Source organism: Trichosurus vulpecula, chromosome 1 (assembly GCF_011100635.1).
Source record: "Trichosurus vulpecula isolate mTriVul1 chromosome 1, mTriVul1.pri, whole genome shotgun sequence".
Taxonomy (NCBI): Eukaryota; Metazoa; Chordata; class Mammalia; order Diprotodontia; family Phalangeridae; genus Trichosurus; species Trichosurus vulpecula.
Window position 1 is genome coordinate 246,741,860 of NC_050573.1, and position 53,719 is coordinate 246,795,578.

Genomic DNA, 53,719 nt, shown 5'->3' on the forward strand with positions numbered 1-53,719 from the left:
AGTCCCTGATTTCAGACTTTCAGCGGAGAGAGGACAGCTGTAGCTTGCAGCCACCAGAGGAGCAACAGGGAGCAAGATCATTTGTAGGACAATATCTTAGAGGCCCTAGCTGTGGCTTAGGAGTGGAGAGGAGAGCCCAAGGTTTGGCCCCGAGAGAGACCCCAGAAAATAACAGTAAGAAGGACCTGAGGCTTGGGGCATCATTCCCCATACCTTGGGACTACAGCTTAATTGCACTAATAGCAACTAAAAAACAAAATAAAACAACAAATAAAAATAGGCAAAGGAGAAAGAACCCAACCATAGATACATAGAGAAGATCTGGGTTCATATTCAGAAGAATATAATGGACCTAAAAAAAGCCCCTCCTTTTTCAATGAGAAATGTCAAATTGTCCCAAGCACAAAAAGAGTTCTTAGAAGAACTTGAAAAAGGACTTTAAAAATCAAATAAGAGAAATCAAAGAAAAGCCAGGGGAAAAAATAATAGCCATCCAAAAAAGCCAAGAAAATTATGAAAAGAAAGTCAACCAACTGCAAACAGAGAATCAAAAACTTAAGGAAGAAAATAATTCCTTGAAAACTAGAATTGGGCAAAGGGAAGCTGAGGGCAAAGGGAAGTTCTGACACACCAAGAAATCATAAAACAAAATCAAAAGAATGAAAAAATAGAAGAAAGTGAAACATCTCATCAGAAAAACAACCAATGTGGAGAATAGGTTGAAGACAAATAATATAGGAATAGTCAGACTACTTGAAAATTATGACTAAAAAAAAAAGAATCTTGATAACAAGATTATAAGAAATTGTCAAGGAAAATTGCACTGATGTTAAATAGAAAAATTCCACCAACCACCAGAAAGACATCTCAGGAGGAAAACTTACAGGAATATCATAGCCAAATTTCAAAGCTCTCAGGTTAAAGAGAAAATATTGGAAGCAACAAGGGAAAAAAAATTTAAATATCATGAAGCTACAATCAGAATTACACACCTAGCACCTACTGTGTTGAAGGACTATAGCTTTTGGAATAGTACATTCCATAGAGCAAAAAAGCTGAGGTTACAACCACGGGTAACTTACCCAGCAAAGTTAAGTATAACTCTGAATTTTAAAAAAAGGATATTTAATGAACTCAAAGACTTTCAGGGATTTTTTTTTTACAAAACCCCCAGAACTTAAGGGAAAATTCGACATATAACATCCAGGAGAAACATAAGGTAAACATTAAAGACCAATTATCGTTTACTTTGTGTGTATGAAAATATTAGTAGTATTCGTACGATTGTCACCATTATTTGGGTAGTTTGAAAGAAAGGTGTGGGCTGAACTGAGTATGATGGGGTGATTCTAAAAAAAATGAAATTGTAAGGTGAGACGAAAAGGAGCAATTATTTCATACAAATGAGGCATAATAGGAAAAACTGATACAGAAGAAGCTAGTAGGGAGAGGGCAGGTAGTGCTACAACCTTACTCTTATGGGGAACGGGTTAAAGAGGGAACAACACACATATATATGCATATATATAAGGGCATAAAAGTATTCTAAATTCAGAAAGAAATAAGAGGGCAAGGGGATAGGGTCAGGGAAGAGGATAAGGCATAAGGGAGAGACTCATTAAAGGGGTGGATAGTTGCAACAACAAGCACCCAGGATGGCCTGCTAGCACAGATTCTTTGATTTGCTTTTCTAAAGGAAAGTAACTTTTAAGGGGTCAACAATCTTACTTTAATTACATTCACTAGTTCAGGGGAAAGGCCAGCACCCTGAATGTGGAGACAATGTAAGCGGTGCATCAAACATCTGAGTAGTTGAGAAATGGGGGGCTATTAAAAAAGGGCTAAAAAGTCCTTCTCATGAGCAAGTCCCCAAAGCAAAATCTCACCTCAGAATATGTGTGTATATATATATTTGGCTAATACGCTCAGAGCCAGAAGGCATCACAACTCTCTTTACTCCGTGCCTAGTACCAAAAGATGTGAAAGCCTTCCTACAAGCAAGCCTCCCAGTAAGAAGCCTCCCCCCATGGGGCAGCTAGGTGGCACAGTGAGTAGAGCACCGGCCCTGGAGTCAGGAGGACCTGAGTTCAAATTCCGCCTCAGACACTTGACATACTTAGTAGCTGTGTGACCTGGGGCAAGTCACTTAACCCCAGTTGCCCTACCTTCTTCCCTCAAAAAAAAAAAAACCCTACCCCTAAGTAAGCTCCTCCTTAGGCAAGTTCCTCCCCCAGGGGGCTCTATGTGACTCAGGATATATCACAGCTGTGACTGAACACATGTGGTCACATGGGCCTATTAAAGGACAGGGAAGATTTCCTATTTATTAACATTGCAATAGGTTAAGGAATAAGAGGGCAAGGTGGTGGGTAGAAGTAAAGCAGAAAAGTGAGAAGAGACAGAGTAAATAGGGTGAGATAGTGAGGAAAAATAGGAAGAAAATACACAACAAGTAATTGTAGCTTAGAATGTGAATGGGAGGAGTTTATCCATAAAGCAGAAACTGATAGCTGATTAAAAACATGAATTCAACAATATGCTGATTTCAGGAAACATTACAAAAATGAGAGACACACAGATAAAATAAAGGGCAGTAGTAGAATTTAGTGTGTAATCATGATCTCAGACAAAGTTAAAGTTAAAATAGATTTCATCAAAAGTGAAAAACAGAGAAACTATACTATGAGTCAGCAATATTATTCAATACTGTTTTAGACCATTTAAAATACCTAGACAATATAAAATACCTGAGTGTACACCTACCAAAGCAGACATAGGATCTATATGAATATAAATATAAAACATGTTTTATACAAATAAACTCAGATCTAAATAATTGAAAAATATTTATTGTTCATGGGTAGGTAAAGCTAATTTAATTTTTAAAATGACAATTTTACCTAACTAATCTACTTATTCAATGTTATCCCAATTAAATTACTAGAAAAATTATTTTACTGAGTTAGAAAAATTATTTTTTTTCGGCAAGGGGGAAGGCAAGGCAATTGGAGTTAAGTGACTTGCCCAAGGTCACACAGCGAGTGTGTCAAGTGTCTGAGGTCATATTTGAACTCAGCTCCTCTTAACTCCAGGGCCGGTGCTCTACTCACTGTACCACCCAGTTGTCCCTAGAAAAATTAATAAAGTTCCTTTGGAAGAACAAAAGGTCAGGAATTTCAAAGAAACCTGGGGAAAAAGATGTAAAGGAAGCAGATTTAGCAGTATCAGACCTTAAATTATATTTTGATGTGAGAGCATTGTTGAAGTGTAAAAAAAAAATCATTTCAATTATTTTAAATTAAAATTTTCTTGCATAAATAAAACCTATGTAGCCAAGAATAGAAGGAATGCAGAAAATTAGGGGAAAAACTTTCATAGACAGTCTCTCAGATAGGATATGATGGGTTGAAATATTGCTGTGGTATAGGAAATGATGAGCTGGTTAATTTAGGAAAACATGGAAAGACTTGGACTTATGAAGATAACTACTTCAGAGAAACAGATGACAGGAGGAAATTAGCATAGTACAGTCTTACATATATGTGTATGAGTCTATATATGTATATATGTGTATGTTTATAGATATCTATATATGTACATATATCCACACTTAATTGTAGCCTTCTTTAGGGTGAGGGGAGGGAGGAGGAAAAAATTAAAGTAAAAAGTACACAGCAGAAAACAAAAGAAAACCAACAAGGAAGCAAAGAAAAGCCAGGCAGCTTTGAAAATACTGTGTAGTATTTGTTATATAGCTTTTCTTGCAATAGAAATATATTATTTTATGTTGAATACTCTCTTATGGTTTGCTGTGTATATGAAAATGTTTTTTTTTCCTTTTTCATTTTGTATTTAAGTTTAAAATTTTTTAAAATTTACAAAAAAATCCAGTTCACTTGCAAGTAAAAATAAATATATAAATGGATAGATAAATAAATAACAACAATAACAAAGGAAGTAATCCGTTAGAAGTTAGTGAAAATAAAGATGTCATTTCTTTCCCCACCCAAGTTCACAGACCTCTTGCAATCTCTTCCCAGACATGTCTAACTCCAGGGTTAGAATCCTTGCTCTAGGGCCAAGGAGAACAAATCATTGGATAATAATTCAAAATTTGGTAGAAGCCTCAGATACCGGATACTTCTGACCTGACAGATGCTAAAACCGAGGCCCACGAAGGTAAGATGACTTGCCTATGGCTACTGATGAAAGAGTTACCAGTGGAAGTTGAACCCAGCTCCTTTGAGTCTAGAGCCAGTATTCTTTCCTGACTATACCATCCTGCCTCTTCGGCTTTGTAAGTTAGTCTTTTTAAATAAGGGACCATAGCTATCACATCCCCTCCACAATCTCCTCTCTTAATTAGACATTGTTAGTTTCTTCAACTGATTCTCATATGGCATTTTTTACTTGCGAATGAGATTTTTTTTTAACCCAAGTTTAAGAATATCATCAATCTGCAGTCATTTTTCAGTCGTGTCCAGTTCTTTGTGACCCCATTTGGGGTTTTCTTGGTAAAGATAATGAAGTGGTTTGCCATTTCTTTCCTTAGCTCATTTTACACATGAGGAAACTGAGGCAAACAGGGTTAATTAAGTGACTTGCTGAGGGTCACTCAGGCAGTAAGTATCTGAGGCCCCATTTGAACTCAGGCGTTCCTGATTCCAGTCCCAACATTCTTTCCACTGTGCCACCAAGCCACCCTGATGCCTCTATGTCCCTGAGTAAATCACAACCTCTGATTCTCAGTTTCCTCACCTGTAAAGCGAAAAGGGTTTGCCTCAATGACCTCTGAGGTCCTTTCCCAGCTCTAAATCCATCAGCCTTTGACTTTATCTCTATTAAACACCATAATCATCATAGCTAGTCACAGCTAGCATATATACTGTACTTTCAAGTTGACCAAGAACTTTATACTGTCTCATTCGACCCTCACAACAGCCCCGTGAGGTAGGTGCTACTATTATCCCCATTTTACAGATAAGGAAACTGAGGCAGACAGAAGTTAACTGACTTAAAGTCATGCAGCTAGTATCAGAAGCTGGATTTGCACTCAGATCATCCTGAATTAAAGCCTAGCACCACCCAGCTGGCTAGTCTTACTGGTTTCAAACCAGCATTCTACCCTGTTAAGATCATTTTGGGTCCAGTTTCTCTTCTAGAGCTTAGCACAAGTAGGCACTTAAAACAGCCTTTATTGTTGTATTAAGTTGTAGTAAGTAGTATACAAGTAGTATTAAGTAGGCACTTAATAAATGCTAGCTGATTGACTGATGGATATCAGCTACACCTCTTAGGTTTGTGTCATTAGGAAATTTGATTAGCATGCCATCCATGCCTTTACCCAAGTCATTAATAAAAATGTCAAATGGCGCAGGGCCAAGTAAAGCGAAAGTTAAGCTAAAAGCATAACAAGTTATACATTTCCTAGAACAAGGAAAAATGAAGACAAAAATTTTTTTTCCTTGATACCAGATATATCTTTCAAATAGTAACCCTTTTCCTTTTTCCCTGTTTAAATAGTATTTGCAAGTATTGGATTATAGGATTTATATTTGATATTAGAAGTTTCATTAGAGGCTATACAGTCCAAGCCTTTGATTTTACAGAGGAAGAAACTGTTGAGACCAGAGAGGTCAAGCAACTTGTCTAAGGTCACAAAGTGAAGAAGTTGAAGAAAAGCAATTTGAACCCATATCCTCTGACTCAAAAAATCAGGGTTTTCCTGTTGCATGATTCTGCCTGCCTGTTTTAATATTTCAAGGATTTGCAGTTTCATCAGAGGGAATAATCCCTCCACCAGTGCAAATTATAGCTAAGCTAAATAATAATGTTTTAAATTATTGACATAATTCAAAAAAAGCTTTTCATTCAAGGTAAATGAGTTCCTTAATGAAGCACTGTTCCTTATAAGAGCTCTGATTATTTAAACTTAGTACAATTTGAAAACATTCACATGGATGACCAGGAGTTACAAGGAGGGGCAAGGCTCACAGAGCTGAGAGTAGGAGCAACATGCTAGCTATTTTTATTGTGTTTTCTATCTGACCTGTAATTTCATTTGAGTAGGGAGATCCAGTTCAGGAACTTTCCCTACCGTTACCTACTGGCATCTTCTCTGTAATGTTACAGCCTTAGAATGTTTCCTGGGGGCACTGAGAGGTTAGGTGACTTAGGTTGTGTATAATGTTCTCCTGGTTCTGCTCCAGTCACTCAGCATTACATCATGTAGGTTTTTCTGGGTTATTATGAAGTCCACATCCTCCCTGGGAAGATGTTTACGAATTAATGCAGAATGAAGTGAACAGAACCAGGAGAACAAATAAATAGCAACAATATTGTAAAAAACAAAACCTAACTTTGAAAAACTTTATAACTCTGATCCACTCAAAAGCATACAATTTCAGAAAATTCATGATGAAATATACTACCCACCTCCTGAGAGAAAGGTGATAGACTTAGAGTGCATCCTGACATGTTTTTTGGACACAGCCAATAGAGAAATTTGTTTTGCTTGTCTATATGTATTTGTCATAAGGGCTTTGTTTTTCTTTTCTTTTTTAATTCAGGAGGGAGAGAAGAAGTAGAAGGAAGAGAAGGTGGACTTTGAGTAATTTCAAAAATTACTTTTAAAAAGCATTTCCTAGTTATCAGAAAATGGACACTCACAGATTAAGCCCTAATTACAATTTTTCCAATGCTTTAGGCACTCCCATATATGGATTACAAGTACCCTTTGTCTGCAATTGTCCTCAGCCCTATTAACTGTAAGGCCCAAAGTACAATTAATTTTTTCAGGTAAAGAGATACACGTAGTATCAATTTGTTCTAAAAGAAGTAAATGAGTGGTAAGGTAGAGGTTAAATCATTTGCTGCATGACAACATAAATCAGTAACTGGGCAGAACAGAACTCAGTAACTCAGAACTACATCATAGGATCATTGAATTAAAGCTGGAATGGACTTCAGAGACCACCTAGCCCAAAAGCCTCCCTTTTCAGATGAAGAAACTGAGACTCAGAGTGGCTAAGTGTAACCCACTGTTACACAGCTAGTAAATGACAAAGCTGGTATTTAAACTCAGATCTACTAACTCTAAATCCAACCATCTGGCCAATACAACTGGATTTGGTGCCTATATTTGGGTCACTTGCCTGGACAAATCTGGGAAAATCACAATTGCACACTGACTTTTCTCACATCAAATCACTTCCTTTCAAATATTCTAGCCAAAGTGTAGTAATGGCATAGGGGATCAGGGAAAGGATTATAAAGGCAGTCGCATTCCAAACTGCAAGGTCTCTACCCTAGATTTTCTAAATGTGGTTCTTCTTTATAAACTGGCCTTGTGTTTTGTTGCCTTTCAGATGCTAAATAACTTCAAAACCTGTTTTTAGGGGAGGTATGGGAAAACATTTCCCCTCTCAAAAGGCTAACTTCTGACTAGCTTATCACAACCCTGTACAGTAGCTATTTTAATGTCATAATTTTAGCTTTGGACTATTGTTCTCTAGATAGAGTTTTTTTAAGAGAACTTTAATAACAGAATACTTTTCTCTATCATAATAAAATGCTGCCAGTGTTTGCTCTTGGCAAAAGTCCTGAACCAAAAATTTTAGATCACAGTTTCTTGTTTTGTTGGTATGTGTAAATTTATTTATTTCTAAAGATTTTATAAGTAAAACTCAAAAAATGGAAACAATCCACTTTTTTTCTTTTTCTCAGCATTATTTACAATTCCTCCCAATAAGGAAATTGGAGTTCATTTTGATTTACAGGGTAAAAGATTTAAAATTAGCACTCTCCTGGGCAAATACAAGTTTCACACTGCACACTAAGATGATGGGTTAATTCACTTAGTGCATTTAAGATTAATCACTTTTTTCATCTTAGATAATGCTACCTTGTTAAAAAAAAATTCTACACTTGGTAGTCAACAACAAAAATGTATGTAATTTGTGGCTTTTAAAATTGTGCAGATTAAATTTATTAAGATAGTAACAGAAATAAACTGTTTACTTCTGTGTACTCTTCTGAACTATTTTTGATGTTTTTTCCTCCCAGATTTTCTTGCTGCGGTTATTTAAACAGCTGTGGCAGTCAGTGATTATGTTCTAATTCTGCCTTTTTCATTCTTTATCACTTCATGTTCTCCTGTGTTTTCTTGATTCTTCATATACTTCTCACGGCACAATATTCTTTCATTACATACATATAGCATAATATGATCAACCATTCTTAATGGGATGCAAATTGCTCTTTTAAAATTTATTGCTATTCCTAATAATGCAATGAATTTTTTATAGATGAGTTTTTTTCCTGTTAACATTTTCTATCTTTGCAAAGTTAATGGCTGTATAATGATATCTCAGAGTTGTTTTTATTTGTATGATTATTAGAGAGCTTTAACAATTTTTCAAGTGGTTATTGATAATTAACATTTCTTCCATTATTTAAAAATTTATTATGTATTTTTTCAGTCTTCCTCAATAAGCTTTTTTAACTATCCATTTTTAAATTCTGAGTTCCAAATTCTTTCCCTCCCTCCGTTCTGCCCGGGCCCCCCCCGAGGGGCAAGCAGTTATAAATTATATATATTATAAATCATTATAAATGCGATCCTCCTTACTTTTAAAAAATGCAGATTATGTCTTTTGAAATAAACAAAAACCCAGAACAGAACATAAAGTTAACAGCACATTTTTATTCTTCCCAATGTTATGCTATACACTCTCTGATACTAAAGGTAATAATGGAACAATTCCCAGCACATCGTGCAAATAAAAAGTTAACAACTCATTCCTATTCTTCCCGCCGTCCTACTATACCGATACCATACGTAATAAAGGAACAATTCCGGGTGCCTCAAACAAATTAAAACTTAACAGCGCATTCTTGGTCTTCCCGATGCTATGACACTCTCTGATACTATAGGTGATAATGGAACAGTTCCAAGTACCTGCAAACAGCCCCAGAATGCCGAGGATAATAATGGAGGATTCACGGCATCTCCGAGGCGCAAGGCCAGCTGCCCTTTCGGAAGTTTAGAGAGCTCTCGGGCTGTTGAACTTACAGTTAGGGATGAAAGTGGGTACTGTAGGAGCAGGAAGGGGAAGCGGGCCCGTTCTACTCAATGGGGTGTGTAAGAAGAAGGAGCAACCTGTTCTGGTCACCTGCGTAATACACCCGAGCTTTAATTAAACGTTTTCTTTCCGCAAAATTCACAAGCCCGCAACCGTGGGAATGAGTGCAAGTTTTTATCTCCTTCCGTACCTGCTTGTTTGCGGGACGCAGGAATGGATGCAGAAGCGCTTCTCCTCACCCGCAGCGTAACGATTTACGCGGTTAAAGCGCTTTCGGTTTTACGCACATTTTTCTATCACTGAATCCAAAAGAAAAAAAGGCGAGGGGGGTGGTAGGGGGGAACATAGTTCGACAAAGTAGCTGTAAGTGGTCGGAAGGAGCGGCGGGGTTGGGGGAGGGGCACGTCAGGGGAGAGGAAGAGCCTGGGGGTGGAGGGGGGGGGGGGCCTAAGGCTTTATAAAGCGCCCGAGGCGCATCCTCCGGCGCACTCGTCGCGTTCCTGTGGGCAGATGAGGAGCTCCCAGGCAGGTGCATCTCTCTTCTCGCACGTGCAGCCGCGCATGGGGCGAGTACTCGTTTTGCTCTATTGGCCCAAGAGGCGGCGGCTCATCGTCAGACGGGTTCGGTTCCGGCTCGTCCTCGTTCTGCTATGGCGGCCCGTTATGATCGTGCGATTACCGTATTCTCTCCCGACGGCCACCTATTCCAAGTGGAATATGCGCAAGAGGCAGTAAAGAAGGGATCGACGGCGGTGAGTCTGCTCCTCCTTGCCCAGCGTCACCCCCGGGTCCCCCTCGCTGCGTCCCTTTCCGCGGGACCCGTGCTTCCCCGGGACGCCCCTTCCCGACTCTCCCGGGGAACCCCAGGCCCACCCGCCGAGAGCGCACGAGCTACCGCGCGGTTCCCCGAGGTGCACAGGCCTCCCGCCGAGCGCTTGGCTCTCCAGGCCCCGGGGGAGGCTCGGGCCCTCTGCATTTCAGCTTCACCCCGCAGGAACCTTAGGGCCGCGGAAGACGCGGAGGTGGGTGGGTGGAAGATGCTCCTTTTTTTCGGGGTAAGGAAGGGCTTGAGCTCCCGGGCCAGAGTGGGGGTGGCTCGCGCCTCGTGAAGGTGTGAAGGGCGGTGGCTGCGGGGGGGGGGGAGGGGCCAAAGGAAAGAAAGCACGTGTGTTCCCCGGGAGCGGGGCCTGGGTTCGGATCTCAGTCCTGCCAGGCTGACTTGGTGTAAGGCTTTAAACTTTCTTGGGTCTCTCAACTATTAAAGCTAGCAAATAATGTTATATAGTTACATATTAGGAAATTAAAGTTGGCATATATGTTCATTATATGTGCATATATGTATATAATTATATATATAGTCTCATTTGATTCCCCTCAGTGGTTTTCCCAAGGGAGATAAATGACCTTGCCCGCAAATATCTTTAACTTTCTTGGGTCTCATAAAAATTAAAGCTAGCAAATAGTTCTGACAATATAAGTACATATAATGGTATAATATATAATGAAAATGAATGTGTACTTCTTTATCATCTATATAAGCAACTATGTAGGTATCTAGGCTATACACACGCATGTGTGTGTGAATATATAGATCTCTCTCCTCATTTGATCCCACGACGCTGAGGGACAGATCACCTTGCCAGAGTGACCTTGGGCAAACCTCTTGAAAATTCCTGGGTGTCTCGATGGTTAAAGCTAGCAAATAATATATTCTTGTATATGCAATAAAATTTTTATAATAGAGAATTACAGAGTGCGTAGTGTACGTGTATGTGTGGGTCCGCATTTGATCCCCACAACAATCCTGGGAGATAGATGAGCTTGCCGGGGTGACCTTGGGCAAATCTCTTAACTTCCCTGGATTTCTCTTAATTTAAGCTAGGAAATAGTCGTAATTATAGAATTCTATCTTACATATGCAGTATAATAGAGAATTACAACACTCTCTCTAGCTGAACCTGGCATCAGCGAGACCCAAGGTTTTATATAAAAACTCATTTGATCCTCGCAACAACCCTGGAAGAGAAGTGCTGTGAATGACCCCCTCCCCTTACAGACCAGGAAACCAGGCAGGCCGGGGTTGGTTTTAAGGGTTTTGCAAAGCAAGTTTCCGTAGCTCCGAAGGTGAATTTGAACTCGGGTCTTCTTGACGCCACGTTTTCAGCCACAGCGCCACCTAGTTTTGGTTGGAGTAGATCCAAAATTCGCAACGCCTCTAAAACTCGTGCTAAAGGGAAAGACGCCGCCGCCCCGCCCCCAATATTCTAGATGGAGGTGCTGGGGTGCGATGGGGAAGGATCTCGATGGTTTTAGAGTCAGCCCCGGGGTTCGGGTCCAGGCTCTAACTTTCGCTCCCGGCCCGCCATGGCCCAGTTCCGATCGTAGATTTAGGGCTGGATGGGGCGTCAGAGGCCACACCCTCATTTTGCAGACGAGGGAACCGAGGCCCTCCAGAGAGCCAGCGCCTGCGCAGGCGGCGGGTGTTTTAGGCGGGAATAATCCTTGCGAGCGTTTAAATGAGGCTTTGAGTTAACTAGCGGCCGAGGTCGGTGCAGTGCTTGTCCTCGCTCCGCAGAGGAGGCGCCCGAAGCTTGCCCGGGGCTGCGATGGTTAAGTGCCAGAAGTGCGGATTCAAACTCGGTTTATCCGCTCGTGCCACTTAACCGGCGCAAAAAAAAAAAAGTACATAAGGGGAAAAAACTCTGGAGTTTGACGCTTGTAGGGAAAACCGAAAACTAGCGCAGCCACACCCTGGAAAAACCGCGCGCTTCATCGTAGCCCCGCCTCCCCCTGAGATTCAAACCCCGGACTCCAGGTCCCCTTCTTCCTCTATATGGCTAAGCAGCTGTTGCCTCCCTGTCCGTTACCGGGAGCGGGGGGGGGGGGGGGGGCGGGTCATCCCCCCCCCCGGGCCAAAAAAAAGGCCTTGTCTCCCAATGTGATCAGTGAGGGTCCTTGGAGGGGGCGAGTCGCCGCCACGTGCTGACGCTCTGGCGTCTAAGCTGTAAGATGGGGAAGAGTAACATTGCCTTAAGTACTTAGCAGGGCAGTTGGGTAAAATGTCAGGTGCTATATAACCGACATGACTTGTGTAGTACGTCAAGGTTTCTCTACCCTCGTGGTAGTGGCTGATGGAGTGAGTGCTTAGGTATGAAATCAGAAGTTCTGGGATTAAATCCTTCCTCATTCGTTAAATATATGACCCCGGGATGGTCAATTAGCCACCCCAGGGTGCAATCCGTTGGTGGAGGGATTTTCCAGCCTGGGATTCACCCAAGCTGACAAAGTTCAAAATATTTGCCCCCTATATTCGTGTATTTGTGTACATAGATTAAATTTTATCAACGGCAAAAGAAGATCAACAAATCAAATATTTTGTAATTCTACCCCACAGTCTAGTACCAGATGCTGTCTATACAAAAAAAAAAAAAATAGACTGAGGTCTTTTGTAGCCTCTCTACGATATAGAAGCACTCAGTTTTTTATAGTTACTAGGCGGTATGTGGATCAGCCCCACTTTACTCATGAGGGAATTGAAGCTTAGATAGGCATTGACAAGTCTTACCCAAGGTCTTAAAGAAGTTAAATCGAAGGGCCAGAACTTAGAGCTTCATTCACTATTTAGAAAAACAAGGCTGATGGGGTAATTTCCTTTAGGTTATGGCCTAAATGCCATAAAGAAAGTAGTGTAAGGCAAATTGAGGTGCCTGCAATGCAACATGGAGTAGTATTTATATAATATATAATGTAATATATGATAACATAATTTAAATAATATTTAACAGAATCAATTTATAGAAATTAAGAATAAGCCTATCAGTTAAGAGTGCGTTTCACAATTTGTTTTATTTATGCCTAGTTTCCTAATTTAAAAATGAACCGGAATCTTGCTTTTTTAAAAAATTACATCAGGTTTTGCTTTTAAGTCCTATTTGGAATTTTTTGGGGGGGGCACAAATTGTGTAAATCCACTTTTCTACCAAATACACAATTACGAATCTTTCAAGCACACAACTAACAAGAGCATGACATTAAGAGATTTAATGGGGCCTCACCATTGTTGGACATTTTGTAATGTTGGCCCAAGTAATAGGCAGTTATCATAATATAGAAGAGAGGAAAGGCTTGAAATCCAGCCCTCAGACACTTAGCTTTATGACCCAGGGCAAGTCACTTAACCCTGTTTACTTCAGTTTACTATTCTGTAAAATGAGCTGGAGAGGAAATAGCATAATACAGGATATTTGCCAAGAGACCCTTAAATTGGGTTACAGAGTCACATGTGACTGAAACCAATGAACAACAATATACAGCTTTGAGTCCTGTGACATCACCTGTTTGGAACTTTAAATAATCAGCATGATAATACTTGCCATAATTACTTCATAGGGTTGATAATGAGGAAAGTATTAGAAATTGCAAAGCTTATGTAAATTTGAACATTATCTTTTTTGGTTTAGTAGACTATAAGCTTCTGGAGGACAAGAGCTATTACTGTGCTTCAGGCTTTTGCTCCCTGCTACTTATAACTGTGTGGCCTTGGGGCAAGTCGCTTTTTCTGGGTCTCAGTTTCCTCATCTATAAAATATGGAGTTTGGGATAATTGACCTCTATATCGCTCTCTGATTCCTCTTTCCCTGATGCTTTAATGCACAATTCTGAGCACATAGTACATGCTCAACAGCTGATGTATTTGCATTATTGCTGATGTCAAGTTATAACCACACTAGACTTACTAAAATTAAAAGTATACAAATGCATATCAGCTAAATATCAGCTAAGGTTGCATTTCCCAAGTCTTTTTTTCTATGCCTATATATGCCTAGGAACAAAAAAGAACCAGGTTTTTTCTTCTTTCTTCTCTTGGGTCCTTGTGCATTCTGGAATTTCAGAACTCCCTCCACCTTCTCCCTCCTCCTTTTTTCCACTTTCTCCCTCTTCCCTTCCTCTCTCTCTAGATATATAGATATATATATCTAGAGAGGGGGGGGGGGAATGTACATGTAGGTATGTGTGCACATGTGTACATGTTTGATATATGTAAATATTTCATATGCATATGTAAAATTTCAGAAGTCTGTGGAACAGCTAATTTTTATGCATTCATTTTTCTTCCCTTTTCCTACCTGGTAAATCATGGAAAAGAGAGTTAATTAATTCACTTTCACTAAGTATTTCATATGCAAAGTGTTGAAAAAACAACACTGGGAAGAAAGATGAGGTGGTTTTTTTCAAGTCATCCTATAATATTTTTAAATTAAATGGTCCCCCAAAGTTTTGCCTCTGTTTTTATGAGTAATTTATTTTTTTTGGTAATGATAAGTTTAAGAAAAGCCTCCTGTGCCTTAAACCAAAAGGGGGCTATTTTGATAGAAATGTTTCCTAACCCCTCCCAATATGGTATGTAGCATCTGGCTAGAAAATACGACCCAGGTTTCAGAGCTGAAAATGAAAGGAGTAATGGGAGAAGACTGAGGTGTAATAAGAAACCACTTTGGCTCATTTAAAATGTTTTAGAAATGCCATAGAACTGATGGATAGCTCCTTTGTAATGAGCTGTAAAAGGGTAAGGATATAAAAATATCTATATTGGGTATTTTTAAAGATACATTACAAGCATGAGACAGTTTTATCTCAGTGGATTCTGAAATTGCAATTTATATCTTTGTATGCCGTTAGTCTGTGTTTCCTTGAGGGTGCAGTGACCTTTTTTACATAGTGTAAAGTTTATAATGACGGTTGTTTAATAAGAATGCTGGAGTAGTAGTATAGGAATGCAGTAGGTATAAACACAGAAAAATAGTTAGGATGAGCCAAGAAAAGCCAGTGTTGACCAGGGTGTGGATGAGACACTTGGTTCTATCCATATGGATACGATATCTATCCATCTGTGTTGATCATGGCCTCCTCTATGCTTTTTTGCATAAAATAGATGAGATATTCTCAGGTAAAAGGTGTTCCCTTAATTGCAGTTGAAAAAGAGATGATAAAGTAATTATTTTGGGCCCTGCTTCCTTCTTGTACATTGACTGACGGCATGATTTGAGACAAGAGACTTAGCTTCTTTTTTTCTCAGTTTCTTGTTCTCTGACACTTGTATAAAGATCTGGTAAAATTGTTGGTGGAGTTGTGAAATGATCCAGCCATTCTGGAGAGCAATTTGGAACTATGCCCAAAGGGCCATAAAAATGTACTTGTCCTTTGACCCAACAATAACCACTTCTAGGGCTGTATCCTAAAGAGATCACACAAATGAGAAAAGGACCCACATGTACAAAAATATTTATAGCAGCTCTTTTTGTGGTGGCAAAGAATTGGAAATCAAAGGGATGCCCATCGATTGGGGAATGGCTGAACAAGTTGTGGTATATGAATGTAATGAAATACTATTGCATAGTAAGAAATGGGGAACAGACGGACTTTGTTATAACCTGGAAAGACTTACATGAATTGATGCTGAGTGAGGAGAGCAGAACCAGGAGATCATTATACATGATTACATATACATGGTATCTCTAAGATAGACTTGACTCTTCTCATCAATACAGGGTTCAAAGACAGCTCCAAAAGACTCATGATAGAAAAAGCTATGCACATCCAATGAAAGAATTATGGAGTCTGAATGCAGATTGAGGCAAACTATTTGCTCTCTCTCTTTTTTCCTTCTTTTTTGGTTTTATTTCTTCTTTGTCATGATTCATTCTATTCGTTATAATTCTTCTTTATGACTGGACTATTATGTAAATAAGTTCAATGTGAAGGTATATGTAAAACCTACATTGCATTACATGCTGTCTTGGGGGTGAGTGGGAGGGAGAGAAAATTTGGAACCCAAAAACTTGAGGAACTGAACATTGTAAACTAAAAATAAACAATAATTTTTTTTGAGGGCAAAAAACCTACTTTTTATTGCTTTACAATTCACCAGATAAGTAATTTTAAACAGTTTCCCCCTCCCCCCAACATAAATTTATTTAAAAAAAAAAAGACCTGGTAAAGCTGTGTGACCACCCTGGGCAAGTTGCGTACCCCTGTTTGCCTCAATTTCCTCATACATAAAATGAGCTGGAGAAGGAAATAGGAAGCCACTCCGGTGTCTTTGCCAAGAGTTGGATGCAACTGAAATGACTGAACAACAACTGCTAGGCGTATTAAGTTTTAACCAGTTGGTACTGGTTAACAACTGGTAGAGATAATAAGCTCTCTTTTCAGAAAGAAATGAGTCCTTAACAGCATTTTTCATCAGATTTTCCTTTTCTTTTTTTTTTTTCTTTATCAGATCTCAGATATGAGCTGAAAGGGACCTTGGAAGCTATTTAGTCACACCTCTTGTTTTTAAAGTTGGGGAAACTGAAGCCCAAGTGACTTGCCCCCAGGGTCACACAGGTTGTGTCAGTGGTCAGATTTGAACCCACATGTAGAGTGGATAAGGCACTGGATTTGGAGTCTGGTAGCCTGGATTCAATTCAAACCCTGCCTGCAGCACTTATTAACTTGCATGTCTCTGAGCAAGTTAAATTCTTTCTAGGTCTTATTTCCTCATCTGTAAAAAATCTGTTACCCTCTTTGTATGGCTTGTAATAGCCACTAGATGCCACTTGAGAGTACTTGGTATCTTTCTTTAGCAGTCTTTTCACCTTTGAGTTTCATTCTAACCATCTAAATCATCCTATCCAAGTCTTGCTTGCTGTTCACCTTTAGCTCCCAGATTTTCCTCACTCTCTTCTCAAGAGATTATAACCACTTGGCTTCCAGTCTTCCTCTACTCAAAGTCCTGCCTTCATATTTGGGGACTTAAACGTCCATGTTGATGTGGGAGCATTTTTATATGGTTGTTGATTGCTTGACTTTTCTTGAGAACTGCATGTTTGACCATTTATCTATCAGGAAATTGTTCTTATTCTTACATGGGACATCTTAAAAACCATCAGTTGGTTAAAACTAATTTTAAAAAAAGACAAAAGTTATTAATAGCTTAAAACTGCACTGAGACACTCGGGGACACTCTGTATATTTGAATCAATTCCCTATAAATTCTCTATTTAAAAATTCCCTACGAAATTTGGATATCAAATTTTTATCAGAAAAAAACTTGTTACAAAGATTTCTCCCAATTAATAATAATTCCTTTCTTACTTTAACTGCATTGATTTTGGTTATGCAGTAGTTTTTAAAAATTTTATGTAATCAAAACCATCCGTTTTTTTCTGCCATAATTCTCTCAATTCTTGTTCCCTCAAAAACTTGTCTGTCCAGAGTTGCTTGCAAAAGGCTTTTCTTTCTTTGCTTATTTAATTTATGATGGGATTCTTACGTTTATATCCATTTGGGGTTTATTTTGTTGTGTAGTGTGAGATACTGGTCTAAACCTGAGAGCTACCAAGCTGCTTTCCACTTTTCCTTAGCAATTTTTTTTTAAATAGTGAGTCTTTATTCTAATAATTGGGGGCATTTGACTTTATTGAACATTGAACTCATATGCTTTTGCATGTTATGTGTCTAATCTCTTCAACAGATTGTTTTTATATTTTTAACTAGCAATAAATCATTTTGATGATGAATACTTCATTGTACAGTTTGAGATATGATATTGCTAGACCCCCTTATTTCTCATCTTTTTTTCTTTCATTATTTCTTTTGAGATTTGTGACCTTTTTTCCCTCCAGATTAATTTTTTAAATTTATTTTTCAAGCTCTACAAAATACTCCTCTTGTTGTTTGGCATAGAATTGAGTATGTAAACGAATTTAGGTAGTGTTAGTCATTATTCTACTGGCACATCCCAAAACATGGACAATTAATAAACCTTTAACTATTTTTGTCTGTCTTTTTTCTGTGTAGTTTGTAGATGTATTCATCCAGTTCCTGTATATGTCTTGGGTAGTGTCTTGGTAAATTTTTATACATGCTGTAGTTTTGAATAGAATTTCTCTCTCTTCCTGCTGGGCTTTGTTGGTAATATAAAAGAAGGCGATGATCTGTGTGGATTTATGTTATGTCCTGCTACTTAAGTTATTAATTCAGTTATTTTTTAGTTGACACTCTAGGGTGCTAAGTAAATCACTACATCATCTACAAAAAACCTAAGTTTTGTTTCCTCTTTGCATATTCCTTCAGTTTCTTTTCTTGTCTTATTGCTATATGAAACATTTTTATATAGTTAACCTCAAAATCATGGTGATTATATAATGGACACTTTTATATTTTATTAGAAGGGCCTCAAGTATTTCTCCATTGTATATAATACTTGCCTTTACTTTAAATAGATGCTATTTATTATATTAATAAGGAAAGGTCCATTTATTCCAGCACTCAGCACGATCCCTGGCACAAAGTAGGCACTTCATAAATGTTTGTAAGATCGGAATGGATTTTAGGATTGGATTCCTGCTTTTTTAACAGAAGTGTTAAAGTGTATTTTGTCAATGTATTTTTCAGCATCTGTTGATATAATCACGTGGGGGAGGGGTTGGTTTTCTTAGTAACACGGTCTTCTTCCTTAGAAAATTTGTTTCCCAAACATTTTCACTAACAAAACAGAAAAGAGCAGAACAATAAATTTAATACGTTAAAAAACTAGAACAGCAATGAATCAAAAGCGCTGAATGAAACACAAAAATAGAAATTCAAAGAAAGTCAAAGAAAAATGCAAAGCAAAAAAAAAGACTAAATTGACAAAACTAGGAAATTTTTAAAAACCCTAAGTTAACTAATCTGATTTTTTAAAAGAGAAAAACCAAATTACCAATATCAAAAATTGAAAAAGAATTCACAACAAATACAGAGAAAATAAAGGGAATCAGAAACTTTTCCCAGCTCTATATGTCAACAACTTGATAATTTAAAAGAAATTGATGTTTACAAATTTTTTGAATATGCAGATTAACAGTGTAAGAAATAGAGAATGTAAATAACCCTAAGAAAAAATAACTTGATCCAGCTGTAAAAGAACTCCTCCTCTATCATCAGAAATAACCCAAGACCAGATGGGTTTATGAAATAAATCTTTGGAATATTCAAAGAAAAATTAATCCCAACGTTATATAAGCTATTTGCCAAAATAGAAAAAAAAGAGATCCTACCAAACTTATTTTATGATACAAATGATGTTTTGGTGCCTAAGCAAGGGGAAAAAATGGAGAAGAAAGAAAAAATCCTCAAAGAGTAGTCCATGGGATTCCTGAAGCCCCTGGTACCCTTTCAGGGTGTCTGCAAAGTCAAAGCTATTTTCGTAATAATACTAAGATATTACTTACCTATTAAAATCCTCTTTCCTTTTCCAACTATGTAACTCCATAAGATGAGGTTTTCCTCTATTTCAACCAAAACAACATATTGCAGAGTTTAAATTCAGAAGCTGATATGAAAATCTAGTTGTTTTCTGTTAAACCAAATGTTAATGAGATGTGCAAAAACACATAAAACAATGCCAATTTTCTCATTAATTTTTTTTAGTTAGTGGGAATATAATTTTTTAAAAGAAATATGTATGTTACCATGAATGAGTTAGGGTTATTTTCAAATGAATTAATAAATATTTCTAAGATGTATTAGTTTTAATTTCTAATACAGTAAATATCTTATAGATATAACCCACTTAGCCACACATGGATATAAGCCACATTTGGGATCCTCATTAATTTTTAAGAGTGTAAAGGGGTATTGAGACCAAAAAGTTAGAGAACTGCTGTTAGAGACCAATATTCCTAGTGAATATTGACCAAAAATTTTTAATTATATGTTTTTTAATTAACAAGAATTCATTTTCTTTTCCTCCTACTTTCCCACTGGTAGGGGAAAAAAGAAAAGAAAAAAACAAAATCCTTGTAACAAATATGCATAATCCAAACAAACTCCATATACAGATATGTGTTTCGTTCTTAATAATAAGTTTCTCACCTCTGTGTCAGAGGTGAATAGACATACTGAGTTTATAATAAATATGCCAAAAGCAGTTCCAATACTTCTTGAATACCAGCATTACTTTGATATATAACAAGAAAGGACCTTCATCTTATCCATTCCTTCATTCAGTGATCATTAGCCTTGACCAACATATTGAACAGGAAACGTGTAGAATTGGGATTGCTATGGTAAAATTGCCAAGCTTAGACATTAGAAGATAGATATGAGAACAATTGCCAACAAATTTAGTGTTACCAGAGAAGTTGAAGGCTAAAGTTGGATCGTTTGAGGATTATGACAGATCTGTTCCAAAAGGAAGCAGTATAAACACACTGGACAGTGACTTGCTCTGGCTCTGTAATTGATTGGTCTTCTTTGTCCTAGGCCTCTTACAAATCTATTCAGTGCTTTGCAGTCTTACCTATGATAAATTGTTCATGTGGAAGAGCCTTTTTTTTTAATAAACACATTGTTTTTTGCTTTTGAGAGGCAATCAGGGTTAAGTGACTTGCACAGGGTCACACAGCTAGTAAGTGTCTAAGGCTGAATTTGAACTCAGGTCCTCCCGACTCCAGGGCCAGTACTCTATTCACTAGCTGCCCCTGAAGTAAACACATTTTTTTAAAAATATACAGTATACTAATAGTGCTTTGAGTAAATGCTTTTCAGTTAATGGAGAATATTTCACAAGAAGTTGGCTCCCAGTGAAGTGTTACGAAATGTAACACTGTCATGATTTTTGATCAATGAGTAAGAATTAGCTTTCTCAGTTAATTGTAATGATGTGAATGAACAATTTAAGTCCATAATCTGGTGAGCTCTGTATCTCATTCTGTGGGACAGGAAGAGAAACCTTTTTCTAGTTGGGTCCTTTTGGGTTAGCTTATTATCCAGTCAAAGAGAAAGATCATAAAAATTGCATACCCTTGGTCAGCACTGGGGTAAAAATTTGAAATTTTGCATTTCATTTTTAAAGTTTGTATTTTTTGGTTAAATTTTTTTAAATTGAGTTGTTTTATGAATAAAAATGTCCTTTTATGACTGAGTATTCAATAAATGTTTCCTAGGGGTACACCCCAATAAAATGTGACTCACATACTTATGAGTGCACTTCTTTCTAAATTATACAAAACATTGTGGAAGTATGAGTTACTAACATCACAAGAATCCCAGAGATAGATAGGAAGGTCCTTGTCGATCCTCTAGTCAAACAAAAGCAAACCAGGCACTTTTCCAAAGCATAGTGTACTCTATTTTGAGGAGAGTTCTTGATTTTGTTCGCCAGAAATCTGTCTTCCTATAACTTTGTCCTTGTCTTACATTCTGCAGTCCAGTGGAACAAATCTTTTCCGTCTTTCTCACGTTGTATGCCTTCAGGTATCTCAAAGACAGCTGTCATGACCTCCTTTACACACCAAGTCTTTTCTCCAGGTTACAGATAACCAACTGTATCACAAACTACACTAAGTTGGGGAAAGAAAAAGCTCACACTTGGCTAGTCCTCTCTCTTGCTGCCGATAGAGTCTAGACAGGCCTCAAATAAGTTCCTAGAAAGGAAGGGGGATATTTCAAGAACAGAGTATCATGAGGGTGTGGTGGCTTCATGATGTATTGTGGTGGAACTGTCTCAAAGAATTCAGTCAGACCACCTCTAATCCAAGTATAAGCATTTATTGTGGATTGACACCTCTCATAAAGCGGGCTAAGTTCAAAGAGCAACTTCAGAGAAAGCAAGATGAATTTTTGTAGAGTAAAGGTGCAGGTTATATAATCAAAATTTACATAGAATATAGGAATATGATTAATATTAAAAAGGCAGGAGGAGTTTGTTAAGGGACTAGGTAATGGAGGTGGGGTCCCAGCCACAGTGAAAGTACACATGCGATTACCTACAGTGCATATAGAGAAACTCATGGGGGGGGTGGTACTTATGGATAATAATGATATTATAATAAACCTCTCTACATCATAAGTTTACTCAGTCAGTTCTTTATTATTACTGCGCAGGTACCTACTTAAGGAAAGTCGCTTCTATTGTTTTGGGGTCCACATCCTGCTTGGGCATCCTGGTGGTTCTGCTTTCTGATTGGCTGAGTATTGTGGTCCTGTCTAAGGCTAAACAGATATGGTTGTGGTTGAGTATGTGGACATACCTCCTGTTTCTGTGGGAAATACGAGGAATGGGTCTGTGGGCAGTGCCTAGCTAGAAGCAGTGGCTGGAATCCTATCACATGAACATGCCTGCTCTTTCTGTGAGAACTGAGTTCATGGACACACATGTTGTTCTAGTGAGCAGCGAGGTATATATAAAGAAGTTAGGCTATTGAGTGGGGGGTGGGGTGAGAGAGTGGCTAGGTAGGTGCAGCAGGCCTGCTGTTCAATGGGGCGTATAAGGAAGTTAGAATATTGGGGCTGGGGACAGCTTTACTAGGATTCCATCAGAGGGGCTAGGATCTCCTGGGCTGGACCTCAGGACTAGAGTAAATAGTGGCCCCTAAACATAAGCTAAGAGGACAGCTACCCACCTTTTGTGAAGGATCCCCAGACACCCACTCAGGGGAAGAGGCTTTCTAAGATGAGGGTTTGAGAGGAGGAAGAATAATTTGGGAGCTTAAGGGCACTGGCCCTAGGATAGACTGAATGGAGTAGGAAGGGAAAAGCAGAAAAGGAAGACTGTAAAAACTAAACCGCTTCCCTCCAAAGTCTCCTCGGAAGGGAAGTAGATGTTTGGAAATGAGTATGATGTAAAAGAAAAAGTCATTAATAAAACTTATTTTTAAAAAGCAATTCCTTCTTGACTTTGTAGGCTCTGGGTTCCGAAATTAACTGACTGCTCAGTGAGAATTCCCATCATATGGGTCAAGACTCAGCCATATGTGGAAGGGGTACTGAGCTTGGAATCAGAATCTGGTTTCAAATCCTGCCTGTGAACTCCATGTATGACTATGGGTACTTCCTGGCCTCAGCTTCCTCATTTGTTGAAAATGAAGAATTTGGACTAATTATTTGTATTTAATTTGTTTTCATTCTGAACTTAGGAAACACCGAATTAGAGGACTATATGTGAAACTGTGGGTCTCTGTCATATACAACTTGCTTTTCTTTTTTCAAGAATATACCTCCAATTTTTTTTCCCCTAAAGTGAAGTTATATGACTGTGTCACTCCAGCTCTTAAATTTTTATTGACCGACTTCCTTCCACAATCGATTTCAGTGGCTCCCTGTTGCCTTCAGGATCAAAGTACAAATACCTCTATTTAGCTTTTTAAGCCCCTTCACAACCTGGCCCCAATCTGCCCTTTCAACTGTATATATTTATTATATATCCCTTCTTGCACCCTGTAGTGCAGCTAGACTGGCCACCTTGTTCTTCACATACAGCTCTCCATTCCCACACCTGAAATGCACTCTCTTCTCACTTCTACTTATTACCTATTAGAATCCTTGATTTCCTTCAAAACTCAGTTCATCTGCTACCTTTTCTACATGAAGATAGCCTTTCCTGATCCCCTAGGTTCTAATGATGCCTTCCCTTACACAAATTACCTTGTATTCAATTTGATGTCCTTTTGTATATCCTCTCCTGCCCAACCCCCAACAGAATGTAATCTGCTTGAGAAGCAAGGCATCTTCTATTTATTTTTCTTCTTCTATTTATTTTCTCACTGCCTAGCACAGTACCTACTTTTGATTGGTTGATAGTCATATAGGATGGTGATGTCAAACTCAAATAGAAATGGGGGTCACTGAACCATAAATCACATATTGACTGAGAAGACACATATTCATATTTATATATGTTTTATTATAATTTGTTATTTTGTTATGTATTTCCCAGTTACATTTTAATCTGGTTTGGACTGCGCTAGGGAATGTTGTGGGCTGCTTGTTTGACACCCCTGAAGTAGGAGCTTTTGCCTATCCTAGGAACATAATTGCTAATAGCTATCACTACTATAGTGTTTGAAGATTTGCAGATCAATTTTCCAAATATTTCATTCAGTCATTACAACCACCTCAGCAGGCAGTGCTGTCATTATCCTCATACAAAAGTTAAGTGACTTGTTCAGGGTCATACTGAAGCTAAATTTAAGATGTGTCTTCCTGACTTGAAGCCTTGGGCTCTATTCATTGTGCCACAGAACTGTTTCTGAACATAGATAATTTATTCATTTTTTTTCTTTGTGGTGGAGTGGGTAGAGTGCAGACTTGAATCAGGAAAACCCAAGGTCACATCCTGCCTCAGGTACTTAGTAGCCCTGTGGCACAATAGCTGCCCCTGTTTCACAGTGTTGTGAGGATCCTTTTTGGGTTTCTAATTAAAAATACATCTCTTTACCACCTGTTTGCCTAAAAATTCTTAATTTTGTCATGTGCTAACCTGTTTTCTCCTTTATATTCACCTTCCCTATCAGTGGATGTGAAAAAATTAAATCCATTATTTTATTCCTCATTTTATGATGATGAGCACATTTGCATGGTGATGTCCCCTGGTTTTTCAGTCATCATTAACACATTACCACCAAATGACATCTCTCATTTATATATAATACAGTCATTCCAACTAAACTGCCTTTAGCATTTAGTTTGAGAAAGCAGAGTTAATTACATCAGATTGGGTATGCCTGAACATCAGATATCCCATGCTTACTTTAATGTCTCTTTGACACACTTATCAAAAGCTATTTGTGCCAGATCCTCATGTCCAAGGCAGGATGTAAGGGATTAACAGCCAGTTGATATTCCTCTCAGCAAATAGATCCACTGATGGGGACACATGTACAAAAATATTTATAGCAGCTCTTCTTGTGGTGGCTAAGAACTGGCAATTGAGGGGATGCCCATCAATTGGGGAATGGCTGAACAACTTGTGGTATACGAAGGTAATGGAATACTGTTATGCTATAAAAAAATGGTGAACAGGCAGACTTCAGAAAAACCTGGGAAGATTTATGTGAACTATGCTGTGTGAAGTGAGCAGAACCAGGAGAATATTGTGCACAGTAACAGCCACAGCGTTCAATGATTGTCCTTGATAGACTTAGCTTTTCTCAGCAATGCAAGGACCTAAAACAGTTCCAAAAGACTCATGATGGCAAATGCTATCCACATCCAGACAAAGAATTATGGAGTCTGAATGCAGATAGAAGCAAACTATTTTCTTTTTTTTGTTTTTGTTTTATGTTTTTCTTTCTCATGGTTACTCCCATTCCTTCTAATTCTTCTAAATAACATGAGTAATGTGTATGTAGAGCCTATATCGGATTGCATGCCATCTTAGGGATGAGAGAAAATTTAAAACTTATGGAAGTGAATGTTGAAAACTAAAAGAAAATAGATTAACTTGTTTTTAAAAAAGACGCAAGATCAAGAGACTTGAAAAAGAATGGAAACCAAGGCAGGGAGAAAACAGGGCAGCCAGCAATAGAACCAGAAAGGAAAGCCAGCAGTTCAATCAATGTGTAGTAAAAAAGAATTCAGATTATCAGTATCAAGAATGCTCTGTCTGGAGCTTTCTTTTGGAAAGGTTCCATACATCTCCCTTGACTCCCTTTCTTTGTTTAATCTTGAAAGACAAAACTCATGGGGAAAGGGCAATTTAGAGCTAATTTAATGGATACTTATTAAAAGCAACTCAAAAAAGAAAATTAGGCCCAGCTGCAGAGCACCTTTTGTCTTCCTTGATTTCATTCATTAAATATTTACCTAAATATATGTAAATATATTTAACTGAATAATTGTAAATGCTATTTTTATTATTAGAACTACTAATCTTTTTTGTCTTTTTATGACTTAGGTTGGCATTCGAGGCACTGATATAGTTGTGTTGGGAGTAGAAAAAAAGTCTGTTGCTAAACTTCAAGATGAAAGAACCGTAAGGAAGATCTGTGCCCTCGATGACCATGTCTGCATGGCTTTTGCAGGTATTTATGGACCAAGCTTGAATAGATGTACAAAAGTATAGCTTACTCAAAGAATTTGCCATAGCAAAGCCACTGTTGTGGAATTGGATTTAATGACCACACCTACGCGGCTCCATTATCTAGACAGGGGCTGCGTGGGCATATTACTACAGATAACTCCTCTTTGGAGCCTTTCCGGTAGTTATGGGCCAAGATTAGAGATACAAGAGAAGAGTTACTCAATAGAATTTGCAATAGCAAAGTTGCTATTGTAGAACTGGATTTAGTTTCGTTCATGGAAAATTCACCCTATCATCATAAGATAATAAAATAATCATAAGAACGATAAGAATAAGATATAAAAATGAAAAAATAAGAATCATAACCTTATCATCTTAAGCAGATAAAATAACAAACATAGGAGGGGGTAGGTAGGGATAGTGTGGTATAGTGGAAAGAATGCCTTGGAGTCAGAACGCCTGGGTTTGAGTCCCACTTCTACCACTTATCACTTGAGATAATTAAGGTAATTCATATAATTTCTTGAGCCTCAGTTTCCTTTTCTGTAAAATGGGGACAACCACACCTGCCCAACCTATCCTCACAGGGTGCTTGTTAGGCTCTGATAGGATAACAGCTAGAAAAGCTCTTTGTAATCTGTTGTACAAGCATGAGGCATTTTTAGTGTGCATACAGTATATGTGGGTTGATTTTCCTGTTATAGCAAGGTTTCTGTTTAACCTTTTTGGGTTATGGATCTTTGTTGAAACATAAAGGCCTCTTTTCAGAATTTTGTTGCTTAGTTGTGTCTGACTGTGACCCTATGGATGGTACTGGCCATGGAAGTTTCTTAGCAAGGATCCTGGAGTGGTTTGCCATTTCCTTCTCCAGTGGATTAAGGCAAACAAGTTAAGCATGTTGCCCAATAAGTGTATGAGTCTAGATTTCAACCCAGCTCCTCCTGACTCCAGGCCCAGAGTTCCATCTACTGAGCCACCTAGCTGCCTCCTCAGAATATTGTTTGCATATACAGAAAATTTCAAAACACAACATAGTATTACAAAAGAAAGCAATTGTTTTGAAATACGGTTGTCAAAATAAATAAAAAAATTCACAAACACAAAGATAAGAACTCTTGCTTTACTGGAAAGATCAGGAAATCCAGGATGGGCTACCTATGGAAATGAAAGGAAAATAAAGGACAATTTTGGAAATTTATAAAAATATAAAATAACTTTAGAATTTATGAAATTGGTTGACTTCTGTTCCACATTAGCATCAGTACTGTGCTAGGTGCTGGGAGAAAAACAAATTTCAGACTAGACAGTTCCTGCCTTTGAGAAGCTTGCAGTCTAGAAGGAAAAAAGACAAATCCTCTAAAAACAGATAAACCCTAACAAGTTGACATATTCTTTGAAGACAGAATCTATCCTGAAGTCATCATTTTCTTTAATAAATTAATAGCTAACATTTATATAGTGCTTACTGTGTGCCAGGCTAAGCACTTACCTCATGTGATACTCACAAGAACCCTGGGAGGTAGGTACTGTTATTATCCATGTTCGACAGATAAGGACACTGAGGCAAACAGGTTTAGTGACTTGCCCAGGGTCACCTAGCACATAAGAGTCTGAGGCCAGTTTTGAGTTCAGGAACTCCAGCTTGGCTCTCCAAACACCGTGCCACATAGCTGCCCCCACCACAAACTAAAAACCTCTGGTTCCCTCTTCTCTACTGTCAGTTAAGATACAAACTCATTTCCTAGTATTTAAGGTTCTGGTAATAATTTGTTTCCAAAATAACCTTTCTAGCCTTATTGCACTCTTATTCTCCTTCACATACTCTAAAATTCTGGACAGATGGATTGTGAGCTGTTGGCCACATTTTCACATGATATCTGCCTTTGTTTGGCCAGGCCTCCTCTACCTGTGATATATATTCTTGGAGAATCCTTGTCTCTCTTCATCACTCATTTTGGGTGCTATCTCTCCATTGCTCACATTGCATCCTACCCAGTGTAATACTTTGGGCATTATGGCTTAGCCACTAATTAGTGCTAAGTTCCTTGAGAAGAATTCTGTCATTTTTAACTTTTTTTTTTTAACTCAGGACTTCCCATAGTAACTTGTACATAGGATGCCCTTAGTAAAGACTTGTTGAAGACTTTTAAATTAAAAGTTAAGTTTACTTGGGTAAAATACTGGGATAATTTTTTTGTTTTCCTCACCCAAAATATGTGAAATACTGAAAATGTTTCTTTTTTCTTAAACATATTGCTCAAAAATATGTATTCTCTTTTACTACATACATATAATTCTATCTGCCAAGTAAAAAATAGGCAGATGAAGAGGTTTGGGTTTTTTTTTTTTTTTTACTTTTCCAGTCTTTTTTTTTTTTAAATCAAATTGGGGTCTTAATATAGTGAGAAAAGCTAAAAATTTTTTTTCTTCTCAATAACTAAATCAGTCACTCTTAGCATAGTCAGTTAGCTATAGCCATTAATTCTGAGGTCTTTTGCATTTTTGTTACAACCCCATAAATGATGTTCGTATGACCAGGAAAAATTCATAGATGATAAATCATAGCATGCTGAAAATTGCAAGGAATCTTGTCCAACACCCTCATTTTACAAACCGAGGTCTGGAGAGATTAGGAGACTTTTCAAGGTTAAAGTATAAGTATGACTCCATAGGTACATTTAGGTTAACTTGGGTACCATCTAATTTATTTACAGTATTCTACATTTTTCACTTTTTATGAAATTATGTGGTTTTCAGAATTGAAGTTATTCAAATTTTACATTTTTCAATTAAACTTTCTGATGAGTCTTTTTATTAAATTCTTTATTAATAGTTTAGTTTTGGGGCAGCTAGGTGGCTCAGTGAATAGAGCACTGGCCCTGGAGTCAGGAGAACCTGAGTCCAAATCCGGCCTCAGACATTTGACACACTTACTAGCTGTGTGACCTTGGACAAGTTACTTAACCCCAACTGCCCTGCCTCCCTTCCTCCAAAAAAAAAAATAGTTTAATTTTGTCATTCAAGCCAAAGTGATTGTTTGTGTAAAAGTAGTATCAGAAGCACAGTGGTGGAGCTAGTTGGACTCAACTTTTTATAAAATGCCATGATTAACTCTTCCAAATGAGCACTTACTACTTTTTTTTTAATTATGAGACTGCAGAAGAACATACAGAAAACATTAGTTAGGCAGCAATTGCAAATACCTGCATGAATGTAGCATTAGAAATCAGTGTTTAGAGTTTTCCAAAAAGAGTAAACACAGTGAAAATAATGCACGGTCCAGCACATAAATATTCTAGTAAGTTCTTGTGCCAGTCCGCCTCCTTCTCAGACAGTAGTATGTATGACAGCCACTCGCTCCCGCATCTTCCCCAAGCACATGTGATCTTGGTCTTCACTAGTCAGCATATGATATCCTGAACAACTTCTGTCCTCTTCAGACTACATCTGGAGCAGGATCTGTGTCGTATGAGAGACAGTCAAAGGACATGTGGGATTACTGAGAAAACTTAGGGAGGACGTGGTAACTGTCTTCAGATATTCGAAGGCTTGTCTGTGTTGAGGAACATCATTGAGATGTATCCTTTGTGAATTCGGGGGGCAGAACTGGGACTAGGACCACTGGGGGGGAGCAGCAGGAAGAGACCAAGGAGCTCCTAAAATGTTAGTCCTGTCTAAAAGTAGAACTGGCTGCTTTAGAATATGACAGTAAGTTTTCCAACACTGAAGATAAGAGTATTTATATACTGTCTACTATGTGCCCCTTGCTATACCAAGATCTACATAGATAATAAAGAAAATTTACAAATACTAAGATCTTTACGAAAATATCTCTGCATTCTTGCAACCCTGGGAGGTAGGTGCTATTATCATCACCCGCATTTTACAGCTGGTTAAACTGAGGCAGTCAGAAATTAAATGACTTGCCCAGGATCACACAGCTAGTAAGTGTCTGAGGGCAGATTTGAACCCAGATCTTTTTAAATCCAGGCCCAGCGCTCCATCTACTGTACCACCTAGCCACCAAAGCTAGAAGATCAGAGGGTATTCCTCCATATGGTAGGGGCCTGGACTAGATGGCTCAGAGATTCTAACTTTTAAGATTCCATGTTTTTTAAATCTGTAGAATTGAAGCACATTTTTTTTAAAGTGGTTCTACTGATACTTACTGATGGTCACTAATGAGAGGTATATATGACATAGAATACTGGTACATGAGCTTAAATTTCAGCCAGCTTTCTGGGGTTTTATTCCTCTCCCCAACCCCCCTGCCCCCACTGCTTTCTGTTGTTTGATGACTCTATGCTATTCATCATCTTCTATCATCCTCCATGATATTTTGCACATGAGTTTGCTCTCCAAACCGATCTTGTCTTAGGCCGCCATGTTTATGCTCTTGGCAACTACATGTTGAAATGGTTTCTGGAACAGAGAACAGGTTATTTTGGCCCTTTTTCTATTTCTGTAACTGAGAAAATGCTGGTGATTGATCTTGCCCTGTTGACCAGCAATAAATGTACTTTCTCAAGATCAGAATTTTTCTTTTTGGTTGGTGAACAAGAGAACACATGGAAGGAAGTGGGAGCAGGGAATAGGAGAGAATACTATTTATTATTCAAGGGAAGGAATGAGATTTTTAAGGATATTGAGAAGGTGGAATAGTGTTGATCACATGCTATGAATAGAAAAAAAGATCTAAATGGAAGTTTTCCTGGAAAAGTCAGTTGATAAAGAAGTATGAATATTAGACTAGTCATCATTGATGGCTCAGTGATATTATATTGGGAGTCTTGTAAGAATTATGAGAGATAATTTTTTACAAACTTTTGGTGTTCTGTAGAAGAAAAGTAGTTACTTTGCTTTTCTTTACAGTATTCTTCTTTTAATCTAGAAACAAACATGATAGATCTCAGGGATATACCTATAAAGGAGAAAATCAGGCAATGAAAATCTATTTGTAGAATCAGATGCAATGGAAAGTGTATTGTCAGACTATATTAGTTTTGAGACCTGGCTCTGATCCTTATTAACTGTATGTTGTTGGATCAATTTGGAGTTCCAGGAATATATTTGCATGCCCATTTTTCCATACCCTTTTTAACATTCAACTCTGCTCAATTTTTGTCACCTTTGCCAGTATGTAGGGGTGAATCCAAAGAGTTATTTTAATTTTTTTGCCATTATTATTAGTAATTTATTGTATGCTTTCAAATAGTCATTTAGAGTCTGTAGTTCTTTTTTTTAATTTCCATTAGGTAATGGCTTGGTATTATGTACTTTAGTCAATTCTTTATATATCTTGAAAATCAGGATTTTATTAGTGATATTTGGTGCACATATATTCCCACTCTTCAGTTTTTATCTGCCTTCATTGATTGTATTCATGAAAAAGCTTTTTAATTTTATGTAATTGGTAATTATCCATCAATAGGACTATTTTCTAGTAATGAGACTTAGAAGTTATTTGACCCCACTTTCCTAGCAGTCTTTAAAAATAAGTATTCTTTTGCCAGGGCTGACAAAATGATATCCCTAAAAATGATACCACTTTTAATAACATATTGGGTATTTTGCAGGCCTAACCGCTGATGCTAGAATAGTAATTAATCAAGCCCGTGTGGAGTGTCAAAGCCATAAATTGACCGTCGAAGATCCAGTCACAGTAGAATATATAACACGTTTCATAGCAACATTGAAGCAGGTAAGCACCTGTCTTTCAACACATTCTCTCATGATTACCCAGATTACCTTTCCTCTTTAATGATAACAATAATAATTAGCACTTATATAGCTTTAAGGTTTACAAAGTTCTTTACTTGGAACTCATTTTAACATCATTAACTCATTTTATCCTCACAACAACACTGGAAGGTAAGTCCTGTTTTTCTATCCTCATTTAACAAATGAAGAAACTAAGGCGGGCAGATTAAGTGACTTGCCCAGGGTCCCACAAATAGGAAGTATCTGAGGTCGTATTTGAACTCCAATATGAAACTTATTAGACCTGTCTTCTAACTAGTTAATTCCAGGTCCCATAAAGGCAAGAATTGTCTCTACTCTTTGAATTTACCCTTCTAACACCTAGAATGGTGCTTATAGGAGCTATTTGATAAATGATTGCTCAGTTGGATTAAACAGAATGTTCTACCAATATTTTCAAGCTGCATGTTGGTCAGTACCATCTGGAAATCATATGAGCATCTGAATCTAAGCACATCCAAATTAGAACTCTATTCCCCCACCCCTAATGAAGTCAAAACTTAATCTTCCCTTTCCCATGCCCTCTTTGATAGTCATTTGCCAGGTCTAGTTGGTTCTGCCTTTCAGCATCTCTCTCTATTTACATAACCCCTCCTCTTCAGTAAAGCACCTTATCCCTCCACACCTGGACTACTTACTGCATTATCTTCTCTCAGTCTTTCCCTTCTCCCTTCTATCCTCCACACAACTTCCAAAATAATCTTCCTAAGGCACAGATCTGAACGTGTTTGCTCCCCTGGTCCTCCCTATTTCCTCTAGTGTATACAGACTTCTTAGCCTGCATTAAAGCCCCAGATAGTACTGAATTTAGAGTCAAAGGAACAGATTTCTAAGCCACTATCGATCTATGGGTCCTGTATGGGGAAGTCACCTCTCCTAGGCCATGTCTGGGTTTTCTCATCTTTAAAATGAGAATATTGGCCTAGATGACCTCGAAGGTTCCTTCTGGCTTCTATTCTGCTCTCCTTTAACCTGGCCCCATTTACTCCCCTTCATGTACTCTACATTCCAGCCAAACTGGAATGCCAGACTTAATTGCTGTTCCCAAACTTGGCAATCCACACCTTGTTTCCATACTTGCTGCACAGGCTGTCTGCTGTGCCTGGAATACAGCCCTTCCTCTCAATTGCCTATTGGATATTTCAAACTGTATGCTCCAGACACATCCCAACTCAACTTGTACAAAACCAGACTCATTATCTTTCCCTTTTTCATACTTAACCTTTTTTTTTAAGTCAGCAGCAGCCTCTGCTGGACTCCCCATCTAGGCATTACCTTCACCCCATATATCTAGTCACTTGCCAAATCTTGACATTTCTGTCTTTACATCTGCCTCATTCAGCATATTTTCGTACTATCACTTCATATAGGGCATCATCACTTCTTACCTTTTAATTGATGTCCCTGAATTAAGTCTTAGCCCACTCCAAACCCTCCTACACTGCTTCCAAAATGATTGTCCTCAAGCACAAATCTGCCACTGTCACTTTTGTTCAATACACTCTAATGGCTCGTAATTGCCTCTTAATATAAATTAGAAACTTCTTTGCTGGGCTTTTAAAGCCCTTTACAATCTTGCCCCAACCTATCTCTCTGTCCTCAGTGGACAGTCCTCCCTGCCCAAAGTAGTCTATGATCCAGCCACATCGGCCTTCTGTTTGTTCCTCATGCATAGCACTCCATCTACCATATCCATGCTTGGCACTAGACATCCTCCATACCGGGAGTGCACGCACTCTTCTCATAGTTGTCCCTCTTCCTTAAAGACGTAGCTCAAGCACCACCTTCCGGGCAGTCAGTAGGTATTAAAGGCAATAGTTGGACCCAGGTCTTTCTTGACTCAAAGATTGACCCTCTGTCCATCAGGCTGTGCTCTTCCTTTAAGGTGTCAGCATCCAATAGTGCTTGATGTCCACTGTTTCTCATCCCTAACCGTGTCTAAACCTGCTTAGCTTCAGAAATTGGACAAGATCAAGTTTCCTCAGAGTAGTAGGACTGTGGACAGTTGATAGAAAGTATTGTTGTTCAGTCATTTTAGCTGTGACCAACCTCCATGACCCCACTTGCAGTTTTCTTAGCAAAGATACTGGAGTAAGTTGCCATTTCCTCTTATCCAGTGGTTCCATTTTGTCAGGCAGTCAGAGATTAATTGACTTGCCCAGTGCCGTACAACTAGGAAGTGTCTGAGGCTAAATTTGAATTCAGGTCTTCCTGACTCCAGGCCCAGTGTTCTATCCATTGAGCCATCAGCTGCCTTTTGATAGAAATGTAGAGGTTTGTTAAGTAGGAGGAGGTGGTGGGTGCTTTTTTTTTTTTTATTTTTCTATTTTTTGTATTTACCAAGTAACAGCTCAGTCCGGTAGCATCTAATTAAATTTCCATTACTTCTCACCCTTACAGTGTTGTTGTAAAGATACAGTCCATTATTACCTTTGAATTCTCTAAGTTTTATGAAGTCATGCTAAGTTTTTAGAAAGGAGATGAAAAACTTTTGGCGGGGGGTTAGTATTATCATTTGGGAAACAATTTCAAACAAGTCAGGTTTATAAAGCTTTTACTTTGTACATAGAGATGTGCCACATATAAGATAGAATGGAAGACAGAGAAAATAAAGATTAGTCCCTTGCCTTTGAGACATTTACAATCTGTAACCTTAGGCAAATCAGTTAAACTTTTTGGACCTCCATTTCCTCGTCTGCAAAATTAGGGGGTTGGGCTAGATGTCCGCTGAGGTTCCTATTACTCTAAAATACGCAGGCGGTCATGTATTATTAATAGACTCTTAAGTGTTGAAGGAATTTCAACAAGGGATGAGTCATTATGGCGTGGGGGAGCCAGGGAAGGTTTAGTCAGGAAAGTGGCAGAAATCTTAGTGTTTGTGTATGACAAAGAAAAAAAATGGAGCAACCGTATACCTGGATTTGAAAGTATAGGATGAGGGGGCAGCTAGGTGGCACTGTGAGTACAGCACCAGCCATGGAGTCAGGAGGACCTGAGTTCAAATCAGACCTCAGACACTTGACACACTTACTAGCTTTGTGACCTTGGGCAAGTCACTTAACCCCAATTGCCCTGCCTTCCCCCCTCCAAAAAGAAAAAGTATAGGATAAGAGTTTATTTTAAAACATGTAGGAGGAGCCTCAATGTATAGAGAATTCACTGTTAGGAGTATTTGAGCTTGGGAGACTTCACTGTGGGATGTGCTAGACACAGCTTTTACTGAGCTGCTTGTTTAGTTTTCAGTGGGAGCATTTTACACCTCAGAATTCAGCAAACAATACAAACTGGGACTTGATTCATTGCTTGTTTGTTATTTATTGTTAGACAATGGCAGCTGGGTGGTGCAGTGGAGAGAGCTGGGCATGGAGTCAGGAAGACCTGAGTTTGAAACCAGCCTCAGACACTTACTAGTGGTGTGATCCTGGGCAAGTCATGTAACTGCCATCTGCCTCAGTTTTCTCAATTGTAAAATGGGGATGATAGTGGCACCTACCTTCTTTCCAGGGTGGTTGTGAGAATCCAGTAAGATATACTTAAAAGTGCTTACTTAGCACAGTGCCCTGGCACATAGTGGGTACCAGGGAAATGCTAGCTATTATTATCGTTCATTTCTAGACTTAAGAATGCATATTAAAAGTATGTCATCACCTTTTCTTACGTAGAGCTGGATGTTAAAACACCAGCACATGTCTGCTTGGCTACCATTGAGAATGTGGTTAGCTAGTGAAAATGAAGCTTCTTAATTTTTATATACAGCCAGCAAATTTCCTTCTGTTAACAGTAGCTTACTGAAATTAATGAATATGAAAACTTTTCACCCCCAGAAATACACACAGAGCAACGGACGCAGACCTTTTGGTATTTCTGCTTTAATTGTGGGTTTTGATAATGATGGTATCCCAAGGCTATATCAGACCGATCCATCTGGTACTTACCATGCTTGGAAGGTATGCATTACTCTCTTTTATTTAGAAGTAGAGGGAATTCATTCCTCTTAAGTGTTTGCACATTATCACTTTAGGATGCACAACGAAGCTATGTCAAATGACTACTATTCACTGTAACACTGTGTACCGATAGCTAGAAAAGTCTCTTGATTTATTATAAACATGGTGGTCTCCTTTCTTTTGATTAAAAGGGAGCAAAGTACGAGAATGCTAAATGTTTATGGATGGAAAAAGTAATCATGAAATTATTAAATATAGAATTTACTCTTTATAGAGAGGCAGACTGGTATAAAGGGGAGAATACTGGACTCAAATGAAGAGAAGCGAGTTCAGTTCTCCCTGTTGACATGCCCTAGCTGTGTGATAGTGGTCAAGTTGCTTACCTTCTGTCCTTCAGGTGCTTCAGCTATAAAATGGGGTATAATAATATTCCTGGCTGGCTCATGGGGTTGTTAGAAACCTGGGTGTACCTTATAAGCAATAATATAATGTTACTACAAATCAGAAATTGTATTTTAGATGCTAGATGTTGCCATACTTTTTAAAATGACCTATTAGAAATATTGGAATTATTAAAAATCAACTATACCTACTTGTAGCTATTTATAGTTTAATTAAATGAATTTCCGTAAAATGTTATAACAACTTGTATGTCAGGCTCCCCCTCAGCTTGCTCCGCTGCCCACCCCCAGCCCAATCTCAGAGAGCTGACACAGTGACTTTCAGTTAGGACAACCTGGATTCGAGGCCAGCTTTGTCATATACTGGCTGTATGAACCTTGTACAAGTCACTTGACTCCTTAGTTTCTCTTCCTTCCCCATCCCCTGAGGCAACTTTTTAGGATAATAAGTTGCAGCAGAAGTGTTGATGTGCTTTATTAGAGGCAAATATTTACTAAGAGTATCATACATAGAGAGAATCATAGGTCTAAAACAGCAGAGTCCATCAGTATTCTTTGTCCATTTATCCCAATTCATTTTTCCTCTTACGTGGTCATAATATGTGAGATGCCTTCAGTAGGTAGAGAAGTCAGACAGAGAGGGTGATTTAGGGGAGAACAGAATGAATTTGACTTTGAACATGTTCAATTTGTGATACCCGTGGTGATATCTATAGGGAAATGTCCAGCAGGCTGTTTATTAGAGATGTAGGATCACAGCTGAGAGAGATGAGGGCTGAATATGTAAATGAGAGAATTACCTGCAGAGAGGTGACAGTTAAACTCATGTGAGCTGTTGAGATTATTGAAAAAGATGATGAAGGGGGCCCAGCTGGGCCAGAGGCCTGACTGGGGTCTATTCACACATGGAGTGTATGGATGAGGATTTTCATGGATCCAGCAAAGGTGATGAGGAAGGATAGATCAGTCAAGATTGAAAAAGACCCACGATAAAGCAATATCATGAAAACATAAGGAAGAGAGTATTATGGAGGGAAGGTGTTTTCAGTAATTCTTTTTTAAGAAATTTTAGACTTAAATGCTAAAACAAATAACAGTAAGACTGAGAAAAGAAACATAAATTTAAATATTAAAACAAGGAAAAAAACATGTCATGTGCACAGCAGAATGTAAGGATTCAAAATATTCCTTTCAAGAAAGCACACATACACACACACACACACACACACACACACACATACATATACATATACATATATATGTGAAATAAATACTATGGGTTGTGTTGAGAACTGTCCATCTTTTCTTTGCTTTCTTGTAAGTTTTCTTTTGTTCTCTGCTGTGCATTTCTTACTTTGTTCTCCCCCCCCCTACCCCACACCTGGCTACAATTAAGCATGGATATATTTATATACATGCACATACATACATAGACATATTTTCCCTAACAAATTCTACTCTTGACCTTTGTTTTTGTTTGTGCATATCTCTTATTTCTTATACCTCCTGACTCCTCTACTTCTCTTCACTACCTTGCCCTCCTATTGCTTGGTTCCCCCCACCCCCCAAGGATCCCTCCTCTATCTTAGTATTCCCATATCCCAAATCTAAACACTGCCTATACCCTGCTTTTACCTGTTCCCTCACCTCCCCCACCACCAAAGATCCCGCCCTTATCCTCTCTCCATCACCTTAGCATTTTATTTCTTTCTGAATTTAGAAAACTTTTATACTCTTCTCAATATATATGTTGTTCCCTCTTGAACCCATTCCTAATGAAAGTAGGTTTCTAGAACTATGCCCTCCTCTCCCATTTAATTCCTCTGTGTCAGTTTTCCTCTCGCCACCTCATTTGTATAAAAGGATGACTCTTTTTAACTGTTTCTAGATAGTTTTAACTTTTAAAGTCTTATACTCAGATTTACCCCAATCTTTCTTGCAAACTACCCAATTACTAGTAACAGTTTTAGATGTTTAATAATTTACATAAATAAAAGCTAAACAATCTGCCCTTAATGAGTTCTTGTAATTAGTCTTTGGTTATGTACTTTGTATTTCCCTTGGCTCTTGTATGTCAAATCTTCTATAAAGTTCAGGTTTTGTTTTTTTTTTAAGCAAAGTCCTAAGAGTCTGACAATTCATTAAATGTCCATTTTTTTTATTCAGGATGATGCTTAGGTTTATTAGATACGGTATTTTTGGCCAGAACCCCAGTTCTTTTGCTCTTTTATATATAGTGTTTGAAGATCTTCAATCTTTCAGTGTTGCCACTGCTAGGTGTTGTGTGATCCTAATTGTGGCACCACCGTATTTAAATTTTTTTTCCTTGTTGCTTTAATACTTCTTTTATTTGGGGTTTTTGGAATTTGGCTATAATATTCCTACGGGTTTTCCTCATAGGAGCTCTTTCAAGTAGTGTTCAGTGGATTCTTTCTATTTCTACTTTCCCCTCTTGTTCTAATGCTTCAGGAAAATTTTCTTTAATTGTTTCTTCTATTATTGTATCAAGATTCTTTTTTTGATCATAGCTTTCTTTCAGGTAGTCTGATTATTCTTATGTTTTCTTGTCTTGATCCGTTCTCTAGATCAGCTTTTCTTCTGAGATGTTTCACATTCTCTTCTATTCTTCCATTTTTATATTTGTTATTTATTTATATTAAATATTTATTACTAAATAAACATTATTTTTTGGTCTCTTATAACTTCACTGGCTTCCCCTTGCCCAATTCTGATTTTCAAGGAGTCATTTTCTTCCTTAAGATTCAGTAGTTCTGCATGAACACAGCAGAAAGACTGAGGACGAAGAAGAATCCATTAGATTCAGCAATTAAGCGATGAGCACTGAAGTCACGTTGCCAGGGGTTGAGAAATAAGAAATTGGAAGCAATAAGGATAAGACGTTTTTCTTGGAGATTTAACATGGAAAAGGAAGTTGAGACATAGGACTATACCCTGCAGGGATGGTAGAGTTAAGTGGATGTTACAGTGTTTTGTTAAGGATTTGGGTGCCAGTGAATAATAAGAAGTTAGAAATTGGGGAGTGAGGAGATGACTAAGGGATAAGTTACTAGAGGTGACCAGGGACCGAGGGCATAAGTAGAAGAGTTAACTAGCAAGGAGAAGGGCTCCCACAACTTGTTTACCCATTCTTCAGAGGATAAGCATCTCCTCTGACTCTACTTGGGTACCACAAAAAGTAGAGCTATGAATGTTTCAGCTTAGGTGGTGTGAGGGATAGATGGCTTGAGGTAGGAAGGATCCAAGTTCCAGTGCAGCCTCAGACAATTACTGGTTGTGTCATCCTGGACAAATCATTTAACTTAAAAATGGCTTCCTTTTCCTAAACTGCAAAATGGGGATAATAATAGCACCTGTCTCCCGAAGTTGTTGTGAGGATCAAAGGTGGTAATATTTGTAAAGTACGTAGAGTAGCACTTGACTTACAGTCAGTGTTTAATAAATTGTTGCTGCCCCTTAAATCGTTCATAAGACTAATCAACAAGTAGGGGCAGCTAGGTGGCGCAGTGAATAGAGCATCAGTCTTGAAGTCAGGAGGACCCTAGTTCAAATCTGGCCTCAGACACTTGACTTACTGGCTGTGTGACCTTGGGCAAGTCACTGAACCCCAATTGTCCAGCCTTCCCCTCTCCAAAAAAAAAAAAAAAAACAAAACAAGGCTAATAAACAAGTGTGTTTTAATATGTGCTAGGGATGTAAGTACAAAGAATGAAACAATCTTATTTGCAATGAGCTCATAGATTTAGAACTAGACTAAACTTCTAGAGGCCACTGAGTCCAATCACCCCCCCCCAACATTTACAAATGAGGAAGCAGACATAGAGAAAGTAATTTGCCCAGGATCACCCAGGTAATAAGCATTTGAGGTAAGATTTGACCCATATCTTCCCAACTCCAAATCCCATACACCTATCCAAAAGACCATCTTGGTTTTGGCAAAAATGGGACTTCTGATTTTTGTGGGGGGGGGAAATAGTAAAATATGCCTGGTCCTGGGATCTCTAGATCAAAGGATTTTGGCATTTAAACATAATTCCAAGTTGCTTTCCAGAATGTTTGAACCATTTCATGGCTTCCATCAACAATTTGGACCATTTACACAGCTAACTCCTTGACTCTTTGTCTCTTCTCACCACGTGTCATCTTCGCCAATTTGTTAATTGTGAGATGAAAGAAATTTCAGAGATGCTTTGATTTCCATGTATGTTATTAATGGTTTGGATCCTTTTTATTAAATTTTAGTTTTAAGTTTTGAATTTTCTCTTTTCCCTCCTCCCTCCCTACCCATTCAGAAAGCAAGAAAAACAAAATCCCCATTATACATATGAATAGTAATGCAAAACAAATTCTAGTGTTAGCCATGTCCAACAAAAAAAAAAAGAGGAAGAAAAGAAAATACTTGGCATTTTTGAGTCGATCAGCTCTCTGTAGATGGATAGCTTTTTTTATCTTGAGTTCTGTGGAATTGTGGTTGGCCATTGTGTTAACAGTTAATTATCTTTACATAATTGCTTTTTTTGAATAACTTGTTCTCCTGCTTCTGTTTACTTTACTTCCATCAATTCATACAAGTCTTCCCAAGTTTCTCTGAAACCATTCCCTTTACCATTAATTACCACACAATAGTCTTCCATTACATTCATGGACATCCCTTCAATTTCCAATTCTTTGCCATCACAAAAAGCTGCTATTATTATTTTTGAATCTTTTTCCTCATTGTTTCATGTCTTTGAAGTATAGACCTAGTGTGACTGTATTACTGGGTCAAAAGGTATGCACAGTTTAATAGCTTTTTGGACACTGCTTTCCAGAGTAGTTGCACAGGCTCACAGCTCCACCAACAGTGCATTAGTGTTCCTGTTTTCCCATATCCCTTCTATCATTTGCAGTTTTCGTATCTTAGCTAGTCTTAGAGGTGTGAGGTAATATTAAGGAGTTATTTTTCTTATGATTATTGATAGCTTTTGTTTCTTCCTCTGACAACTGTATGGATCTTCCTTCATATGGTGATTAATAGTTTATAACTTTTGTGAATTATTTGTTCATGTCTTTGTTTAATCATAGAGCATTAGTGAAAAATGAATTATGAAATAAAATATTTATTAGTCTTTTTAAGCCTACAATATCAAGTTTATTCTGGAGGATAAGTCCCATATATAAAACTCTTAGGACTACCTAGATTCAGTTATTGGAAAACAAATGTGTTTATATTGCAGTAGTATTTTTAATTATCTTTTCTTTTTCAGGCAAATGCAATAGGCCGCAGTGCTAAGACTGTTCGTGAATTTCTGGAAAAAAATTACACAGAAGGCACTATAGCAACTGACAGTGAAGCCATCAAATTAGCAATAAGAGCACTGCTAGAAGTAAGTCGTCCAGTACGGTGCTTGGTTACCACAAATGGCCTTCAATAGAGCTTGTTTCCCTTTCCCTCACCTTATTGGTTTATTAAAATGTAAAGTGTTTTGTGAAAACACTCCTGATCTTGTGCTTTTATCACTCCAGGTCGTACAGTCTGGTGGAAAAAACATTGAACTTGCTATCATAAGAAGAAACCAGCCGTTGAAGGTAGAAGTGATTGGTTAAAAAAGGAATTTTTTAAAAAGTATCTGAGCTATAAATCTCCTGACAGAAATAGTCCTGCTTTTGACACCTGTGCACCTCAAATAAATGCACAGTGTGCCCTAGCATATGGCGATCCCTTGTGACATGACTCCTGTTTTCTCTTCCCGACTGATGCTTTCAGCATTACTGCTCAGTCATAATGCACTCAGTTGTAAACAAGCTATATTCATCATTATATGTGCTCTGAGCTTGAAAAGAATAATAGAGGAAATGTGTTTGAAAATACATTTTTAAAATCAGGTTATAGGGAAAACCCCGCTTTTTCTGAATAAGATCATTGCTATATAGTTCCGGGGAATACTGTGCATGGTGCCTGGCGCATAGTAGGTGCTTAATAAATGCTAACTGATTAGACGTAACAATTCCTGGCAATTTTTACATGGTTTTACCATCCTTACTTCGTTGGGCTTTGTTGGTAGCAAACCCTGTTAAGCTAAGCAGGTATGTAACTCGGTGGATAAAATACTGGTAAGGAAGAAATGAATTTGTAACTGCCCTCAAACACCTTTTAGTTGTGTCACCCTGGGTAACTCACATGATCTCCATCTGCCTCAGTTTTCTCACCTGCAAAAATAATAGCACCTCCAAGGGTTATTGTAAGGATAAAATGATATTTTTAAAGCTCTTCTCAGACTTTAAAACACTGTATAAATATTAGCTCTTTGTATTTTTCGTTGATGTAAGAACATTCCTACTTCCATTCATCTGTCCAAGCATGCTCTATGTCATCATGCACTCTTCAGAAGATGAAAATAAACACTTAGGACACTTGAAGCTAAAATTTGCTTTTATCTTTGGGGAAAGGAGAAGCCAAGGCATGGAAGGGTTGCAATTGGGGAGACCTAGACAAGAGCCCACTTGAGCTGGAGCAGAGAGCAGTATATGAAACAGCACTAGTAAGGCAAAATTTTAATTGACTTATAACTAGTAGTTTATGCCAAAAAAGACTTAGAAGAACAGACACAGGTATTATTAGTAAAACAAGCTTGCATTTTATGTAAATTCAGATATTCTTGAACCTATGAAAATACTAAAATAATCCTAGCTAACATTTGCATACTCTTCAAAGTTTGCTCTTTGAAACACCATACGTATTATGATGTTAGGACAACGTTACATACTTTTGCTGGTAATTTCATTGTTCATTCCTTCTAGCTTTGTCCAACTCTTTGTGACACTTTTTGGGGTTTTCTTGGCAAAGATACTAGAGAGGCTATTTCCTTCTCTAGCTCACTTTACAGATATGAAAACTGAGGCAAGCAGGTTTAAGTGACCTGCCCGGGATCATGCAGCTAGTGAGCATCTGAAGCGAGATTTGAACTTGAGCAAATGGGTCTTCCTGACTCCAGGCCTGGCACTCTACACCACCTAGTTTTCTCTTGCTAATAATTACCCTACCCTTAAAAAAACAGTCCCCAAGTCTTACAACTTTAACTAAAAACATACATTCTTTCCCCTCAGTCAGATCTAGTCTGTTACACTTCATATTTGCCATACTCATTGTACTGTTCCACTCTTGAGTCTCCTACAATTTATTAGACAACTGAAGTGGGAACCTAAGATTTAGAGCTCAAAGGATCATGGGATCCTAGATTTAGAGCTTTAGACCTTCGAGGTCATCTGGTTCAGCCCATTCATCATAGAGTCAAGGAAGCCACCAAGACCCAGAGGGATGACTTACCATAAGTCATACAGCTAGTGAGTATCAGAGCTGGGATTTGAACCCAAGTTTCCTGACAGCAGGTCCACAATTGTTTCCATTACACCACATGGCAAAATATTAAAAGGTTATTTGCTTCTAAAATTTGCTGTCATTGAATAGTAGAGAATTAACCTCTGTATTTATCTGAATATTTATCTTTTAGGTTCTTCCAAGTTTTAGTCTCAAAATTTAAAATCCAAAGCCATTGTAACAGGTTCTTAAATTATTTTTCATGTTACTGTAGAAATTAAATGAGGATAGCAAAGAGAAGATCCCAAATGACAGGTTTCACGGGAGCCTACATGTTCGTTAATCCCCTAAAAAAAATAGGTGGTGCAGTGAGTAGAGCACTGGCCCTGGAATCAGGAGGACCTGAGTTCAAATTCGGCCTGGGATACTTGACACGCTTACTAGCTGTGTGACTTGGGCAAGTCACTTAACCCCAATTGCCGTGCCTTTCACTCCTCAAAAAAATAAAACTTAATAGCAGAGACTTCCAAAAGAAGTAAGACTTAGTGAAATCTTTTTAAGAAAATTAAAGAGTAGGCAAAAATGGAGGTAAAAGGAAATTTTGTTGTTATTGTTCATTAGTTTGAGTTGTGTCTGACTCTTTGTGATCCAGTTTACGGTTTTCTTGGCAAAGCTACTGGAGTGATTTGGCATTTCCTTCTCCTGCTCACTTTACTGATGAGGAAACTGGTCAAACAGGGTTAAATGACTTGCCCAAGGTCACACCACTAGTAAGCGACAGAGACCAGATCTGTACTCAGGTCTCCCTGACTCTGGGCATCTGGGTGGCTCAGGCAAGTTGCTTGACATCTGTTTGCCTTAATCCACTGGACAGGGAAATGGTGAAACACTCAGTATCTTCACTAAGAAAAAGTCATGGACAGTATAGTACATGGATGGGGTCATGATACCTATCCGTGGACACAACTGGACAATAACAGTAGTCAGGCTTGGCTGAGAGAAGAAATCATAGAACATAATGTCCTTCTCAGCTCTCAGTGTGCAAGAGCTTACCTGACCTTCAGTGTTTGCATTAAACTGTATTGTGTACCCAAAAGCTATCATGGCGGTTGGGACATAGTATAGTAGGTGTTTTACACATAAAGGTCTGTTGATTGACTAGTAGAATAAACAGTATCTGGCCTTGATTCGGTTATAAGAGGTTGAGGGAGAGAGGGAAGGGTCAAATCTTGTCAGAAATTACAAACCTACGTGACTTGGAGAAGTTGTCAGTACCCTTAACAGAAATAGATGTTTAGAGGAGGGTTATGTTTTTTGGGGCTGTAAGTTTAGTTTTGTACATGTTGATTTTGAGATGCTCATAGGACATCCAAATGGAAAAGTGTACTAAGCACTTAGCTATGCAGGACTGAAAATGAGTAGAAAGATTGGGGTTGGATGTACGTAGATTGGGAAATCATTTGCATAGTAATGATTTGTGAACTAATGGGAGGAGAAATAAATTCTCCTTTTCCCTAGTTGGCTAGGGAAGAGGAGAGAAATTTTTTATCTTCCATCCCATTTATTTTTATAATTATTTATTATTTACTGAGAGAAATAGATGAAAAATACTATGCCACTCAAATAGTGAAGAAAAGAGGAAATCATGATTCATTCTCTATAAAAGAGGTTGTGAGTGGTAATAGTGCACTTTAACTGAAGCAGTATGACAAAAGGCAAGTTTTTTACCTTGATTTTTTTTCTTTGACATTTTTGGGCCAAGTGGTTTTGGAAAAGAAACACTACAGGAATCTAGTACGCCATCATATTGAAGTGGAGCTTTTGCAATTTAAAATTTAAATTATTTGGAGGTTTTAAATTTTTTTGTTTTGGAGGCAGTTGGGACTAAGTGACTTGCCCAGGGTCACACAGCCAGTGACTGCGGTTGGATTTGAATTCAGGTCCTCTTGACGCCAGGGCCAGTGCTGTGTATCCACTGCACTACCTAGCTGTCTCAAAATTGATATTATTTTAGAATAATGGAGCTCAAATTCATTTCTGTAGACCTTCAGATATAATCGATATAACTGAAAATTATTTTGCCTTTCATTTGCTATCTTGCTATTGCTGTCTTCAAAGAGTAGTTCATTAACCTATGTATTTATCTGAATATTTATTTCACAATTAATCCAAAGCCAGTGTGCCAGATTTTTAAATTAAATTTTATTTCATTTCAGATGTTTAGTGCCAAAGAAATTGAATCTCAGGTTGTGAATATAGAAAAGGAAAAGGAAGAAGCAGAGAAGAGAAAATCAAAGAAGATGGTCTAATGCTATGTTCTTGTACCATTTGAAAAATTGATACCATTCAGCAACTTACAATTTTATAGAAAGTAAATTACCTACTGTGTTTGCATTGTTGAGTACATAATTTTTGTCTGAGCTTTTGGAACACAATTTGTATCTTTTTTAAATCTGCTATATAAAATTTTCAGAAAGATAATCCTAATAATAGTTGAAAGCATTGGAATTTTAATCTAGACTTATGGTTATATTCCACTCAGATTCTGAGGCTTTTGCCAGATGGGATTTTTCTTTAAGCATATGTTTGATATAGCAATTTGAATTTATAGATACCCACAAAAAATTGTTTGAAATTGAACATTCAATAAAGCATAAACATTTACTATCAATTATGTGTGTTTCTCTACTGCATGTTGTTGTCTCTTCCAAAGTAACCTTTATATTATTGTTGGGTTTAGGCTTTACCCACCCAGGGATGCCAACAACTGTTGCGGGTTGATGGTGCACTGTGGTGGAACTATCTCAAAGAATTCAGTCAGACCACCTCTAATCCAAGTATAGGCATTTATTGAGATTGACGCCTCTTACAAAGTGGTCTAAGTTCCAAAAGGAACTAGCAACTTCAGGGAAAGCAAGATGAATTTTTGTAGGGTAAAGATGCAATTACATAAGAAATTATGAATATTAAAAAGGCAGGAGAGGTTTGTTAAAGGGATTGGGTAATAGGAGAAGGATCCCTGCCATGGTGGAACTGCACATGAAATTACCCACAATGCACACAGAAAAACCTGTTGGGTGGGGAGGGTACATATGTATGATAGTGATATGACAATAATCCTCTTAACAAGTTTACTCTAGGTTAGTTCTTTTACTACTACTGCACAGGTGCCTGCTTAGGGAAAGTCCTTTCTATTTTGTGGTCCACATCCTTCTTGAGCATCCTGGTGGTGCTGCTTTCTGACTGGCTGAGTATTATGGTCCTGTCTGAGACTAGATGGACATGGTTATGGCTGAGTGCATGGATACACCTCTTTCTTTGGGAAATAGGAGTTCATGGGCACAACTGTTGTTGTAGTGAGCAGTGAGGCATATATGAAGAAGTTAGGATATTGAGTGGGAGTGGGCCTGCTGTTCAGTGGGGCCTATAAGGAAGTTAACAGCAATTTTCTGGGTTAAATTAAAAATTTGAGGATCATAGTTTGAGTCAAGTCCTATCAACAAGCATTTATTAACTGCTTAGTATTTGCCAGACCCTGGCTAAACTTGGATTTAGAGCTAGAATGAAACCTGACGACCACCACAGACAGGTCCTTTGACCTTTTAAGGGGTTCTTGAAATACCCTAATCCAGCTGTGTCAAAATCAAATCGAAGTGGGGCTGCTAAACTGTATTTAAGGATCCCTACAAGTGCATATTGATTTAGAAAACTACCTATTAACATTATCTCTGTTAACTTGAAATTTTATTTATTTTGTTAAATATTTCCCAATTATACTTTAATCTGGTCGGGAGCTCTTGAGAGAGTTTGGCCTATTGCAGGCCATGTTTGACACCTGTTTTAATAGATGTCACCTCTTCCCCATCATTAAACATTGTGTAGTCTTTATCCCTTTTTAGATTTGTGATTTCCAACATATCATGCATTCGGTATTTACAGCAGGGCTAAATGTTGTATGTGATCATCACGTCTTCACTCAGCAGTCACTCTGTGTTTAATGCTGTGATGGGCTTTATGGGAATACAAAAGAAATACAGGATATGTTCCCTGCCTTCACATTGAAAAGATGTAACTAACCACTGCTCTCAAAGATGAAGTATAAATAACAACTGAAAAACTAAGTTACTTTAAAGCCTTGCTTTAATACTTAGGATATTTTTCTGGGAAGTAGGGATGGTAGTATCCTTTTTGAAAAGGGAGATAGTGTAACAAAACTGAAAGGTAAATGAGATGGAGGAGAGAATTTTAAAGAATCTGTTGAGAGCAAGTAATCATCCAAGGACCTGTGCCATTTAAGTGTGGGATGATTGTAGAGGATGACAAAGAATTTAGGAAAAAGCAAAAAGTAATCATTTTGAGAAAGTTCCACCTGTAATTTGAATGTTTCTCGGTTCCTGAGGCCATTGTGACAGAGGTCTAGTGGGTAGAGATTGGACTTAGAGTCAGGAAACCCTGAGTTCTAATCCCATCCTGTGTGACCTTGGGTAAATCACATAACAGGCCCTATCTGCCATGGTCCTCATCTATAAAGTGATTGAATCCCTTTTAGCACAAAATCTGTAGTCTTCTGGATTTCTCTTCCCAAGGTTGACCCTTTACCCTCTGTTCATTGTTCTAATTCATGAGCTGCTTACAATGACAGAGTTCTCGAGTTGGAAGGATGCAGTTCTGTAAGGTCTAATCCTAGGTTTGAGTTTTGCTGAACCATGTCTGCTTTCTTTTGGGGAACTTAATTGAAGACTTCTCATTTGACCCAGTTCTGTTCTGTGCCTGTTTATAAGTGTTTGCTACATGGTAACTGCAGTCTTTAGCTACTCAGCCCTTTTGACCTTGGTCCTTGAGTTTGTTGAATTTAGTGATCTGCCAAGCCAGGTGCTTTTTTGACTCTCACTTTGCTGTTGCCATTAGAGTTGGACATCCGCTTTACTGTATAAACTCCTCTGAGCCACCTTGGCTCCATTGATGGATTTCGTTTTGGCATATTAGTTTCCCTGTGTCCCATAAGCCTTTCCATAAAAATGTCAGGCAAAATTGTTTAATAGAGTAATTTCAACTGAAGATTCATGTGATTTCATGTTAGTGATTTCCAGTGTTCACTGTCTCAGTTCAGTTTTTCCCATGTTTCTCCAAATTCTTCACATTCTTCCTAGTGGCGGAATAATAATCCATTACATTTTTATGCCGCAGTTTGTTCAGTCATTCCCAGATAGCTACAAAACTTATGTCCCAACTCTTTGCTATTACAAGTAGTGTTGCTAATTTGGAGTTAGGTAGAGTTTACAATGGCCTTTGATACGGAGATTTCACCATGAGGCAAATACCCCAAGGAGGTCACTGACGAAAAGAAAAGTCCTATGTGATAGTAACAATGGCTAACATACAGCATTTACTGTGTGCTATCCACTGTGCCAAGTGTTTTACAAACGTCTTAATTGATCCTCACGGTGACCCAGTGAGGCAGGTGGTATTGTTATCCCCATTTTAAGAAACTGAGACGAATGACTTGCTCAGGTCCACACAGCTAAGAAGTGTTTGAGGGCAGGTTTGAACTTGTATCTTCCTAATTTCAAAATTGGTGTCTCTATCCACTGTACCACCTAGCTGTCTCTAGTATTGGCACTTTATAATGGCAAAGAGCTGCAAAGTGTAGATGGCCGTTGATTTTAAAATGCACCCCCCAAAAAAAAAATTTTTTTGTATATGAATATAATGAAATGACTCGGTGCTGTAAGAAAACACAAACATGATGAATCCGTAGAATCATGGCCCCTTATTGAGCTGATAATTGCATCTAACATGTAATGTTTGTATGATACCGGCCATGATCCAAGATGACAAGTTGCAGAATTGTCAGTGAGCTGCAGTGGTAGGTGGAGTTTTCTCAGTGGGAGTTCCTTACAGGTTCGGACAACAACTTGCAACAAACAAAACAGGGCAGTTAGTTGTGGTGGATAAAACATGGATCCTAAGATTCAAGAAGACGTGAGTTCAAATACAGCCTCAGACACTAGCTGTGTGACCCTGGGCAAGTCACTTAACCTCATCCTCAGTTTCCTCATGTATAAAATGAAGACAGCACCTACCTCCTAGGGTTGTGAGGAACAAATGAAATATTTGTAAATTGCTTAGCACAGTGTCTTGCATGTAATAAGCACTGTGTAAATGCTAGCTGTTCCTATTCATGAGAAGATTTGCATGAATTGATGCAAAGTCAAGAACCAGGGAAACAACAAGGTTCTAAAACAACTCTTAACAATGGAAATGGAAAGAAAAGCAACCGCAACAAAGCGATAGAAACTCAACGCTGCAAAATTATAATGACCAAGCTTGGCCTCAAAGGAATCAAGTCACCTTGCTTCTTCACAGAAATGAGGGTCCGTGGGTGTGAGTGTAACAATGTTACTTGCAGCTACTGTGACTGTGTAAGGCCAGTAACACTAGCACAAGTTCTTTGATCTGCTTTTTAAAGGAAAGCAAGGGGTTTACAATCTCACTTTAATCAAACATATATATACCATTCACTTAGTTCAGGGGGACAAGCAAGCAGCACCCTGAACTTCTGAGCAAATACAAACAAATTACAAACAGAAAATATGAACAGTAAATAACACAAATCAACAGACAGGCTTCTGGCTCTCTGGCCAGAGCTATACGTACATAGTTACCGGAGAAAGAAGCACCAACAGCTGGTTTTTCAAAGCTGGGGGCTCCTTAATTGCTACCTAGAGTCGCCACACCAACACTCTTCCAATGAGTGAGCCTCAAACAAAATACTAACCTCAGAGTGGCATTTCTTTAGGGTCAGATTGCTTCACACTTCTCGAAGGCGTCATATCTCTCAAGCGTTTCACACCTCTTGAAGGTTTCACACCTCTTATGACCTAACCAGCAAAAGAGTATGGGCCTTCCTATAAACAAAGGCAAGACTCAATCAAAGGCACGTGATTGCCCCAGTGCTGAGATGCACTCCCACACAAAAGACAACAAAAAGTCTCACTTTGCTTGCCCTTATAGTGAGACAATACATGCAATACGACTTTCAACATGTAGTTTTGCTGCACTTTTTTTTTTCTAAGGGATGATTCTATGAGAATGGCTAAAAGAACAGACAGAGTAAGAAATATAGGTGATATAAAAACAAAAGATAGCAATACAAATTTATTTTTAAAGGAAATGCTGCTATAAATATGTTGGTACATAGAAGACCTTTCTGCTGTTAATTTCTTTGGGATATAAAAGCAGTAATGGGAACAATGGTTCAAAAGCTATAAACAACGTAATAATTAATTTTTCTCACACAAGTAAGTCCACATTGTTTTTCAGATTGGTACAAGTTAACATCTGCAGTGAATCAGTATGCCTTTCTTCCCTCTACCCCTCTAGTTTTTCCATCTTTGCCAACTTGACAATTGTTGAGTTATGAGGAAAGGCTCATCAGATTAGGGAGTTTGTTGGTAGTCGTTTCTACTGTGTCCAACCCTTCACAACCCCATTTGGGGTTTTCTTGACAAAGATACTAGAGTAATTTGTCATTTCCTTCTCTAGCTCATTTTACAGATGAAGAAACTCAGGCAAACAGGGTGAAGTGATTTGCCCAGGGTAACACAGCTAGTAAGTGTCTGAGGTCACACTCAGACCCTGGTCTTCCTGACTCCAGGCCCAGTACTCTAACCACTGTGCCACCTAGGTGCCCAAGATCAGGGAGTAGGAAGGGCGTGTTCAGAAATGTGTAATGTAAAAGCAAGACACCCATAAAACTTTTTTTTTTGATGTTAGCTATAGTAAAGATTTTTGATGAGAAATAAGAGGTTAAAAAAGAAAAAAATAGAGGATATTTTAGAATACCAGTCTTCAAAGAATCAAAATTTCAGGAGACTCAAAACAGGCTGCAACATTTTTTCCTTGTGAGTGAAGGAGTGTGTGTGTGTGTGTGCGCGTGTGTGTGTGTGTGTGTGTGTGTGTGTGTGTGTATGTGAAGATATTCTGAACTTAAAACATTTCCTTATATTTAGCAGTAAAGTTATTTCCCTGCAGAAGATAGTGGTTCAACTGTGTCTTTAAGGAAAAAAGAGACTTTTCAGGGCAGAGGCAATGAGCAAGCATCAGGTTGCATTGGGTTGGTCAATGCAAAATCACAGAGAAAGGAGATGGAATGTCATTTGTGAGGAACAGAGAGAAGGCCAGTTTGGCTTATCTAGTACCAGAATGAGGAATAACGTCCAATGAAGAGAGATAGATTGGGGCCAGGTTGTAAGGGGCTTTAAAAGCTAAATAGAGGAGTTGCTATTTGATCCTAGAGACAACAAGGAACCACTGGTATTGGTTGAATAGGGTCACCTAGTCATATCTGTGCTTAAGGAATATTATTTTGGCATTAGTTTGTAGTGTCAACCAGACCAAACTGGCCTCCAACCTGTGGATGGCTGGAGCCAAACAGAGCAGGCTGGAGATGAGAGTCAGGAATCAAACGGAAGTGTAATTTCAAAGTGAGGGAAAAGTCTTGCAAGCAAGGAGGGCATCTAGACACGTGTGCTGGGGCCTTGCCCCTAGTCGGGGAGCCTGAGGCAGTGTGGGAAGATCTCGATACTGATGCCAATGACTGCACAGGAAGCTGTAGCCCTGACAATGAAGGATAACAGCAACAATGAAACAAGTTTGATTTCATAGCAGGGCTTCACGACCAGAACATGGGTACTTGTGCAGTGCTTGTCTGAGCTCAGAGAACATCTAGTACTGGTCAAAGTAATACAATAATTATGTGTTTTTGCCAGAGGGTGAGATCATCCAGAAGGTGAACACAAAGGATTGTTGTTACTCAAAGCTTAGGGCACAGCTCGCTTGCTGGGCCTTGACTCTGGAAAACAGGGTGTCTCCTAATGTCTTGACAGTAGGATGGTTTGGAGCAGTAAGAGATGAGGCAGTGAGTTCAACAAAGCGGCTAATACAATAATCTAAGGGTGAGGTGGTTAGGGCCTGAACTAAGGAGCAGAGAAAGGGTCAGATAGGAGGGATGTTCAGATAGAAAGGGCAATACTTTGGCACCTAATTAGTTGGGGGGGAGGGGAGAGTGAAGTGTCAAGGATAAAGCTGTGGGTATGAACCTCAGAGGCTGTCAGGATGGTGTCACCTTCTACTGAATAGGGAAGTTTGGAAGAGGGGAGGATTTTGGAGAAAAAAAAATATTGACTTAATTTTTAGACACATTAAGTTTTAGATGACCCTGGAACATCAAGTTTAAAATAGCAAATAGGCATGACTACCGCTCAAGGGAAAAACTGGGCATGACCCTCACACACACGTATATAATGTATACATATGCATGTGTATATTTACAATTCACATATATGTATGTGAAATTACTCTGGCTCTCATTGATTAGCCAATAGCAGATCCCACCCCAAGCCTCACTTACTCATTGTTTGGGTTTTGATGTTTCAGAATGAATATAAAATTGTTTCTGTTCTGGCCAGAAACTCTGAGGTCTTCATCTCCCTGATTGATACTTTTGTGAAGGCAAACTAGGCCATCTTTGCCTCAATTCCTACCTAGTTTAAGTACCAAGCGGGTGTTGCCTTGGACAAACTGGGAACTGAGAAAGACCTTAGCTTAAAGAGGCGGTGATCTCCCGCTGCTTCAGGGGCCGTCGCCAGTTGTCTTGCCTTGTGTTTTACCACTGGACTCCAGAGACTTTGTGTCACAGATCACAGTGACTCTGGAGGAGAGAGTGAGGCTGCTGACTTTGCACAGCTCTGCCTCACTTAAATGTAATTCACTTGCCAGTCATGACATCACCCTCCTGATGTCATTGGTCCTCTTTGAAGATGAAGGATGAACAATAACGAACAATAACAACAATATGTATATGAATTTATATATGTCACATGTGAATTGAATATGAATTCAATTATATATGAATTTATACGTACATTGTGTGTGTAGAAAGAGAGAGAGTCTGTCAAGAGATAATATTTAAGCCCATGGAAGCAGATAAAGTTATCAAGATAGTATAATGGGAGAAGGGAACAGGGTGTAACACAGAACCTTAGGGAAAACCTATAGTGAGAGTAATGATACATGTATAATGAGCCAGAAAGGAGAATGGAAAGGAGCAAATAAGTAAGGGAAAAAAACCAGGAGAGAGGAAAACCCCAAAAGGAGAGAGTATCTAGGAGGAAACGGTGATCAGCCGGGTCAAATGCAACAGAGAGGGTGAGGAGGATAAAGACTTCCAAAGGACCATCAGATTTGGCAATTAAGAGATCATTGGTAACTGGAGAAGGCGGTTTCAGTTGAATGATGCTAATGAAAGCCAGATTGCAGAGGGCTGAGGAATAAATGAAAAGAGAGGAGGTGGAGGCAAGAAATATTAGCTTTTTCAAAAGGTT

At 38.4% G+C, this 53,719-nt stretch overlaps 1 protein-coding gene across 3 annotated transcripts; it reads left to right on the plus strand.

Moving 5' to 3' along the window:
• Positions 1-9,733: 9,733 nt before the first annotated feature.
• Positions 9,734-45,643, plus strand: PSMA8 (proteasome 20S subunit alpha 8). Of its 3 annotated transcripts, XM_036738911.1 has the most exons (8): positions 9,734-9,835; positions 25,786-25,912; positions 27,371-27,380; positions 31,480-31,612; positions 35,496-35,618; positions 41,284-41,403; positions 41,543-41,605; positions 45,551-45,643. In XM_036738911.1, exons 1-8 carry the CDS (start codon positions 9,734-9,736, stop codon positions 45,641-45,643), a joined length of 771 nt encoding a protein of 256 aa, XP_036594806.1. The 3 variants fall into 3 exon arrangements, with proteins under 3 accessions (XP_036594806.1, XP_036594798.1, XP_036594815.1); XM_036738903.1 differs by lacking the exon at positions 27,371-27,380 and having other exon boundaries at positions 31,488-31,612; XM_036738920.1 differs by lacking the exon at positions 27,371-27,380 and having other exon boundaries at positions 25,786-25,798; positions 31,488-31,612.
• Positions 45,644-53,719: the final 8,076 nt, after the last annotated feature.

Bases quoted from the DNA above. Each gene is read 5' to 3' on its own strand.
- PSMA8 (XM_036738911.1), top strand. From the start codon at position 9,734: ATGGCGGCCCGTTATGATCGTGCGATTACCGTATTCTCTCCCGACGGC. The intron at 31,613-35,495 runs GTAAGCACCTGT...TTTCACCCCCAG, and splicing joins TCATAGCAACATTGAAGCAG to AAATACACACAGAGCAACGG. The intron at 41,404-41,542 runs GTAAGTCGTCCA...TTATCACTCCAG, and splicing joins CAATAAGAGCACTGCTAGAA to GTCGTACAGTCTGGTGGAAA.